This window comes from Octopus bimaculoides, chromosome 25 (genome assembly GCF_046866305.1).
Source record: "Octopus bimaculoides isolate indiv1 chromosome 25, ASM4686630v1, whole genome shotgun sequence".
NCBI lineage: Eukaryota > Metazoa > Mollusca > Cephalopoda > Octopoda > Octopodidae > Octopus > Octopus bimaculoides.
Window position 1 is genome coordinate 8,968,089 of NC_142952.1, and position 65,000 is coordinate 9,033,088.

General features: G+C 34.3%; 5 protein-coding genes across 6 annotated transcripts in view; 3 read left to right on the top strand and 2 right to left on the bottom strand.

Moving 5' to 3' along the window:
* Window positions 1-19,531, top strand: part of LOC106880251 (uncharacterized) — a 37,526-nt gene extending 17,995 nt beyond the window's left edge. The window contains exon 5 of one of the 2 annotated variants that reach the window (XM_089341837.1): window positions 19,118-19,531. In XM_089341837.1, the coding sequence (XP_089197963.1) occupies window positions 19,118-19,448 (331 nt within the window). In that variant the 3' untranslated portion in view covers window positions 19,449-19,531. Of the gene's footprint in view, window positions 1-2,390; window positions 2,784-19,117 lie in introns of those variants that run through there. The other variant, XM_089341838.1, reaches the window with a different exon arrangement.
* Window positions 19,532-26,607: 7,076 nt separating this feature from the next.
* Window positions 26,608-31,768, bottom strand: LOC149131082 (uncharacterized). The gene is made up of 6 exons (XM_089342266.1): window positions 31,435-31,768; window positions 30,164-30,260; window positions 29,517-29,593; window positions 29,313-29,400; window positions 28,161-28,246; window positions 26,608-26,742 (listed from the first exon to the last, which is right to left on the bottom strand). The coding sequence occupies exons 1-6, from the start codon at window positions 31,616-31,618 to the stop codon at window positions 26,720-26,722; spliced, it is 555 nt and encodes a 184-aa protein (XP_089198392.1). The 5' UTR covers window positions 31,619-31,768; the 3' UTR covers window positions 26,608-26,719.
* Window positions 31,769-34,975: 3,207 nt separating this feature from the next.
* Window positions 34,976-40,926, top strand: LOC149131083 (uncharacterized). Its single transcript, XM_089342144.1, has 6 exons — window positions 34,976-35,122; window positions 36,727-36,817; window positions 37,773-37,855; window positions 39,248-39,338; window positions 40,318-40,399; window positions 40,803-40,926. The coding sequence occupies exons 1-6, from the start codon at window positions 35,083-35,085 to the stop codon at window positions 40,809-40,811; spliced, it is 396 nt and encodes a 131-aa protein (XP_089198270.1). The 5' UTR covers window positions 34,976-35,082; the 3' UTR covers window positions 40,812-40,926.
* Window positions 40,927-50,527: 9,601 nt separating this feature from the next.
* LOC149131084 (uncharacterized) lies at window positions 50,528-54,966 on the bottom strand. Its single transcript, XM_089342143.1, has 6 exons — window positions 54,833-54,966; window positions 53,082-53,172; window positions 52,650-52,732; window positions 52,088-52,178; window positions 51,039-51,120; window positions 50,528-50,651 (listed from the first exon to the last, which is right to left on the bottom strand). The coding sequence occupies exons 1-6, from the start codon at window positions 54,870-54,872 to the stop codon at window positions 50,643-50,645; spliced, it is 396 nt and encodes a 131-aa protein (XP_089198269.1). The 5' UTR covers window positions 54,873-54,966; the 3' UTR covers window positions 50,528-50,642.
* A 3,425-nt stretch (window positions 54,967-58,391) lies between these two features.
* Window positions 58,392-63,083, top strand: LOC149131085 (uncharacterized). Its single transcript, XM_089342289.1, has 6 exons — window positions 58,392-58,774; window positions 59,938-60,034; window positions 61,047-61,123; window positions 61,240-61,327; window positions 62,123-62,208; window positions 62,950-63,083. The coding sequence occupies exons 1-6, from the start codon at window positions 58,591-58,593 to the stop codon at window positions 62,970-62,972; spliced, it is 555 nt and encodes a 184-aa protein (XP_089198415.1). The 5' UTR covers window positions 58,392-58,590; the 3' UTR covers window positions 62,973-63,083.
* The last annotated feature ends 1,917 nt before the right edge of the window (window positions 63,084-65,000 follow it).

The window sequence follows — 65,000 nt, forward strand, 5'->3', positions numbered from 1 at the left end:
AAACTTATACACGTATATATATAAATAAAACAAATCCAGTGGTCTGTATGGTATGCCTACAAGAAATGAAAACTGCAATTTTGTTGTTTTTTTTGTTAATAAAAGATATTTAGCAAATAACATTTTGTATTTCTCATATGTGCATAATCTGCACGGTTTCCCATCATGAAGTCAAGCTACTGATGTGATCTTCAGCTAGTATGCTAAAGTGTGCATAAGTGAAATTAGCTATACACAAATGAAATTATCTATCACATGTTTCCTGAACATGATATCGTCGGTAGATTTTTGAACTATTTTCTCTAAACAAAAGTTTCAGTTAACCTATATATTTTTAAAGAATGGTTAATATGTTCTCCGTGAGCTGTTAGCGCATTTACAATTGAAAGGCGCCTTAGCCTCGCAATGCTGTGGGCCACTATTTCGAGAATTGATTACTTTTGAAGACGGTATTGTTTGTGCCAGATCGAGTGTGGTGGAGTACAACATTTTCGTCCTACATCTATTAAAAATATATTTGCTCTTCTAGGAGAAAACCGATGACAAAATTGCAGCTTATATTGTTCACGTGAATTCTTCGGAGTTCGTAGTCAACAATCAGCATTTAATGTGTTTTATAAAATCAATAATGCAAGATGAACTTTACACACACACACACACACACACACACACACACACACACACACATATATATATATATTTACATATACGTATATATATATATATATATATATATATATATATATATATATATATATATATATATATATATATACATACATATATATATATATATATATATATATATATATATATATATGTATGTATGTATGTATGTATGTATGTATGTATGTATGTATGTATGTATGTATATAAGAACCGAGTTCAAAATAATGGTCAATATATATAATTCTTTCAATAGAGTTAATTTGGTTTACAGTTGTTTCCAGTTGTCATTATAGCTACAGTAGTAATAGGTTTACTTAAGTGAGTAAACCTATCAGTAATGTACCTATAATGACCACTGGAAGTAGCAGTAAGCTAAATTTGCACTATTAAAGGAATTATGAGTAATGGCAACAATTTAAACTTGTTTCATATATATCACTCTGAAAAGCCAGTTTGTCTGGAGCCCCCCACCCCCGGATTTACAATATAGAAATTTTTGATGAACCATAACTGGAGACCCTACCAAAAGATTACTTGGCGGTCTTCACTAATCTAAGTAATATTGTTAGCCTGGTGTGCCAACAGAGTGCTTATGAAGTATTTTTATCCCGGATTGATAATCGCTTGTTATTTTTTTACACAATCACACACACACATAAACACACACACACACACACACACACACACACACACACATACACGTACACTCTCTTTACTCTTTTACTCTTTTACTTGTTTCAGTCATTTGACTGCGGCCATGCTGGAGCACCGCCTTTAGTCGAGCAAATCGACCCCGGGACTTATTTTTTGTAAGCCTAGTACTTATTCTATCGGTTTTTTTTGCCGAACCGCTAAGTGACGGGGAAGCAAACACACCAGCATCGGTTGTCAAGCGATGGTGGGGGTGACAAACACAGACACACAAACACACACACACACACACACACACACATATATATATATATATATATATATATATATATATATATATACATATATACGACGGGCTTCTTTCAGTTTCCGTCTACCTTATCCACTCACAAGGCTTTAGTCGGCCCGAGGCTATAGTAGAAAACACTTGCCCAAGGTGCCACGCAATGGGACTGAACCCGGAACCATGTGGCTGGTAAGCAAGCTATTTACCACACAGCCACACACAAATTATCAGATAGTTGTCTATAAGTCAGAAAAATAGAACACTCTGAGTAATAGAGCGGTTTTAATGGTTGAATTTTTATATATCGTTCAGCAACATATTCTGGTTAATGCTTATGACTGCTCCGAATGCTACCATCGCCTTTTCGTCCACTGCTGCGAGTTGGCATTGTTGTTATCAATATCGTTAAGGTGGAATTCTTGGAACAAAGTCGATTGGATAATTCTATTGAGTTGTGTCTTAACCTGTAATATACGGCTCCTTAAACAGTAATAAGTTATATTATACACGTGTACATGTACACATATTCATATACATGATACATATATATATATATATATATATATATATACGTGTGTGTGTACGTACGCACCCAAATCTCGTTTCTCTCAATCGATCTCTATACATTTATCTACCTATCCATCTATATCATCTGTGCATCCACTACATATCCATCTATTTATATCTCTCTTACCCGTCCGACTTTTTATTATATGTCGACCAGTTGCTAATCTCTTTGACTACATATCTAACTCACAACCTCTCGGGAATTTCTTTCCATCAGATCTGCATCAAACAACCAGAGTGCAGCTTGCTGTGAAATCACTAGTTATCATAGCGAACTTTTAAGTGCTTCTACACGGACTGGTCAGAGTGTGACAATTCATAAAACAAATGACTTAGTACAACGAATGTTCATAAAGTATTGTAGCGCGGTATCTGTGAATAAGGCCTGCAAATACATAAGAAATGGCCTGTCGTCCAAGTGTGTACAACTACACATACAGCAACATGCTATCGTAAAGCTAAGTGGTGATCCAAAGATGTACTATACATTCATTGAAGTTCCATCAGGCTGTGACTGCCAAGTAGTCCAATGAATTTTTATCTTTAACTGCAGTTATACTATTGTCGAACACGTTTATAAATTACAATAAAATATATCAAATTTCTGCCATTTCGTTTTATAGTAAATGTACTTGATTTATTGTCTGTTATGTATTCATTTAGTTATTTTACATTTTTGATTTATGCGACTGCTTCGGCTATCAATGACCTCTAATTTTTCAACGGTGTGTCTCTGCCAGCACATATTTGAGTGTGATACACACACACGCGTGCGCTCACACACACACACACACACACACACAAACAAACAAACATACATACACACAAATGCATATACACACACGCACACAGGTTATCAAGTAAGATTATGACGTTTACATCTTTTAACAAGATGGCTGAGATATTACATGAGTATGGCTAATAACAACGAAGGAAGTAATAAGCTGTGTCCATAATCACTTCCAGCTGTTTCGAGAATAGATGCGCAAATGAAGCGTTTTACGCAAAACAAACGGTGGCTAGCAATATAGCACTGATCTGTTTCATTATCTGAGGTAGAATGTCATATAACAACAATATATTCCATCGTTGGAGGGAGAATGAGAGAGCCGTAGTAGATAACATTGGCTTGCAGCTAATCGGCTGAATAGAAGATTTAAATAATAAGAGGCAGAGAAAATGTGGTCATTCTAAAAGGAGGATAGATAGAAACTAACAATCATATCAATAGATAGAGATATACTCATTTCAAATGTGGTTATTCCCCTCTATATAAAGAGGGGAAAGCCAGTGTCACTATGGGAAAGGTGAGAGGATACTAATTGATCTGGTGAGAAGAAAGTCATGTCTAAATGGCGAGGGCCAATGAGCCAAAAATAGCAGAGTAATCAATTATCAAGGTTGATGAATAACACATATCAACCATCTACATCAGTTTGATATAGCGTTTAGCGCGATCTGGTGTCACAGATATTTTATGTCGTTGAAACATTTTAGACGTTCAATGGACTACATTTAGAGTTGTAATATAAGTTAAATAGGTATAAGAGTAAGTCTATTCTATGTGGATCAGACTTGTGCTAAAAGATTCAAATTCCTGCGATTATATTTGTTATAAAGTCGGAGTGTTGTAAATCATCCATGGACACATGTGGTAAACCCTTCATTTTGTCTGTTAAATTAGTGTAGAGGATTATGTAAAAAGATTTGTTTACAACCTTTTAAGCATAAACACCATGGGACATTTTCGCCCTGCTATGGAACATCGGAGTATACGATATCCCCAGTAATATTATATGAGACACTGGCTTTTTTAAAGGTTAAGAGTGCAGTTACCTAGTGAGGTACATTTATTGTACTTATAAGATATAAAGGAGCTGAGGTGAACTAAATACCGGTAATTAAAATTAACTGTGGGTCCAATATGAATATTGATTAAATTTTGTTGTATGTTAAGGATGCTACACTCCTAAACATTAAATCTTGTGCATTTGCCTTGTAATGGACACTTATTACGTATTTTACAGTTGCAGCCTTTCTTTTTTAGGATTCCTGGCATTGTGCTATTAGTGTTATTACTAGGATATCTAGCTTCTCAAGTAATGTCTATTTCGAGAGAGACATTACTAATGAGGTATCTAACAAGGATAAGGCTTTATTTACGAAGATAAGAGAAATAGAGGCATAGTTATGAAATAGATACATAGTATTGAAATTTCAGGATGAGATATTCTTGTTATTGAAATGAATCCAGGCTTTAAGACACTTGTACCAAACCAGAGGTAATGGGTCTAATCCTGCCCAGAATGATTCTACTAATCAAGTTGAGGGCAGATCTAGTAGGGATGATGATCCGAATCGATGGTTTAAAATTCAAATCCGATTTGTCATCCTTAAGTTTGAAGTGAGAAGATTTAGTAGCACACGGCTCCGTTCGATTATTCACTTCCAGCTTCCTGATTTGTTCTCATTATTGGTGATTAATCATATCCAAGGCAGATACAAAAGATTTAAGTAGTTCCTTGCAAATGAAGATCAAATATTCTTCAACATTAATAGTGTATAAAATATCGGTGTTACCAGAAAAACGTGCACATTAGGTAATCTTGTGATTAGGCATACGCTTGCAAGTTATTTTTTGTAGGCAGAAGATTATGAAATTAAATATGAAATTAACGCGCTTAATATTTGAAACCTCAGCTTAAAACTATTCCAGTACAGGGGTATTAGGAGTACATATTGTCGTATTTTACTGTCATGCATGTTTGTGCAGTGCGTGTGAGTGTCTCTGTGTATGTGCATCTGCAAGATGTCATGCAGTGGGTCTGAACCCGGAACCATGTAGCTAGGTAGCAAACTTCTTACCACACAGCCATGGCTGCACCAATAGTTATATTGATATGTATACATATACTTTTAGGTTTTTCAGTTACTTTGCAACTGTGAGAAATTTTATTCAAGATTTATTTTGTTGCATATTTTTCTTAGTAACTCAGTCTCATCTACAATATATGTTTCATAAGTAAACACACAAGTGCACATCCTCCCACACAAATACACACATATTCGCGCATACAGCCATACACAGTGACACACACATATGTATACACATACTCACACATACATGTGCGTGTGTGTGTATGAGTGTATGTATTTAAATGCATATATATATATAAATACACATTTATATTTGTTAATATGCAAATACATACACACGCACACACACGCACACACACGCACACACACAGAGGTAGAAAGTATGAAGGGGACTAAAAGACAGGGTAAAAGAGTCGTACAAAATTTAAATACATACTTACTATAAGGTGAGCACAAGTGTGTACGTGCGCCGCTATATGCATATATATAGATATAAATGATGGAGCAAAAATGCAATAGAGGACAATAAAACATTCCGACAGATAGACGAAACAAAGGCGGACAAGAAAAACAACAATTAGAAGGACAGAGGGGGAAAAAGGACAGGTCATTTGTGGCCCTCTTTCTTCAGTCAAGTTACTGCATGTCCTTACAGTTTCGGGCAGTTACACATGAGGCTGTTCGATCTGGTTGCCCCCCAAAATGTCTAAGCTAAGAGCATTAGATTTTTTGTAAGAAAGCTAGCGAATGTGTAGGGCAACAAAGACAAAAAACGGAGAACATGGTACACAATGACCTGTCCAATTTCCCTGTCCTTATAACTGTTTTTATTCCATTTTTTATATTTATATATACATATAGTGCTATACGTACACACTTGTGCTCACGTTATATATACATACATACATACACACACACACATACACACACACACATACATATATATATATATACATATATGAGTATGCAATTTATACGAAAGATCCAGGGGAATATTTACAAGGTGGCTGAATGTTGTTTAAGTGTCCTAGGAAACAATGCTCACACTTGTGTGTGATTTGATTCCGTGATAAGTAAGTTGTATTTAAGAGAAAATAGGACAAATTGAAAATGGAGACAAACGCTCAGGATGGTATTAAAAGATTTATGTCTTCATATCTTCTACATATGTTTCGATGGATGCATTCAAAATACTTCCGACAGGAACAATCATCGTCAGCTAAGCATCAATTTATATATATATATATATATATATATATATATATATATATATATATATATATATATATATATATATATATATATATATAAACTGGTACATGCATGCACACACATACATACACACACACACACACACACACATATATATATATATAAGAGAAATTACAATAATCAAAACATTATATCATTTGTTCCCTATGTACATTTGTATCACGTGATCAAGATGGGAAGGATGACTTCCCTTTGCAAATACAGGCAGGACACAGATGTGTGTCAATAGCCAGCAGTAGGAGATGTTCTCCTGGGGCTAAAAGCAACAGTAACATTCACCCTTAGGGTTTAGCCGCATTTAAGTGGCAAATATACTTCACGTTGTCGTGCAGTTACTATTTATACCTCGTTCAATTTAGCTTTTAAGGTTTTCACGAAATGTAATGCTCCTTATCAATTTGCCCTCAAAGTAAAATTTTTTCCTGAAACATCGCGGGCAATTTTGGGAGATTTTATATTTTTATAATTTTAAATGTAGACCACCGCACCTACAACACGGATTTGGTCGTGACTTCTTTTCTGTTTTGTTCTTATTTGTTACCGGTCAACACTCTTGAATCTGAGAGCAATCTTTCTCTTCAGTTTTCTTTGGCACATGCCCACACATATAAGTATGTCTCTGTGTGTGCGCGCGCCAAAATCGCGTAATTTATATCGATCTCTATACATTTACTTATCTATCCACCTATGTGTCCATCCATCACATATCCATCTCTTTCTCTCACCTGCCTGTCCGACCTTTTATTACATGACTCTTCGACTATATATATCTAATCTCTTTTACTGCATATCTAACTCACAATCTCTCGGGAATCAGATATGCATCATACAACCAAAGTGAAATCATTAGTTATTTAAGCAAACTTGTAAGTGCTACTTCACAGAATGGTCAGGATGTGAGAATTCATGAGACAAAATCAATAATTCAATGCTTCTTCATGAAATATTGTGGCTCAATATCTGCGAATAAACCCTGAAAATACATACGAAATAAGCCTGACGTCCCAGTGTGTACAACAACGCATATTTCACCATGCTATCGTAAACGTAGGGTATGATTCAAAGCCATACTATCGTTTCATTTCGGTACCATCAGGTTGTGACTGTCAAGTAGTCAGCTGAATTTTTATCTTTGTTTAACTGTAAAAATACTACTGTTGGATTCGTTTATAAACTACAATAAAATATATCAAATTTCTATTATTTCGTTTTACTGTCAATGCAATTAATTTGTCTGTTGTGTTGAGTTTTCAACAGTATGTCTCGCCAGCACATATTTCAGTGCGATACACACAATTAATCCACACACAAAAGCACACACACAGATTATCAGATTAGATTATGACATTTACATCTTTTAACAAGATGCCTGAGATATTAGATGAATATGGATAATAACAACGAAGGAAGTAATAAGGTGTGCGGATAATCACTTACAGCTGTTTCAAGAATAAATGCGCAGATGTGGCGTCATACGCTAAACAAACAGGGGCTAGCAATATAGTAGTGATTTATTACATTATTGGAGGAAGAATGCCATATAACAACGATATACTCCATTGTCGGAGGCAGAATGAGGGAGAGCCTTGTTAGATAACTTTGGTTTCTTGCTGATGCGGTGTACAGAGGAAGATTTAAATAATAACAGGCAGAGAAAAATAAGATCATGCCAATAGGAGGATAGATAGAAACTAATCATCATATCAGTGGATAGATATATAAATTGTAAGACTTAAAGGAAGATATATAGAGGGGAATGGGCAGTGTCGATATGGGAATGGTGAGAGGATGCTAAGTGATCTGGTGAGAAGAAAATCGTGCATAAATGGTGAGAGTGAGGGGACAAAAACAATAGAGTTATCAGTTAGCAAGGCTGGCCACCGGATGTGAGGTTGCTGTATAAGATGAAGAATATGTATTATCAACATTAGTTTGACATAGCATTCAGCGCTATCTGTGTGGGAGGGGAAAGGTTATGTTAAGTATATGGGTTGAATATTAAAATATTGAGAACGTATTTTGTGGTTGAAATCGTAATCTCCTGTATCGCAAACATAGGAATGGGAAAAAAATTAGGAAAAAAAATAAGGAGGCGCGGAAATGTCACCTCCGATATGTTAGAAAGAAGAGATAAAGGACAGGATTTCTGGGAAAACTTCTTTTTAAGTTTATATCGAAGATCAGGATTTTAAATATGCTCATCATAAATACAAATTACACATAAGAAAAAGATCATTTCAATCGGATTTGAGCTGTAAATATACGCGTGCACACTGCAAGAAATTGAAATAACACCCATATTATCAATTCCACAGAATAAGAGAATACCGGAGAACATGATAAGAGGGATGAGTCTGTGAAACACGTTTAAGTTGTTATGTCGAACACAAATGAGAATATCATGATTTTCATGGGGATGGCTACTTCAGTAGATGTGGGCTCATTAAAACAGCGTAAAATGTTATTTACTATAGTTTGCTATAGACGTAAAGAACGCAGAAACGCACTCATAGAATTGATAATATTAAAAACACCAAAATGTACACATACGAAGGTCAAACGAAACGAAATGTAGTCAATATAGGTGCAAAACATACTTTCTGTAGCAGAGTTATGCTATAAAAAGATGGAAAGTCACCATTATAGTAAAAGATGCTATGCGTGATCAATGTAACAAAGTACAAAAAGCCAACATTTATTTGAAACATGTACTAAATGTTATAAAATTCACGACTGAATATCACGGTGAAGAAAGTGAAAGTCCAAGAAAATTCAGAAGGCATAATTAAATTTTTCATACAAAAATAATATATTTACAATTTTGAAACAAAAGATGAATCAAGTGTATAGGAAGAAAGATGCTGTTGTAACGTTAATTTAAAATATTTGCTGAAGGATGTATGTAGCAAGATATAAATTAATTTGACATTATTACATATTTTTAACTGTGTAACGTTATAAGCTGTAGAATAAATACTGACTAACACAGTAAAAAGGTTGTGTGGCGTTGATACTCAGAGTGATGAAGAAGCTTGGGAGGACTGTTAAATATTATCTTGAAACTGGTTAGAAGGAGTGGAATAACATTTCTGTAATTATATTGAAAGAGCCGCTGAGTCTTTCTACTTCGCCAAGTTACCGAATTTATTGTAATAACCAGAATAACATTTTTTTGTAGATATATTTGCGAGTATTGTGAGTGGTGTTAAATCAGCCAAATTTTCAAGTTGCTAGTACTTCAAAGTGGACGCTGTTGTTCGTTTAAAGTTCAGGCCGCAACCTAAACTTTCAATATCAGCGCGTTTCACTGTTGGGCGGGAGTAAGTTACTTACATAAACTAAGACAAACACACATACATTAACGCACACTTGAAGCCTACTTCTGTCCCTGTGTGTGTCGATCGTCACAAAAATGTATATATACTGACCGACATACATCGTCACACACATATACTTGTCAGCCATCGGCCTAACGTAGGTAACGAACGCGCGAACACTCTCATATAGAAAATGTAACGTTATTGTCGTTGTGGTGGTGATATAAAATGTCGTTTACGATAGGTGACTAAAAGAAAAATGACAATGCTAAATTTTTGTAACGCAAATGTGTGAATGAAAATATAGTTTAATTGGTAGATAGAAGCCTACTGAATCTTTTGATACCCCATACGTCAAAATCGGTAACTCGGTTTTGGAATGCATAAGGAACGTACGCATACACACACATTCATACGAACTCCCTTTTATATATATATGATAGTAAATTTCATGAAGGGAATGAATATGATTTGTAGTTAGTGTAAAAGAAGTATACGAATGAAAAAAGAAAGTTCTTAAATCTTGTAACTTAGAAGACAATATTCAGAGTAGAAAGTAAAATACGTGGTCGATAGAGAATAATATTTAGTTAAACGTTTGCAATGTAATTCCAATCAGAATGCATAGGGAAATTAAGAATTATGGAATATGGAATCGTACAGAATTCAAGCATGTAGTAAATTTAGAATGGGGAAAATAATGTATTAGGGCTTTGTTTCGAAAAATAGGGGATGCGCTTTGTTTAAGGCTTAGTGAAAAAATACATTTTATGTAGGCAGCTCGACGCAATATTTTACCGTATAGGCAAAATCTGGTCATCACTAATTGTGACTGTATGTGCTACAAGCAGTCATCTAGCTTGTCAGTATATATTTATTTATATATGCATATCTACTTTTGTGTGTGTTTCTCTCAGAATATATGTGTATATGAATATATCGAAATGTATATGTGTGTGCATCTATGTGTGTATATGTATGCATTTATCTATGTATCTCCATGTATATATGTGCACATGTATGTGAGTGTATATGTGTAAATGTCTGCTTGGTTGTCTTTTTGTGTGCACGCGTGTGTGTGCCTGTCCCTTTCTATCACCCCTTCTCACTCTTTCTCTCTCTGTACATGCAAACATACACACACACACACACACACACACACACACACACACACACACACACATATATATATATATATATATATATATATATATATATATATATATCAAACAATAAGCAACACGGATTTCAAAAGTGATTGCAGTACGCACGTTTCATGCTACTTCAATTTATTTAAGTAATGTGAGCATTACCTTAAATGCAATATAAAAAGCAATCTTCAGCTGCACGAAAAATGCAGAAAAAAAGACATATTACAAATGTGGCAACATATTAAAACCAAGTGGGAGAGAGCATACATAAAATCCAAATGTGAGGAAGAATATATAAGTCCATCAAACGTGCGTACTGCAATCACTTTTGAAATCCGTGTTGCTTATTGTTTGATTTTAATCACCCATCCTTTTGGGATGCGATATTCGGGTGCCTTCGCATAAGTACCATATTCAAGCCTTGAATCTATATCTAAACCGTCTATATATATATATATATATATATATATATATATATATATATATATATATATATTAAAACGTTACTGCTCTAATACATTAAAGTGTACTTGAAGTATTGACGATTTATATGTGTGTGTGTGTGTGTGTGTGTGTGTGTGTGTGTGTGAGTGAATGTGTGCACGCGTGTGTGTAGGTTTGTATGTGTTTATGCATGTGTATGTGTGTATGTTTCAGTGCATTTTGTGTATATACATATTTAGAGCTACGCACTTCCTCTCTACGTGTATAAATATCTATTTATATATCTATCAATATATATATATGTATACACATGCATATATATATATATATATATATATATATATATATATATATACATGTGTATATATATATATATATATATATATATACATGCATATATATATATATATATATATATATATATATATATATATATATACATGCATATATATATATATATACATGTATATATATATATATATATATATATATATATATATATACATGTATATATATATACATGCATATATATATATATATATATATATATATATATATATATATATACATGCATATATATATATATATATATATATATATATATATATATATATATATATATATATATATACATGCATATATATATATATATATATATATATATATATATATATATATATATATATATATATATATATATATATATATGTATGTATATATATATATATCAACCAGTTATTATACTTGTCTTAATTGTCAATCTGGTCGGAATCCTTAAAACTAATCTCGTCGACAGTTTCACGACTTCATTTGTCTCTGTTATTGTTCTCTCTCGCTCTCCCCCTCTCCCTCTTCCTTTCCCTTCCACCGTACACCTGGGATTCTTTCACTTTCTATTTGTTTCTGGTGCCCGCTTTTCATGCCTGGTTTCTGATAATCAGTATTACCATAGTATTTTGGCTATCTATTACGTATACTTACATAAAGTTAATTATTATATAGGGGGTTTTATGCGCTTTTGCGTATACATATGTAGGTACAAAACTATGTAAATATCTCTCTACGTATTTCTGAAAGTGTTTTGTTTTTCTTCAAACTTTATATAATTTCTTATGTATTTCTTACGTATTTTTCAACTCTTTCGACGGTGATCTTTCCTATATACGTAAATCGATTCCAAAATAAACTTTCATTTCACTTTTGAAACTCCGAGAAAGTTATAATGTGATGCACATGCACTCAGCTCTGAGTGCCCTGTATATTATAGCAGAAACGGCAGTCAGCTAATAAAGTTCATTCCATAATCTTCTGATCGTTTTCTCTCATTTAATTTCGTATTACACACTGTACTTGACTAACGCTTTATTCTGAAGCATATGTATATTAAGTTTTAACACCAAGTTATCAGTATCTTTAAGCCTAAGCAAAATATTAATTTATATGTGTATGTGTGTGTGTGTTTAAGATGAAATATATCAGCAAAGATCATAATAACTTGACCAGAGGTAAAAAAATTAACATATTCAATTCAAAAGTGAGTATATGTGCCGCCGGAAAATTTAAAATCTAGAGACGCACAGCGGCTCAAAATTCATTTATATCCATCAATCACAAGATTCGACGAATCATTTACAAAAGCACGTTCAACGTCAGTTATTCCGCAGTTCCTTTGAAACTTTAACCGAAAATAAATCAATCCATTTGATATCAAATATACTCCCGAAGTCAACCAAATAAGCTACCTTTTCTACCGAACATGTACTAATAAGCTAATATTATATAAGATTATCGACATAGCCATTCAAAATATGTGATATCTTTCTCTGTGCATAACTACTTTTTTACGATTCATATAGGTTTTAGGGTTGAAACGTAAATTTTGACATCAACTGGAAAATTTGCTTATACGCGGGAATTGACGACCAGCTTTCGAAAAATGTAATACCTATGAGAAGCTAGACATTTTGTTCTACACTGAGATATCTTCGCTCGTAATTCAGAATTCAGAATTCAGAACTTGTATCTTTATGTTGACATAAGACTTGATATTTGTTAAAGACCTGCAAAGGTTAAAACAACAGTTCGGTAAGTCACTTTGAAGTTTTATCTATCACGCTCAATTTCCTCCGTGGAAAATTAATTCTAATTTAAAAATAGACCTCATACAAACTCAAAAATACAAATACAGGCCCTATAAGTTCAACAAATCACTGCCCATTTTCGGTATCATGTCACTCTCATTCAGCCCTCCTAACTTTATTTTCCTTCTTTCTATACTTTACTCTCAAACTGCATCGAATAACATCTCTTACCTTATCGTCACAAAACTTAGATTAAATTAAAAAAAGTCAAATTAATCTCCACTCTTCAGAAATGACTTTCCACAAGCAATCAATTCTTTTCCTACATTTTTAGCTGGAGAAATCGGAACAAAGATTTAGTATAGATTCGATGGAGAAAGCAAATTGCAAAAGGGACAAGATATTAGACGCGGTGCTAAACTTCATGTTAGAGTTCTTAAACTACCAGACATAAGATGAGAATGAAATAACAGACTTCCTATTACTGTGTCTAAACGAAGAGACTACTAACATCCTTTTTTTAAAGAATTTTAGTGGAGTCAATGTACGATAAGAAACAAAATCAATGTTTCTTGGATGTTTCGTAGAACGTTTGTTTGATTATTATTTTTTGAAAGGATGCAAATTGCTGCTTATGTAGTTTCAATTAGAGGGAACTACTTACCGTTTTGGCAATTATTACTTAACTTGATTACGGTTGCATAAATTATTGTCATTGCGTAAAATTGTGGTCTTGGAGTAAGAAATATTAAATGCCTTTCAATTGAACAGTTTGCAATATTTGAGGTAATTGAGAAAGTCTTTAACAGTCTATAGCACTTTTTACTATTGCCAGGGTAGGGTTGACATATTACATGCTTTATTTCAAATTCTGTGTATTACATTGAAGTTACAACCAGTATTGGGTCCTTGTTCGTTGCAAGGCTAGTGTATTATTGGTAGATAAACATATAAAACAAGCAATTACACACACAAACGCGCACACAGAATAACACTTTTGGCACTTAATCATCTCACTGTCGGTTCGTTGTATCTGTCTATATATATCTTTTAAACCTTATTTGTGTATATACATTCACACACGCATACATAATTATATATGTATTACATATATACATACATATGTGTGCGCGCACACACACACAAAAACACATACGGATATATATATGTTCGTCGACCAATGTTTCTATCAATCGATCTCTATCTATATATTTCGTATTCATTTCTGTATGTGTCTGTCTGACTATACTGTATACGTCGTCTCGTAGTGCATTTCTTTGCGTATATATTTGAGTATATATATATATCTAACTCTCGGTATTTTGGGTTCTTTTTATTCATCAGATCTATTTCCAGAATGTCTACAAGAAGAGAAATTCGAACAAGTTGCTGTGCATCTATTTATGGGAGAGTCAAACTTAAAGGAGGTATTACCCGTCACGGTGCGCATGTGAATATTTACGAAACAAATGATTTTAAACAATTGTTCTACCATAGACGCTGTGTTCCCCATGTTCTTAACAGACCATGTAACTTCGTATCAAAATACCTAAAGTCAATATGTGTCCAACGATACACTTACCAACACGCGATGGTAACCTACGGAGATTATAAAAGGATTTTCTATGATTTGATAAAAATCAAATCAGGTTGTGAATGTGAAGTAATTGACTGAACTTCTGTGTTTGATACAAGGCATTCACACATGTGCTAAACGAATGTATATACAATAATAAAATATATTAACTTTGTGCTATTTCGGTTTATAGCAAATGTGCCAAGTTCATTGTCTTCAGTTTTCAGATATATCTTGTTAATTTTCTTACATTGTGTCTTACAACAGTTGCAGCTATGCTGCAGCTCTGACGACGAGAGTTTTATTCCATCATATTTTAATCGTCTGCCAGGAGATATTTTAATTTGGTATATAGATACACAAAAACACATATATATGTGTATGTATATATGTATGCATGTATGTATGTATGTATGTATGTATGTAAACCAACATGTACAGGTAGATAGGTATGTTTGTATGTATGTGTATATATATATATATATATATATATATATATATATATATATATATATATATATATATATATATTATGCATATATATATATACATATATAATGTTCATATGTGTGTGTATGTGTGTCAATGTGTGTGTATATGAATGTATGTATGCTGGTATATATGTGTGTATGTATTTCGATTAGTCTGATAACTTGGTGTTATGCTTCATATGCTTCAGAACAAAGCGTTAGTCGTGTACAGATCGGCAATAAGAAAATACTCTTACGACTGCATATTACGTACTACTTTCACAGTATGTAATAGGCATTCAAGCTCATCTTTTTCTTGGTCATAAAGTTTTAAGTCACCCACATAAAATAGATGGCTCATGTTCGTGTGAAGTTTTTATGATTCCCTCCTTTGTCTGGAGATACAGAACTTCTTGCCATTTATTCATATATTTTATTATCGTTGCTGCTACGTTGTTCATGTGTTGTATTTCTAGGACCCATATGCGGGGGATACCGTTTAAAGCATTTCGGTAATCGATCCAAGCCATGCTTAAACCCTTTTTTTGTTTCAGTTGTCTTCTGCCATGGCTCTACTGAAATGTGTTTATTTGCCTTTAACCGTATAAAGGACGTTTATGTCATCATCATGACATTTATATCAAGCTTGATTGAAATTAGTGAAAGTTGATCATGTTTGATGCATTTTATTTACTGGGAATTCTGACGTAAATCATGATTTTTGTTTTCACGTTTGTAGTTGAATTTACCTTAAATGACATTGAAAGACTATATTTTCAAAGTTATTGAATGATCCATACATGGCTCTGCATCTGATGAAGCCAAATCTATCCTTAGTAATGGTGGTAATACCGGGAATTTTGAAAAAGGAACATTTGAGTTTGTGAAAAATGTTGATATGATAGAGCAAAATGGTTTTCATTTTTGAAATCAGTACCCCAAAAGTGTGCTAGTAAACATATTTCCAACCCCAGACAGGGGAAACCATATTTCCTAGTTTTCTTAATGCAATCATTTAAGATATTCATGTCGTTTCATGTGGGTTCATTTAAGGCCTTCATATGAATTTTCGTAGATTATATAAATTATCATATAGAGATAATCATGTATATGATGAAATATAATTAATTACAAAAGTCATATATATAAATGTCTATCTATATATGTATGTATGTTTTTATCTATCTATATGTATATGTATGTGTGTGTATATATATATATATATATATATATATATATATATATATATATATATATATATATATATATATATATATATATACATGCACATGTATGTATGTATGTATGTTTGTATTTATGTATCAATGCATGAATATAAATTAAACTTTTGCAGGCTTCTACGAGAAGCCTGCGAACCAAATCAAGCTGTATTAAATAATAATATATGTAACACTTACTCAATGTGTTGAGTGTCTTTTTCTTTCGATTAGCCACTCACTCATACATACATTCGTTCCTACATAAATACATACATACATACATACTTACATACATGTATATATATGTGTATATATATAAATATATATATATATATATATATATATATATATATATATATATATATATATATATATATATATATATATATATATATATATATATATATATATATATATATATATATATGGTATATTGATGTGCGACAACTGGTCTCTATTTATCTGTGACTTTCTTCCTTACTATCCAACCTGTCTATTATTTCTGTATCTTTAATCATTTCTCTATCTTTATTCCTTTCTTGTTTCGTGCACCCATTCTTCTATATTTTCTATCTTTCTCTCCCTCTATCATTCTATCATTATCTGCATTTCTCTCTACTGCTCTGCCACCTATTATTGTATTTCTTTTTTCAGCTTGCCTTTCTAGTTTTTCCTGTCCCCTTTGTCCCTTATTAACTGTCTATCGTTATACTATTTTTCTTTCCACTCTCCCTTTTTCTTCGGATGTGTTTATTTCTAACTTTTTATCCGATCTGCTTTTCTTTGACATCAAAATATACACAAATATGAAAAAGTCAATATTTAAATCATCAAGAGATTCCTCTCGGCGCGTCTTCAAGTTGTAAGGACTTCTGAATTTATGATTAATAAGGGAACCTTAACATATAGCATTTCATATCTCACTGATGTGCATAATTTGTACGGTTTCTTATTACGGACTATGATAAAGTATTCGTGCAGATCGAGTTTTTCGTGCAGTATTTGTACAGACTGAGATTTTGTGTAAAACTTTTTGGGAAAATGTGAGTTACTGGTAGGACATTTTAATAATACAGGTGCCTCCTATTATATGTAAATCTGGCGTTCTTCGAATAGACCTTTTTCAGTATCTTTGCAGTATTGTGTGGTAGAGTGTGATAATTTGATTGCGCTTCTAATCAACAGGTGCTTGAAAAGTGTTTATCTAAAAACCCTAAAATGCTTTTTTGCTGTTGGAAAGAAAAGTTGTTTATGTCCGTGATGGGATCTTTTTGGGAATTCTGTGCAGCATTTTCATTCTACAGTCACTACTCATACCTCTTTTATACGCACGTTTAGTGTGCTAAGTATAGAAATATTAAACAAGAAATTACAATCTCACACACACATATTCTATATACCTATTGATATCTAAATAAATAGTTCACTTTATATATATTTAAGTACTAGGCTCACAAAAATGAGTCCTGGGTTCGATTTGCTCGACTAAAGGCGGTGCTCCAGCATGACCACAGTCAAATTACTGAAACAAGTAAAAGAGTAAAAAGAATAAAAGAGTAATATATATTATATATATATATATATATATCCCATACACACAGCCCCTCGTTCTTCGATCACCATTCTTTCTCCCCCCCCCCTTTGTTATCTCCCCCTTTTCTTAGCTCGCATGTGTAAAATTTCTAACTTCCGGTCAGCCATTACTATGATTGACCGTTGACTGAACACTATTCAATTTTTTTTCTCTGTGTTTTTTCTCCTTGTCTCCGTATTCTTTCTGTTGAAGAGCGTAGCTCGAAACGTCAAAGACTTTCCGTATTCCCGAGCGTCATACTAATACATCCTTTTGTTGTTTACACCACCTGTCCTCGTCTGTTGTTTTTTCGTACATTCTCCTATATATATATATATATATATATATATATAGGACAGACCCATCTCATCAGGCATTGGGAGAAGAGTTCTTCAGAAGATGGGTCCATCCTACGTGCTCACGAATATGGAGTTGAGTAATGCTTATTAAGATATATGTACTTCCTATCAAACGTATTCTATCTACCTGTCTATCTATCTATCTGTCTATCTATCTATCTATCTATCTATCTATCTATCCATCCATCTATCTATCTCTCTGTCTATCTATCTATCTATCTATCTATCTATCTATCTATCTGTCTGTCTGTCTGTCTGTCTGTCTGTCTGTCTGTCTGTCTGTCTGTCTGTCTGTCTTTCTGTCTGTCTGTCTATATATATATCTATTTATCTATCTGTATATATATATATTTATATATATATATATATATATATATATATATATATAGGATTATATATATATAGGATTATAGATATAGGATTATATATATAGAATTATATGTACGTATATATGCATGTATGCAACAGATTATTAACCTTTGTTTCTTTCTATCGATCTCTATGTCGTAACTATGTCTGTCTGACTATCTATGTATATACTATGTTATTCGTGATTTTTGTCTGTGTATCTAACTACCAAACTTTTGGGATTTTTATCCACCAGATCTGTGATGAAGCAACCAAGAGACACTGAAAAGTGGTTACCTTGTTGCCCCTATTTTGTTCAAGAAGTCGCTCTTAAATCAGGTGTTACGCGGACCGGCCGGTTTGTGAATGTTTACGAAACAAAAGATTTAACTCAACAATTTGAGCTAGTAGTTTGTACTAAAGCATCTATTAACAAACCCTGCAGATTCATACCAAAAAATATGAAATCTGTTTGCGTACAACGTTACGCATACCAACACGCTATTGTTACAGAAATGGATTACAGAAGGCTTCACTATGATTTTATAAAAGTCAAAGCAGGTTGTGAATGTGTAGTAACCCACTAAACTGCTATATTTGTTGAAAGTTAGTAACGCTACTTATTTGTAAAGCGAATTTATAAACTACAATAAAACATATCAACTTTTCATTTCATGTCACAACAAAAAGAAAGAATAGTTATTTTACGGTTTCAAGTAAATAAACCATTGCGATTCAGTTGAGGAACTGTTTCCAATGGTTTTTATGAGCCAAGTCAGCTGCCAGCAATTATTTCACTTTAATGCATATTACAATATCTTCATCGTGAGAGGCTACGTTGCCTTCTTAACGTAATGGGAATTAAAGCCGGTTTATATCAATAAAGAAAACCGACAGTCCGACATACATTAGGACGTATACGCACACGCACTCAGATACATACATACGTAAATACATACATACACATACACACACATACGTACGTACATACATACATACATACATGTTGTTGGCACTCCGTCGCTTGCGACGTCGAGAGTTCCAGTTGATCCGATCAACGGAACAGCCTGCTCGTGAAATTAACGTGCAAGTGGCTGAGCACTCCACAGACACGTGTACCCTTAACGTAGTTCTCGGGGATATTCAACGTGACACAGTGTGACAAGGCTGACCCTTTGAATTACAGGTACAACAGAAACAGGAAGTAAGAGTGAGAGAAAGTTGTGGTGGAAGAGTACAGCAGGGTTCGCCACCATCCCCTGCCGGAGCCTTGTGGAGCTTTAGGTGTTTTCGCTCAATAAACACTCACAACGCCCGGTCTGGGAATCGAAACCGCGATCCTATGACCGCGAGTTCGCTGCCCTAACCACTGGGCCATTGCGCCTCTACAATACATACATACATACATACATACATACATCTAAGATGTTTAAAACTGTTCCTCCAAGACCGTTGGGAAAATAATAATATAACCACAGAAAAACTAGTTGTGGGAAGAAGGAAGTTTGAGGATGTTCCGAGCAATTGTTGATAAACAAAATTGTAATGTTAGAGGTGTGCAGAGTATAGAAAAAAAGCTGGTTTCAATGCTGTTAGACTATAAGGGAGCCTTTCACTCCGTTCCACACTCGTGGATGTTAGAAGTGCTTCATCTTGCTAAATTGTCAGAGAGCATAATCAAAGTCGTAGCTGACCTGATTTCTTCCAAGGCAACCATCTTGAAGTTAAATATAAGGAGTGTATTGTCACTGGTAAAAGGGGATAGCCTCTCTGTGGCGTTGTTCATACTTTCAACAAACCCCTTTCATTTAGTTGAGGAAGTGTGAATGATTTCTCATTGCTTCACGAAGAGACAGAAATATCAAAATTACCTATTGCGTTTTTTGTGGATGACTTGATACAGTATGTTAGGTATATGCATGAGATAAAACAAGAGCCTTGACCTGGTTACAACATTCCCAAAGGATATGAGGTTGGAGTTTGTCCGGATAAATTTTCCTATTTGGTTGTGAAACGAGGAAAACCTGTAAACCATATTAGCAGCATTTTTCATCAATGATTTAACTGCTTTTCTTATGTCTGATGAAGAATGTTAAGGATGCCTAGGAATAGTATCATTTACAAGGAACGCGTCAATAAAGAATATAACAGCCGATGAGAAAAATATGGATCTCCGAACTCCCTATATTCAATAATTTGAACATTTGACCAATTTGATTGGCTACTTTATGAGATCTGAACCACTGATATGAAAGTCCGAAAGACACTGACCAGCACAAATTATTTTCACATTAATGATAGAGACTGCCTCTATCTAAAAGAAATACAAGGGGACAGAGGCTTAAAATTGATCCAGACTGTCTTTTAGTGTCACATTATATCCCTTTAGCTCCCCTTTTTAACCACCAAGTGCATCCCTTGCCCAAGTTTCTATACATGAAGCATATAACATAAAGTAACTTGGGTAGCAGATCCTCGAGAAACATTCCCTGTCTGATAAACTCGAATATATACCCGTATAAGGAGTATTGGTGGAATGTATCGGTAGAAATCTTAATAGAACGCAAGCTTAATATACTAGACATCGTGATTTGGGACAGATAAGAGAAATTATGTACGGTAGCAGAAATCAACTGCTCAGTGGTTGTCACCATGGTGCTAAAGATAAGCAAGGGCTATCGATGTATGGAAAAATTTACAGCTATCTACCTGGATTACAATTTCTGATTTAAACCCGTAATCATTGGGACACTAGGATATGTAACGAAGTGCCTCTTCACCAGTCTTGAGAAATTATTGTTCTCAAAGTCAGAGAGGAGAAAACTAATTATAAGATTACAGATATGTTATCAATAGAACTGTTAAAATATGTAAAACTTTCGAAACGTTCAGCATTTAAGGATATATACGTATGTCTAGATGTGTAACTATAAGCATAATAATACATAGGTAAAGCAAAACATACAAATCTATACATACATTGCCTCCAAATATTGAACACATACACACGAATATGCCCAAATACCTCGTTAATGTTTAAAATTCCAAATGGAAGTGTCTTGCATCTAGAAATGAAATTATAACATACATACATACATACATACATACATACATACATACATACATACATACATACATACATACATACATACATACATGTTGCATACATGAGGTTGATAACAACATGAAACTTGGGAAGCAGCTCGTTGAGCAGTATTCCGTGTCTGATAACCTTAGATATATACCCAAAGAAGTCGCACGACTCTATTGCAATATTTCATCAGATGAAAGGATGGGCGTACATCAGCAGCAGATGGGCGTACATCAGCACAGATATGTTACCAGAAAGCTCCGGGATGGTAGTAACCTTGATTATCGAAGCAGTCTATCATGGATCAAAACCCAGATTACTAATTTCCATTTTGAAGAGAATACATTTGCAATCCAGGAACAGAAAATGTCGACCAAAAGGGATAGCGATGCAGGAAAAGCACAAAAGGGATAATGTCGCAGGAAAAGCACCCAAATCTGATAATCGATGCAGACTTTGTGGAGTTAACATCGAAGAATGTCACCCACATCATAAGCAGCTGTTCGAAAATGTCATCATGGTATTATCAATCAATGAGACATGATGTTGTATCTAAGTCAGTCACGTATAATGGGATACGTCGGAAGGATAACCCTGAAATCAAAGAAATAAGAACTCATAGTATGGTAGAAGGCATAGCCAGTTATAAAAAGGAGTACTGGTGGAATGTCCCAGTGAAAGTGTCAATAAAATGTAAATGTAATAGACCTGACATAGGGATCTAGGATAAGAAGATCTGTGTACAGTTGCGAAAATCAGCTGTCCAGTGGATGTTAAAATAAAGCTTAAGATAAGCGAAAAAGAAAATACTTATGCTGAAGTATTGAGAAATCTACAGTTATTCCACCCAGATTACAAGTTCAGGTTTATATCTGTAATTATTGGGGCACTTGGATATGTAACATACTGCCTAAGAACCAGTCTTGAGAAATTAGGCTTTTCAAAACCAGAAAAGAGAAAACTGATTGAGTTTGAGTTTGAGGAGGAGAAAACGTTTTACGTGGTGGTGGAGGGACAGAGACCGAATAGTTATATATGCGGGGTAAGGGGACACATGAAGACCCAGTGCCCTTTATTTGAATTCTCGCATAGCGAAAAGGTGGTGGAGAAGAAGCAAGGGAAAGAGCAGACGGAGGAGAGATTGCAAAGAAAGAAAGATAAAATTGAGGAGGATTGTACCCAGGAAGTTAAAGAGAAGAAAAAGAGTGAGGTGAAAGAAAGAAAGGAGGAGAGTGGCGGGTTTGTCAGCCCCCAAAAGAATGAAGAAATCGAAGGGCAAGAGAGAGGAAAAAACAATAGAACTATGCAAATATAAGGGTGCCTTGATAGCGTATGAGAAAAGTGTGGATGCGGAAAGAAAAATTGCGAAATGGAAGGGACTGGTGAGAGCTTCAGCTCTCAGGAAACAGTCTTGAAGCAGATGCGAGCGGTATTATGATACCTAAAGAAAATTATGAGAGATTCATGGATGGATTTAGTGGAAATATAAAAATGGTATAATGGTTTTGGTTGTATGAGATTCTTCGTTCGGTAGTTGAATACGACGCGTTGAAGAGAATGGAATTATCAAAGTAAAAGGACTTTTAATTTGAAAAAAGGAAAAACTGGAAAAACAAATAATATTCTAATGTAAACTTTGTGAAAAAGGGGGAAAAAAAAAAGATTGTCAAAAAAAAAATGTATATATGTAGACTTTTTTTACGCGCGTGCGAGTGTCTATATGTATGTACATATATTCGGCACCACTTAATTAGCAATAATTTAATTATTGAACAGGAAAATATGTTTTGCTTTCAAGAAATACGGTTCAGTTCACGTGACAGAGGAGGCGCGGATCTGTTTACATTGAATCTAAATGATATCTACTTCAGAGGAAATCATCTTTCTTTATGTTGATGAAGCACATTCCGCTCAGTGTCTTATAATAAAATCTGAATTATGATATAACTTCAGCTGAAAGGCAACTCTTCTGACAAAACACGTAAAGAATATGACAAAATAATGATTCATTCCAAACAGCGATGCCTTTCATATAGAGTTTCAAGGGAAGTAATTCATAATTATATCATCCCAAGGGAGATAATTTGAGCAATATTTTTTCTATTGTTTCACTGAATGTCAGTTTAATGTCTTATAAAAGTGACAAATTTACAATTACCTAAATACAGAATGTCAACATATTTACAGTTCATTCACACACACACATACACACACGCACGCGCACACACACACACACATACACACGCACACGCACACACACACACACACACACACACACACACACATACACACACAACTCAGTGGAAGTTTTGTAATAATTAAAAGATAGAAAATACATACATACATGATAGCTGCAACTCGATTTCGATTAAAGGTATCACTTGGTCGTTCTCTTAAATATGAGCAGCACAGATTTGGCCTTTCAGTCCTTCTACGACATTCTGTTTCGTAAAGATGTGGTAGCGATGGGCGCCTCCTTTGATGAACCTTCGTGTAACGTTTCCACTACTCTTGCAAGCACAGATGTCTTACAATTCAGGGTTACCAGTTTGCCTGTCTGAGTGACAATCTCTGATTTCTAAGGCCTACCTTATTTAGATAGACATGTCCATGTAGAGCAGAATTCGTGACAGACGAACTGTACACAGAAAGTTCGCTGTGAGTTAACTAGTAAGTTGGTCAGCATCAAAAAAGGGGACTTCCGGCAGGAGAAGAAAAACACAAGAATGTCAACAGTGAGTGTGAAACGAATCTGAATGAACTAAATAGAAATAAATGGTGACTTAAGCCCTGACGTACGGTAAGTAATAAACCTTTGATAAATGTATTCTCGTCTCCACTAGTTTGTTTGCGTGTAGCCTAACAAAGCTATAACCATATTCGTTACTCATCAAAACCCTTATGAACGTCTCTCTTGAGCTGTTCATGCTCGATACGATTTTGTTCGAATTATCTCTCCCATCATGCATTGCTTTCTTCCACGGTGAAAGATCAAAAGCATAGGTTTCTCATCAATTTTCCGAAATATTGATCTGCTATGGTGTTTAATCGATACAGTATTCTTGGTTAGACGGTCACACTCTATATTAAAGGGCTATATTCTACTGACTGCATCCTCTAAATGTAATAAATGTGTTTAATATAAGACACAGTCATCAACGTTACAGAGTTTAATCTTTATTACAGGACTACGTGTAATGTGACATTGTTATATCTTGTACCAAATGACTATATTCTTGGTTAGACGGTCACAGTCTATATTAACACTTCTGAATAGTTGACACTTCTAAATAGCAATAGTTTCATATCTAAGCATAAACAATATATTTTAATTTTACACCAAGTCGGCCCATTTCCAGTAACAGAAGATGCATATTTCCAGTTGATTGAAAACTTTTAAGACCTATCTACGTCCAAAACATTATTTTTGTTGACGAAATACGCCTATACCAACTAGCGTTTCCTAATCCACACTGACTAATTACGAAATGTGTGTTGTAACGCTGATAATTATTCATCTCCTGAGTCTATCCTTGAATGGTTGGTTGGTCCGGTATCGTCGTTAGGAGTACATCCAATGCGTTTGGGAAAATTTCAGTAAAGGTCCCTTTTATATTTCCAATCTCTTTGGGAAAGCAGTCGAGTACTTGAGGACCTCTGAATATTAGAATGGTAGAATAGAGTGTTTGAACTCTTGAGTTTGGAAAGGGTATATTCGGAAGCTGACACTACCCTCCGGTTCGAGCGTTAAAATTCGCCTTAATGCCGATGTCGGAACATACCCCTCCAGCTGCTGCAGTCAACTTTGTTTTCAATCCTTTCTGTGTACGTGTATGTGTGCCAGCATGTATGCATGTGTGTGTGTGTTTGTGTTGTGGAGCATCAAATGGTCGTGATTGGAGAAACCGTAGCTCATTGAAGTGTAACCAGACGAAGATATTGAGTTGAAGAGTTGAAGGGTCGATTATGTCGACTGCACTAAATGTAATTCTGACTCATTTTATCAACGACATAATATCAAAAAACATAGATGCTCTCGGTGAAAATCGATGTAAAGTAAATAGAAGGATCTATGTTCGACACGGCAATTGAAACTTCCTGGTACAATGCATAGGCACACAGACAAAAGACACAAAAACACATGTACACACACCACCAGAGCACAAACACACATCCACGCACGAGAGCGTGCACAAACAGACACACCCACACGCAGATACACGCGCACACACACCTAAGCCCGCTCTCACACACGCACACACAGATAGATAAACAGACAGACACAGAGACAGACAGTCTCTTACACACACACAAGCGCACACACATATATCAATGTAAACGACCAGACTATCAGATTGTTAAACACGCTAGACAAATCGCTTAACAATTGTTTCTTCGCCATCTTGGCCGAAATCCTCCAACTAAACCGTCTTCCCGTGCTCGTGGAGTTATCCTACACATAGAAATTTAGTCTTGTTGTGACTGAAATAGAATAAGCTTGTTCAACGTCCTTAGCAGTAGTAACAAAGCCCTACACTTAACGACTGGGACGCAAACTTTGTGAATATACAGCGCTTATAAATGAATATATTTCTGTATTTTTTGTGTGATTTGAATGGGAGATAAAATCAAACAACAAAAAGGAAAGACAGAAGTGGTATACTTTGCGAAAGAATTTATTAAGAAGAAATGAAACGTTTCTCAAAGATAAGAATGTCAGGAGTTGTTATTCAGAAGATCCAGTTCAAGTATTCCACAGAGATTTCTCTAAACTTTCAAATTGATTGGTGCTGAAATAGAGAAACATGAGATTTGTAAACAATCATGATTGCTTCACATCTCAAATATTTTTTTCCTCTCTCTCTCACATACAAAGAAATACGTATATATATATATATATATATATATATATATATATATATATATATATATATATATATATATATATATATATATATATATCTATATATACAAATACCCGAAGTATATTTGCTACTTAAATGCAGCCAAACCCTAAGGGTGAATGCTCCTGTAGCTTGTAGCCCTAGGAGAACATCTGCTCCAGCTGGCTATTGACACACATCTGTACTCTGTCGGTATTTGCAAAGGGAAGTCATCCTTCCCATCGTCGATCTGACGTGATTCGCACGGACTCACGTTTCTGGGTATTTACCCTTCGTCAGCGTACGACATTCACAGATCTTCGATGCGAAGGCGTCCCAATGCAAATACATATATACTTTTTCCAGTGACGAAAATTCACTGATCTCGAAAAAGTGTTTTCAGTTGTCCGTCATAGGCCGACGTTGACTGCTGTTGTTGAGTAATAAACTCTGGCCGGTTCGCATGTGGGCTACACATGATCTTGAGCAGCGGAGACATGTCGGAGTACTTTATGCACCTCTTCAGCACATACCTATATCGCAACCGCTGGTTCCACGGCTCTGCGTGTTCTAACGCAGTTCAGCATAAAATAATGCCTTTCGTAGCCTGCTGTCCTCCATCCTACAAACGTGTTCCACCCAGCGCAGTTGTGATGGGGTACTGATGGCCTCCACACTAACTAAAGTACATATATATATATATATATATTTGTGAGTATGGTGCGTGTGTATGTACGTAAGTATACACACACACACACACACACACACACACACACACACACACACACATATATATATTGACAATATAAAAAATAAAATTTACTGCGAAGTAGCAATAGCATTACCTTTAATTCTATAGTAATGATCAACCGCCTTTTAAGACCAACACGTTTCAGTTGCACCGATTAGTAATCGTTGCAATTGCAACCCTACTATAAAACAGTGTAGTGTAATTGGCACAATGAATGGAATCCTGGTGATCGACTGATACGGCTAAAAGGGTACATACGTTCTACAGACGTTTCAGACCAAGACACCTTAGCAAAGATGGGAAGCTTCAAAATACTTTTACGCGAAAATCTTGTCACAATACTAGCTTTACTCATTCATAGCCACACAATACATATTCTAGAGCAGAATTGATAACCTGATCAAATTGCAGCGCTGATTGAAGGACTTGGACAATCTGATAAGATGTCAAGTATTTACAAACAGACTTCAATAGTTTCTACAAACAATAAAATTTAGAAAAGTCTTTAGTTTATCGTCCTTCTGTTACTAGCGATATTGTGTGGCTCTTAACATATTTTTGTGAAAATACTTACCACAAACATTCATCAGTTTTATTGGAACCAACTCTGGGGCCATGCACAGGGAACCACCAATGCAAGATGCGAGACCTGCTAGAGCGCTGAAATGAATCGAAAATAAATACAGTTATTTCGAAGTCGAGAATCTCAAACAATAATCGAATGGTAGATCACTGAACTGCGTTATTTCATCAGTTCAATGATATAAAATGAAATGTTTAGTGCGATAATCAATAAGCTTATTGTCAATAGAAAGAGATATATCAATAACATTAAAATTATATGATATAGACATGTTTCTTTACTAAGGTCGTTGGTGATTCACAGAAGTCTTTCGTCTTTATGTCCCCTGTGGAAAGTTAGTGCGAATATCTTTTGGCTGGGGCGGTGGTGGAGATAATCATTCACCTTCCTTAATACTCATATGTATATGTGAGTATTACAGTCGATTGTTGTTATCATTTGAATATGTTGTGGACACACTTTCCCAAAGATTTCTTGCAAATATTGATTATGCAGTTCATCTTATGTAGCCAATCTCCAGCTTAACGAAACGTACATATGATGTTGTCCCTTATAAACACTTTCCAATGCTTTCTTTTGTTGTCTACATATTATTTATGTAAAACATCATACTGGATTTCAGATACAATTACAACACAAGAGCTGATATTCATATGGTCGGCTTAATACTGGTTGTTAAACAATTTGCGGATTAAATTATACAAGACAAACATATCCGTACACACGCATACACACACACACACACACACACACACATACAGTCATGCACACAAACACACATGCACACACACAAATAAACACACATGCACACATAAAGTAAATCTACAATGATTTTCCAGAATGTGCGAATTGTGTCGCTGGGTTATCCGTTGCGTGATTTTGAGCCTTCCTCGTTTTCTCCGCATTTTGTATTATGTCGAGTGAGCTTTTCCTGAAACGAGCATCTCTCAGATAAAAACTTGAATCTCTCTCTTCTCTATCCTCCTCCTCCTTTCTCTCTCCTTGTCTCTCACACACACACAAACACACGAGGACATTAACCCAAGCACTCACATAGTCATACACAACATGTTCATACATACACATAAGTTAAAAGTAAAACGTTAGTTATAATACACAACAAAATAAATAAAGTATTCTTACATAGCACCACCGGCGGACAAAATTCCCAGACTAGCAGACATTCTCAGAACACATTCGCTAGCTACGTTGGCATCGCAGTTGGGGTCAGCTGAAATAGAAATGAAAATTTGTATGCGCACAGTCGTATATGTATACATTCATACATATATGATTATATACATGTGCATAAGTATGTGTGCTGATAAATACTAAACTATTACATACCGCAAACAGAGTCCATGAATGATGCACCATCTGCGCAGTCTGCTGCCTTCATACAATCAGAAACGCCGGACAAGTCACTGTAATACAATTGCAATAAACATAGTTATTTCCACATTGTATTAAATACGAACATAATGCGTAAATGTGATGTGAAATGTTAAATGTAGTTTGTTTGTCTCAATTGATACTTGTCTCTAGAGTATCATCGTTAACATTATGTTCCAAAAGTTTATGTGTAACCAATAGAATATTTTTCTATTGCAAAACACAAAAAATGTGTTGAAATTGATTTTGACATTATCTCCTCTAATTATTTAAATATCCACACTAATCAGATACGGATAATATATAAACATATACAAGCATACATCCATAAATACATATATGCATGTATGTATGTATGTATGTATGTATGTATGTATGTATGTACGTATGCATGTATGTATGTATGCATGTACGTGCATACATACATATAGATATGCATACATACAAACAAACATACGTGCATACGCACTTCAAACCTAATATAGAAAGGGACACTTTTTCAAATAATAAAAAAAGCCTGTAAACGTTGGCTTACGAGAGATGGGGTCAAAAGCAAAGCTAATAATCAAAAAGTCCTTCCAGAAAGAAATTCATCATCTTACTTGCATAAAGTAGCACGGTCAAAAGCTCTTCCTAATTCGTTAAATTTGCTTACAACACAAGAGAAGGCTACACCTGTATTGCACTCGCCATATACACCTGAAAACAATGAAGAAATAGTTAGAGATGTAAATATTTCTGGGGATATTTTCTGTTCCTACAAATATATAAATACATATGATAATATATTTGTAATAAACTATACGATATTACTAAGAAAATATTCGTTATATATTCACATGATATATACAGAGATTTAAACATCTATTGGATATACTCATACATTAAAATGCTCATCAGTTATATTGGAAGATTAACATATCACATAGACTTATAGACACTTTAAAATATTAATTTGACATATTCACCAATTAAAGATCAATATGTCGATAGATTAAATATTAAAATATATATTTGGATTAATAGGTTACATAAAGGAATGCACGTGTAGAGATTAAATTATGATATTGCATAATTATATACACTAATATCCATGTGTTGTTAAACGTATGTAAATCGGTACTTATGTAGAGGAAACGATTCAAAGTAACATATAATCCAAAAATCTACTGAATAGGGTGGGAATCGATTAAGCTGTCTCTATTAATTGGTGGCTGATCGAATTACAGATTATATCAAAAAATGAAAGACAGACACTCACACAAACGCTCACATATTTAATTTAGGATATTTTTATGAACGGGTTAGTTGGTGGAAGTTGTCTTATTCTCTGCCTTGACTGCCTCCATTTCACGGTCTTTTACTTTTTATACCATTGTCTTGACTCATGTCACCATTCTCATCTGCCCCCTTATAATACACAGATTAATAGTAAATAGAGACATCGACCTAACGAAATAATATCAACAAAGAACATGTTATCTATTAACAATTCTTCATCATCCTCAACGTTTCATCTGTTGTCAATATCTACAAGTACAACTCAACTTTCAGATCAACTGAACGGTGGGTAGTCATTGATTCCAATTTAACAACGTTTAACATTTCGACCGTCTTATTCACCTGAATGGTACTGTTTTGGATGGTGATTCTTCAAACTATAGCACTTCATGTAGGCCTTATCATTCTCACAGCATATCTCGTGTGTATGTAAATGAAACTCTACTTTCATCTCTCTATAATGAATAAATCTATCATTTAACAAGTTATATCATATATTTAGGGACTGGCTAAGCGCATTGCAACGGTTTTCAAATACACATTATTTGTGTATAAAGATATAAAGCAAAATATTATTCAAATTTTGATTCACCTGCAACAAAGAGGGCCGCGATAAGTATATACTTGTACATGTTGAAAGATGTTTTTACTGGTATTTCAGATGGTCTCAGCAGTAGTTCAGTAAGGCGTTGAATAATTATAGTGAAAACGCTCCTTATATTTATAGTTACATATACCTCATTAATATTAATTACATTATTGATTGCTACCAACATATGTGTCCCATACGTTCTGACATTATTTGAACATTAATTAAATTTCATTCAAATATTTCAGTAGAATATTTACACTATAGTCTTGTATTGTTTCTCTTTTGTGTAAATACATATGTAAATAAGTTAATTACCCATCATTCAATGTTCACAATTAAAGTCCCAATACCGTTAGCTTTACTTTATAAACATCTGTCATACTTTTACACCTGAATTAATACTAGTAATATAGATTTTGTTTTTAGAATTCCTTTCAATTTGTAAACTAAGAGTTTCGATATAAATGAATAAAGTTTTGAAATTAAGAACAAAAGCCAAATAAATTATTTCCCTACCTCATTATCATTGACACGTGGTAAAATTGAACTCTGAATAATAAAATAAGAAAGCATACTATCATGCAACTTGACGATTTTGTGATACGGTTTCGATTTTTGGAAAAGCGGCAATGACCATTGGAGCTCAAAAATTTCTCATCAATCTAAAATCGTGGATTAGAGAAGAGTGGTAATATGGTGAGAAATTACAGGCTTTTCTGAAAGGGAAAAATATCCACAAATAAATTAATCAACTAGCGTATGTGGTGTTTTGACCTGCCAATAATAGCAGCGAAATACTGCTCATTCCACATATAAATACTCTTTGGAATAAATACCGTTGTTGATCTAGCTATAGACCTAGCTGTAGACCTAGCTATAGACACCTTTAATTTTCAAAATCTTTTATTTCGTACGCAAAGCGAACAATCGAAATGTAACCGATAGGTAGGACTACATACTTTAGTATTTAGCTGACAGTCCCTTTGCAGTTTTTTTATTCAGAAACTCTTTTTGTCGTTGAACTGATGAGCTTTGTGATTGTCTCTTGTGAAATCTCTGCTCACTTTTCACGCAAAAATCGAATCAATTCAACTTTAGATTTAGGTTTTTGTCGAGTTCTCCGTATAGTTCTATCTAGTATGCTCCAAAGATTTTCAATTGGGTTCATGTCAGGAGATTGACTCGACCAAGGAAGATTTTTGATCCCATTTTCAGTCAGCCATTGCTGATTCCTTTTCGCTGTGTGGCATGGAGTCCCATCTTCCATGAATAAAACTCTTTTTTTGTTATGTTATCTTGTGAATACATCGGATGTAGTCCTTGCTTAAGCATTTCGATGTGTTTATCAGTTTATGGTTCCAATACATTTGATCAGCTCTGAACGACCATTGCTGGTGACAGCTCCCCATGCCATTACAGAGATACCTCCTTGTTTCACAGTCGGCTGGAGTAGTTTCAAATCAAATTCTTGATTAGGAAGCCTCCACGGACAAATACGTCCACTGTCTGAAAATAATGCAAATATAGATTCATCTCAGAAATCACTCTATCCCAAAATGAAGTGGATTTTTCTGACATCTCCTTAGCCCATTTCTTTCATTTTATGATATTAATTGGTTGAAGGAGAGGTGTTCTTCTAGCTGCTCGTCCATAATACCCAAGGTTATGCAGATATGTAACACATGTTCTTGGACTAACTTTGACCTGTTTGCAATCTCAGAAGCCTTCGAACGGGGTTCGTTTTCCACAATTCTCTTCAAACAGCGAAGCTTCCTTTCCGAGGGCTCAGGTCGGCCGGGACGAGAATTTGTTGATTCTTTTCCTTGGCTTATGAATTGCACTATAATTCTATTATTAACAGTAACAAGAGGGATTTGAAGATTTTGGGCAATCTTTCGCTGGCTAAGACCAGCCTCAGTTTGCCCAACAGTACGACCTCTATGAAAATCTAACAGATTTGCTGAATATATATATATATATATATATATATATATATATACATCATTGGAGTTGGCCCCTTTGACTACTACTGTATGATCTCTATCTTTCAGAAAATTATATAGGCACTTCCCTAGTATTCCCATTGGACGGAGATCATGCAGTTTATAACATATTATACGATGATCGACTTCATCGACGACTTTCGGAAAGTTGAGATTTATCCTATCCACATTTGAATGGTTAAGCAAGTGCTTCAGCACCCGGTTATAGTGTTGTAAGAACTACTTCAGTCAGCTATTCCTTCGTCGGAAAGCATTTTGGGTGTTGTGAGAAAGTAATTTTCTTCCAATAACGTGATTAGTTTCCCTCGGATAACTGTTCCATCGTCCCATGGCTTTGCTGACGTGCGAGATTATAGAGATGGCGTACATAGAAAGGGGTGGATTTACAAATGACGCTGACAAATAAATATAAAATCAAAGAGTGTGCTGAGGTATTAGGGCATTAACAATATATTCAAATTCATATATTGCCAACTGAAAAAATATTAGATTCGCACATTCACCTGGAGAAAATTATTTCGTATAATTCCAAATCCATATCAACTGATGTAAGCAATATGAAATAAAAACACCGACAATGATATATTAACGATTACACATAGATTCCTCCTTCACATTATCTTTTATTTTTTCTCTACTACTATTGTCTGTTATGATTCTGAATATTTCCAATGTAGTCGCTGCTCACACTTGAGTATAGAACTATATAAATACAAGTAAAATCTTTCAGAATCACTCTCCTTATCTCTGCACTTTTCTGTAAGAAAACCTGTTAATTAAATTGAGAAGTTTTGAACTCGAAAAGTAGAATTAAAAATTACCTAAATTTAAACTAATTTCATGATTTAATAACGACCACAAGAATGAGTTTTTCTTCAAATTTTATATATGTTTTCAACAAGATTGCGGATTATAAGTGTTTATCTGTTAATCCTTTATAATACTTTCTAATATTTATATGAGCAAAATATTTCTTTTCTAGAATTAAAACCTATCATGTAGAAACAAATTGATATTTCTTAAAATGTATTTAAAGAAAGTATTAAATTAATTAGCTTGTATGAAAATTCATAGGTATATATGCAAAGGGATTTATTGTTCAAAGATTAACGATGACAGATATCATTTTATGAGGAAACAATATTGAAATAAAATTGAAATATCTTTCATTAAGAATATTAAAATCTTGATGCTTGGACAGTTGGTAAAAGTTAATAAATATCATATATAGATATTCCACCCAATCTGATTTCGAAACCTTAACATTTATTTTGAATAATTGAGAAACATATTAACATCTACTGTGTCACATTTTGTAAAGAATTATTTCAGCTAAAAGAATTATTATTGTAAATAATTTATCAATAACATCTAATTAATGTAATTAAAATCAACTTTCGATAATGAAGAGAAATGAATTTCAATGCCTCAATATAGATTATGAAGAAGACCTTGTCACATATGTTGCACTCTTTTTGTGCATGTCTTTCAAAAGAACATTTCATTCAGAGATATTTCAATGAATAAATTAGCCTATCGATTCAACTTTACACTCTTATAAATATGCTTCGTTGTTGCTTGTAAAACACTCACATCACAACACAGCTGAAGAGATCCTCGCTGAGAAGATAAAAACATATCAAAAATGTTGAGACTTATCGTACTTGTCACCGTCTGCATTGTGGGTAAGTCAGCTTCTATGTCATTCTCTTAGATGATGCTGTTATTGAAATTTAAAGAAGCACTAAGTATCACATGTATATGTTTATTAATCCTGTTGTATATGATTATATATGCAGTTTGTTTATATTGCTTCTGTATAGGTTTTCGTTTCGTAGATGCAATTAATGAAGCAAGCGGCATTAAGAAGACTTGAGAGGCTGATACATATATCAGTTGATCCGTCATCTTCCTTCTAACGAAGCTTCGGTGCCGTCCATATACTATACATTCCCTCTTCCTTCTCTTCATTACACACATATGTAGCGAAGGTGCATGGCCTAGTGGTTAGTGTGCTGGTCTCACAATAGCAAGATTGTGGCTTCGATTTCTGCGCGGAGCGTTGTGTCGTTGAGCAAAACACTTCATTTCACTTTCCTCCGGTCCACTCAGCTACAAATAAGTGGATATACCATAGACTGGAGACCCACATAGCGGGTGGGAACGTTGTGATCCCGATCACTTCCACAGAGTAGCCGTTGTATAAGTTCTAAGACCTGTCTAGCACCATAAGTTGCACAGCCGTTCAGATACGGTAGCTTCGAATGGCAAATGCATTATGAACTTTGGTTGTCAATATTAAGTATTTTGTAACAATGTGAACAAAATTAGTCGACTGTTTGCAATCTTTATGCACGAAACTAAGTATCTTTAGTGTAAGAACTACACTCATTGAAGTTACCAATAGATTGAGGATTAGAAACGTGACACTCGTTGTGCTTTCAAAACATTTTCTTCATCATTATGTATAATATTTTAAAATATATGAAAGAAGAGCGAATTCAAGTGACTTGGAAATGTGTAAATTGGGTTACAGGAAATTCTGAGCCTTTTAGTCGTAATGCGTTAACGAAACAGTAAATTTACATATTGGTTTTGCTCAGTTATCCTTTCTCACTGATTCAAAAAATTTATGCATATATTTATATATGCATACATTGAATAATATATATGAATGCACACACACAAACATACATACGTGATATGTATGGCCGAATGCTTCAACTCGCGTAAATGCAGGCCTACGTTGAAGCCTCTGCATTGTCATTTGGTTAAATGTTATTTCGTACTTGCAGGTCGACCCATAGGGGTTTGGGTAGATGGAAAACGTAGGGATTCGAAACATATAGTCTTGTAACAAACTGATTCATGCTCATTCTGCTTGAGTATTCCGGTAAGGGTACATGCATCCTTGGAATACATAGCCACGTACATATTTATTAAGAAGTACAATTGTCTGATACCCTGAATCCTCACCGTCAAAAAAAGTGTGTGTGTGTGTGTTTGTGTGTGTGTGTGTGTGTGTGTGTGTGTGTGTGTGTATGCATTGTGTGGCTGAGAGTGTATGTGTGTCTTAATATATTAAATAAACATTGTATGTACTTTCATATAGTCATTTATTTAAACTGAACCAAGTCTCTGTTGGTGCAATTGTTAATAAATTGTACGCGGCGGATCACTTCCTGTACACACAATTAAAATTAGAATAACGACAATAGATGGTGCCAATTAGATACAAATATTTCAAAATATCCTTATTTATTTTGTCCAATTAATTCTTACCTTACAGGAGCAAATGCCGCCTGCACGTTTAACGAAATCATGAGTTGTGTACCGAACACTCAATATAATGCCAATGCCTCAAACAAACAGATCTGCAAGTAAATGAATTTCTTGTATACATTGTATCCTTAATGCCTATACATGCACGCATGCATATGAACAAGTCAGAGTGTGTATGTGTGTGTGTGTGTGTGTGTGTCTGTGTGTGTGTGAATGCATATATATATATATATATATATATATATATATATATACATATATATATATATATATATATATATATAAGTTAGTACATTATATATATATATATATATATATATGTATATTTGTATAAGTGTATATATGTATATATATATATATATATATATATATATATATATATATATGTATATTTGTGTAAGTGTATATATATATATATATATATATATATATATATATATATATATATATATATATATATATATGCATATGTATATATATGTATATTTGCTGTATGTAAGTTGCTGCATATAAATGTGTGTGTGTCTATGTGTAATTGTATATATTCTAATAATATTTCCTTGTGCATGTATACATACGTATTTATATAAGGGAGGTGTATATTCATTTTTATGTGTGTGAAAAAGAGGGTTCTGGTACGTATCGACACATGTGCGTGTGCTTCAGTGTGAGTGAGTATGAGTGTTTGTGTGCCTCTATCTGTGTGTGAGCATTTTACTTGATAATTACAGATGTATGCTTGTCTGTATTTGTATGCGCTTTCTCGTTGCAATATTAAGTAATAAAATTTCATTTCTTGTCTTTTGCAGAGCCATTGCCTCAGCTGGTAAATGTCTCGCTGGTATCGGATGCGATTTGAGCGTTGCAAAGTATATTATAACACTCCGGTATATATATATATATATACCGGAGTAAGCACATGAAATGTGCAGTGTGACTGTATCTGTGTGTGAGCATTTTACTTCATAATTACAGATGTATGTGTGTCTGTATTTGTATGCGCGTTCTCGTTGCAATATTAAGCAATAAAATTTCATTTCTTGTCTTTTGCAGAGCCATTGCCTCAGCTGGTAAATGTCTCGCTGGTATCGGATGCGATTTGAGCGTTGCAAAGAAAATGTATATGAAATTATGTGGTGAGTTTTAGGTTCATTTTCTTTCATTAATATGTGTAGATACGGAATAATTTTACATTCTTATCTCTTCCACATGTATACACACATGTGTAGATTATACTCAGACATATATATACATATAATTGTGTGTGGTTGTGTGTGTGTTTGTGTGTGCATATGTATGTGTATGTATATAAATATACATATGTAAACATTGATATGTATATCATCATCATCATCATCATCGTTTAACGTCCGCTTTCCATGCTAGCATGGGTTGGACGATTTGACTGAGGACTGGTGAAACCGGATGGCAACACCAGGCTCCAGTCTGATTTGGCAGAGTTTCTACAGCTGGATTCCCTTCCTAACGCCAACCACTCAGAGAGTGTAGTGGGTGCTTTTACGTGTCACCCGCACGAAAACGGCCACGCTCGAAATGGTGTCTTTTATGTGCCACCCGCACAATGTATATATATATATATATATATATATGTATTATATTTATATATATACATATATATATATGTAATATTATCTTACTGGTTGTAAGAGTTTTCATGTACATGTTTTGTCTGGGTGTAAAATATGGTCTAAAGCAAACGTTCTGCTCAGTACCACACATTTGGTTCTCTTTTGTTTGATCTTAAGCAGTTGAGCATTTCCATTGCTGGCTGACGATATATGCTTCTCTGATAACAAGCAGATTTAGTTGGGGAAGCATCATAGCCATGTCTTGAGAGGAATTCTTTGAAGTTTGAATAATGCACCTGTGGAAACATGGGTGTTTTGTTCAATATTCATAAAACCTTTATTCCGGGACATTTTGTGCAGGATAGGTTCCTCAACTTACAAAAAAGTCTAACTTGGCCCCACCTGCAAGGTCCGGCGTTGTTTATCTGTATATGAAATCAAAAAGTAACGTACACATGGTTGTGATGCATGTGTTTGTTACACCCTTCTCAGAAGTGTAGTCATGATGGGTATATTGGGCTTCGCATATTTGTAACCACAGTGTCCCTTTTAAGTCATGTACTACTCTCTCACTCGTTTATATAATGTTATGGTATAGTCTGTAAATACGTACTCGATTACGGTATAGAGATTAGCCATCTTCAGATTTACCTTCTGCTATTCAGTCGTAGTATTATACACAATACCATTTCTGCGATTGGGCGTATATGTATATATATTACATTATATATATATATATATATATATATATATATATATTTGTGTGTGTGTGTGTATACATGTGTATATATATGTATATACATGTGTGTGTGTGTATACATGTGTGTGTGAGTGTATACATATATGTTCCTGTACTTTGAAATAATTTGGTTTTTGTTACTCATATTCGTCTAGTGATTATTATTGATATTGGAACTATATCCGCTTTCTGTTCTCAAGGTCCTTCAACCAAATGCGACATTAAACAAGCTGCAAAATGCGTATACTTATCTGCACCAGCAGGCGCTGCCGGTTATCAAATGCTGCAAGGGTGAGTTATTATTATTATTATTATCATCATCATCATTATTATTATTATTATTATTATTATTATTATTATTATTATTATTATTAGTTTATGTTTGCCATTTGCTTTACATTTGTTATAATTTTGCTCCATGTCTCATCCAGAATCTTCAAGAGACAACAAGTTAGAAGTTCATGTTGGTGCTTAGGGTGCCATATATTTGGTTTTGTTCATAGTGTTGTTCTAGAGAATGTTTAAGAATCCATAAGGAAATTATGTTTGTTTTAAAACATGAGATTACATAGAAAGTATTTCGCGTAGGATATGGGCAGTTTCCATGAGCACTATCTTTTTAATTTCTGCCAGTTTGGGGTTTCCTGGTATTTGAGCTACGTAGCAATCAACCCTTTTGCTATCATTCCCAGAGCACCTATGACAACAGTTCTTGTTTTAATCTTCAGCTTTCATACCATTATAGAATCGAGCGAGACACCAATTTCCCAGAATACTTAATATGAACATTTTGAAATTTATTTGGCACTGCATTTAATTGTTCCTTTTCCAAACGTACACAGATTGGTCTGTGACATAAAACATGTGTCACCCAGACCTTTGTGTGACAGAAAATCCGAAGTTTCTATTTTTGAAAACGGTGATATGAAACGTAGGAAATTCGGCAGCTATTTCTAGAAGACAACTATATGCGACTTTAACATTCAGTCCGTTCCAATAAAATAATATACCACAACAAAATGCTTTTAGTTTGTCCCAAAGATATAAAACTGAGAAAAAGCAAATAACAATTACCTTACATTTCATATATTCTGTGTTGTGTCTGGTGAGGGTCATTTTCCTTTTGTGCAACAGAATATGCTTCAACGCACGAACTCACATAAAGAATCTTGCAAACCAAATCCATAAACGAAACATATATTTTGTGTTGTTCACTAACAACTTGAGTTTTTCTTCTTTGCTTTTATGCATTCATTTCTTATATTTCTAGTGTTGTGGCTAACTTCAAGACCTGCATGCTTAGCGCCGGTTGCAAAGCCAGTGCAAGCAAAATGTCTAGCCAATTATGTGCTGTAAGTCATATTACTTTATTTGATATTTTAAGTTATCTTGGTTTCTTGCTGAAACGTACTTCAGTTGATATTGCTGTGTTCATTGTTGTTGTTGCTACTACTGCTACTACTACTGTTGTTGATGTTGTTATTTGACATCAACCAAGCTGGAGTAAATCTATAACATGTTGCTGCTGTTGCTATACTTGTGAAACTACCGCCACCTTTTGTTTCTTATCGACACACCAATAACATCAGAAGCAGTCGAAGCACCTTCAACAACGTGTATAAGTATTCATAATACAGTTAAGATATAATATATATATATATATATATATATATATATATATATATATATATATATATATATATATATTACGGAAGATTAACAATTAATATTTATTCGATTTTATATTTATTTTAGACTGTTTAAACGAGCTGAAAGAAACACAACTGAAACACAACTGACATCCCAATTGGATCTTCAAACAATCTTTAAATTTCATCTTCCTTCCGAAACGTTTCTCCAATAAATCTTTGCAAAATTATTTTGTTTTTGCTTCATTTATTTCTTGAATGCCATCAGACAGTTTGGGTTTTAAAAATGGAAAACAATTATCAACTCATTTATAAGGATACTATAATCTAAATAAATGAGTATAGTTTTATGCGTACATACATATATACATTATTGGGGCCCTGGTATATGTAAGACACTACTTAATTACCAATCTTGAGAAATTCGGCTTCCCAAAACCAGAAAGGAGAAAGCTAATTCGAAGACTACAGATGCAATCCATCACTGGAACTGTAAAAATCTGTAGAACTTTCCAGAGGTTTATCATTTAAATATATATATGAGCATGTCTAGATATATGCATAAGAATACACACATAAAGCAAAACATACAGATCTACATATATATATATATATATATATATATATATATATATATATATACGTACGTATATACATACATACATAGATTCAAACAAACAAACATACACTGTTGTTGATGTTGAAATTTCAATGAAGGAGCTTTGAATCTAGGTTAGAAACCGGCTCTTTCTCTATAGGCAAGAAATCTTGAAATAAAACTGAACAATGATATTCATACATACAAGACTGAAGATATTAACCACTTTGTCGCCACCTGTGAGACAATGTCTTCCCGATATTATCTCTTCATGAGACATGAAACTCTGGCTATTATGGTCTGGATCAGGATAAGAAAGAAAAGAGAATATCTACAAAAGATCTGACCATATTGAGACCACTGTGTCAAAAGAACTTTAGTAGAACTTTTCACTTAAAACAATAACCACTTTAAACCACAGTCGGCCACATATTGTTGTGTGGGATCACAAAGAAATGATATGTTCTGTTGTTGAAATCAGCTTCCACTGTCGACATGAATGTGGTTAGAAAAATACAAGAGAAAGAGGATATCTATGGACCATTGATAAAGACATCCGTCTATTGTAAGTCAAGCACCGAATAGAGACTTTCAGCTTCACACCTATTATTAGTACAACAACTGGATACATATCAACCCGTCCGAAGCAAAGTATTGCTGGACTTAGAACCTTGGAGAGAGAATGCAAATCGTTAATATATATATGCTATAAATGATCACGATATTTGAGGTTATATAAATCTGCAAGAGCTTCCTCAGATTCAAAGGAAGACTGTTCAATCAAGATACATTCCTTCAACACATTGGTACCAAGTCGTTGACCGGTAAAAACGTTTAAATTAAAGAGAGAAATAGAACACATTTGTGCGCAAGCGTGTGTGAGTGCGTGATCGTGTGAGTGTGCGTGTACAAGTGTGTATATATATGTATATGCATTCGTGTATATATATATATATATATACACACATAGTTATGGTGCTGGCGCATAATAAACAGTTACCAGGGTAGCAAAATTCACGCAAGTAACAAGGATGTAGCAACCTATTCAAAGGTAGAAACTCCGGGTTAGTGTGCAATAATTTGTATAGTATAAGTAATGTTATTCAAATTCTGATACTTTCGACATATGTTTCGATGATAACATTGGTTTTATTCCAAAGGAATAAACGGTGTAAAATAATGTAATCTACTCAATCGGAAAGAAAGAGAACCAATCTCAACAAGACATTATAACAATTTTGATGACTGCATAAATGATAAACAGAACGCTATTAAATATTTTTAAAAGAACCGTTAGTAGATCTGACGTCAAACGTAGACCATAGGAAGAGAATAGATAAAGAAATAATAAGTAGAGAACAAATAAAGGAGAAATTTAGAGGGATATGTTGGTTGGAAAATGTTCAAAGGCTTAATAGCGTTCTGTTTATGTGCGTATATGTATATCTATGATTAACTGCACGTGCACGTGCACGTATGCGTATCTATGTGATGTTATACTGATATGCACGTTTACACACCAAAAGCTTAGAGAACCGTTAAGAATAAATAATCATATCATGAAATGCTAAAATGTAAACACAATAATTCAAAATTTCTTTAAACAATGGGAATTAATTGACCCATATGGATCTATATTAATTACTTTTCAGTGGGGTATGAGGTAGAAGAGAACTCATCTGCATATATGCATATATATATGCGTGTATATATACATACGTGTGTGTGTGAGTTGTTATGCATGTACGTGAATGTATGAATAGGTGTGCAAGCGTAGACGTTTGTATACATATGGCTATATGCGTGTATCTCTGTGGAAATATGTGGGTGTATGGCTACGTATATATACAGGGTGTCCACAAAGTCTGGGTACAAGGGGTAAATAAAATTATAACATAATTAAATATAAGAGATAATAATTTCTTAAAGTATGTGTTAATCCTTGTGTACCCAGACATTGTGGACACCCTGTATATATATATATATATATATATATATATATATATATATATATATATATATATATATATATGTATGCATATATATATATATATATATATGTATGCATATATATGTGTGTGTGCGCGCGTGTGTGGGTGTACATGCAATGTATATCAATTTTAATAATTCTATTCATACTTTATAAATGTATGTTCCATTCTTTTATTAATTATAAACATAGCTTATTTATATTTAACTTTCCCCTATCATCTCTATTTTATTTTTTTATTGTTCAAATTTTATTTACTCATTCTACTTTATTTGCTTTATCTACTTTATCTATGTAATCAACTTGTTCAAATTTTATTTACTCATTCTACTTTATTTGCTTTATCTACTTTATCTATGTAATCAACTTGTAAATTCCTCGCCCGAGCATATAATAATTCAAATCGTAAACTGTAAAATTCGCTCTTCTTAAATAAATTCATATGCACACACATAACACCCAAATGTACATCTTTTTCATTTGATGATATTATTCTCAAATCACATAAATTTAAATTTGATATTAATTGAATTTAAATTTCATATTAATTGAATTTAAATTTCATATTAATCGAGTATTAATTGAAACGGCTATAAGTGAAAATGATCAATTTGCTGTTAAACATAAACAATTATTAACTTCTCGTTTTGCATTTTCTTTCTTTTAAATGAATATATAAATATAAACTATATGTGTTTTATATATACACCTATTATTTTAAGGAAATACATTCCCCCAAATTACTAGGTATTGAATCAATATTTTATTGGATGATTCCATCCTTTCATGAGGTTAACACAACCGCTAACACCAGGAACCCCTGCACAGATATCACACCCATATTCCTACTGAATATCCGGGGCCTATTACGAACAGGCGGCAAAGACAAGTTCCTATACTTGAAAGACCTAGTAACATGCAATCAAGCAATATGCATGGTGCTTACCGAAACGCATCTAACACCTAATATAGCAGATGCGGAGATAAATATGCCAGAGTATGCCGTACTCCGAACAGACAGAAGGGATAGAAGTCATGGGGGAGTTGCAATGTACATCCGAGAAGATGTCACACCCCTACTACTACTATCACACTCAAACTCTGTATGTGATACTTTAATAGTACACATAAAACAAATTGATGTAGTTGTATGCTCAACATACCGTCCACCAAATATGGCAAAGCAGGAAGGTAAATTTGAGGACAGCCTCAGACGCATAGAAGAGGTCCTGACAAATCTGGACCAACACATCAATATACTTTTCCTAGGCGACTTTAACCTCCCAAATTTTAAACGGCCTGAAGGTCACATCCTCTCTGGGATGTCACTGCATGAACAAAGCCAGGCAAAATCATTGCTAGAACTATCCAACATGCTGTTCATGGAACAAGTGATACTCCAACCAACCAGGGGAAGCAATATTTTAGATCTCTGCTTCACAAACAATGTGAGCCTAATCCATAATGTGAAAATAACGCCCACACCTCTCTCAGATCATAACACTATAGAATTAACTATGTATGGTCCTAGACAACCCACTGACACCCACCCCACCAGGAGGACTCAAGCAATATCCAACCTGAATTTCCACAGGGCGGACTGGAAGTCAATTCGCAGAGAGATTCGAAATCAAAACTGGCATGACAGCCTTTCTATACAAGACAATGACCTCAAACTAAGTCATTTTATGTCAACCATACAAGACATATGCACCAAATACGTGCCATATAGAAAGACCAGCAAACATGCCAATAGAATTCCTAGAGACAGGAAAATCCTTATGAGACACAGAACAAAGGTCTCAAACCAGTTAAATAGAGAACTGGAGGATAGGAAAAAGGCTAAATTAAAACTAACACTATTAGAAATAGAAAACAAAATTAAACTCTCCCATGAAAAGGAGAGAGCAGAGAAGGAGAAGAGAGCAGTAGAAAGCATAAAAACAAACCCCAAGGCTTTCTATAGATTTGCAAAGGAGACTGCTACGGTACAGTATAATATAGGACCCCTATTCCTGCCTAATGGCTCACTGACTGCAGATCCCACATGAATAAGTGAAGTGCTCAGTACACAATTCAAGAGTGTCTTCACTTCTCCTCTGAGTCACATGCAGATAAAGAACCCAGCTGATTTCTTTGACAATAGCACTCAGCAGAAAAAGACTGCATCCATTACCTACATCGACATTGAAGAGGAAGATGTGATAGCTGCCATAAATGAAATGAGCTCAAATTCAGCAACTGGCCCCGATGGTTTCCCAGCTGTCCTCTTAAAGTCGTGTAAACAAGAACTAGCAGGACCACTCCGGATACTCTTCCAGAGTTTCCTTGCAAATGGTAAACTTCCCAAAAAGCTGAAGGAAGGCACCATATGTCCTATCCATAAAGGTGGAAGCAGAGCAGAGGCTGGGAACTACAGGCCCATCTCTCTGACTTCACATCTTAGCAAAGTCATGGAACGAATTGTCAGAAGGAGATTGATTGCGTTCCTAGAAGAAAATGACTTGCTGAATGAGACCCAGCATGGTTTCCGTCCAGGTAGAAGCTGTCTCACGCAGCTCTTGCAGCATTATGACTGGGTCCTGAAGCAGCTACTTGACCATTCAAATGTTGATGTGATATATCTCGACTTTGCAAAAGCCTTTGACAAAGTTGATCATGGCTTGATATGTCACAAGCTGCGAAACCTTGGCATAGCTGGTAAATTAGGAGAGTGGCTGCATGACTTCCTGAATGGTAGAAGTCAGACAGTTGCAGCCAATGGAGAACTATCTAGGGAAACACAAATATTGAGCGGTGTTCCACAAGGAACTGTTCTGGGGCCACTACTGTTCATAGTGGCCCTTCTGGACATGCCCACGGTCACTCGGGGAGCCACTGTCACTAGCTATGCTGATGACACAAAGATATCTCAGGCAATAAAGAATCCTGATGATATTGTAAGCCTGCAGAATGACCTAAATGCAATATATGAGTGGGCAGAGCAAAATAATATGCAGTTCAATGCAAAAAAATTTCAAGTACTGCGCTACAAGACCACAAGCACCTCCCAACTGGCATACACAGGGCCTGGAGGTACTGCAATCCCAGAACCACAAACAGTAAGAGATCTGGGCATCAACATGTGTAGTGATGCATCATTTCACATGCACATTGTCCAGTTGACAGCAAAGTGCAGACAACTGGCAGGGTGGATACTGAGGACATTCCGTACAAGGGATCAAAAAGTCATGTTGACTCTGTGGAAGACATTTGTTCTGAGCCGCCTAGACTATTGCTCTCAGTTGTGGTCACCACACAGTGTTAAGCGGACAGCAGAACTCGAGGCAATTCAGCGACACTATACAAAAAAGATCGCCATAGTCCAACAGATGAACTACAGGGAGCTACTGAAGGCACTAGGTCTCTACTCCCTGGAGCGCAGGCGGGAGAGATATGTAATAATATACATATGGAAAATATTGGAAGGACTGGTGCCAAACTTTGGTATCAAGTACTACAGGAATGCCCGCACGGGTCGCCACTGCATGGTGCCAAAGGTACCGTCCACTGCATCTCACATAAGAACGAGATACTGCAGCAGCCTCTGTTTCAGAGGACCTCAGCTCTTCAATGCCCTGCCAAAACATTTGAGAGACATGCAAGACATGGATACGGAGGTCTTCAAGACAAAACTTGACACTTTCCTCTCCACGGTACCAGACGAACCAATGGCTCGTAATGAGACGCAGTTTAGGGTAGCTATGTCAAATTCTCTTATACACCAGATGTGCCATCAAAACTCTTGATTGGACCATGTCAGGTGGGGGAGAAGAGCCATGAGGAACGTGAAAATCACGGTGGTGCACCAGCATGACCGCAGCTACTTGGCTGAAACACATAAATAAATAAATAAATAAATATATATATATATATATATATATATATATATATATATATATATATATATATATGTATATATGTTATATATATATTATATATCGATATGTTATACATATATTATATATATGTTATATATATATTATACAAACATATATGATATATATATATTATATGCATACATACATACATATATATATATATATATATATATATATATATATATATGTATGTAATATATATACATATGTATATGTGTGTGTAATATATATATATACATATATATATGTAATATATATACGTAGATCTATCTATCTATCTATCTATCTATCTATCTATCTATCTATCTACCTATATATATATATGTAATGTATATACATATGTAATATGTAATATATATATATACATACGTATCTCTCTCTCTCTCTCTCTCTTTATATATATATATATCTATATATCTATATATATATATATATATATATATATATATATATATATATACATATATATACATACATATATATATATATACATATATATACATACATATATATCATATAGGCGCAAGTGTGATTGTGAGATTCCGGGTTCAAAGCACCTGGTTAACTCTACATTACTACACAATAAAACCATAATTCCACTAAATCTGAAATATAAACTTCGTTTAGGCCTTCTTCAAATCATCACCTCTAATATTATTAATAACTCTTCAGTAGTAGTTTAATATGCACTTCATCTGCTATATATGAAAAAAAAATCTGCCAAAGTAATAACTGTAGATCTTTATAAAGGTTCTCAGCAACAGATTCCACAGTACTTCATAACAAATGTAATCTTAGGCGTAAGAGTGGTTGTGTGATAAATAGCGTGCTTACCAACCACATGGTTCCGGGTTCAGTCCCACTGCGTGGCACCTTGGGCAAGTGTCTTCTACTATAGCCTCGGGCCGACCAAAGCATTGTGAGTGGATTTGGTAGACGGAAACTGAAAGAAGCCCATCATGCATATATATATATATATATATATATATATATATATATATATATATATATATATATACATTTATATGTATTTATGTGTGTATATATGTTTGTATGTTTGTGTTTGTCTCCCAACATCGCTTGACAACCGATGTTGGTGTGTTTACGTCCCGGTAACTCATTTTGCCCTTTTTGGATAGACTTGTGACTGGTGACGGAAAATGGATCTTCTATCAAAATGTTAAAAGTCATGAACAGTGGCTTGGTAAAAGGGAAAAAGCTCAACCACAACCGAGAAGGGAACTTCATGGGATAAAGGTTCTTCTCTTTATCTGGTGGGATTGCAAAGGAGTAATTCACTTTGAATTGTTACCACCTAACAATTTCTACCTTTGAATAGGTCGCTACATCCTTGTTACTTGATTGAATTTTGCTACTCTGGTAACAGTTTATTGAATTTTCCGTGTTAACTGTAAACAAAGGATAATTCATTCATCCATTTATATATATATATATATATATATATATATATATATATATATATATATATATATATATATATACAAAATTTTGAATTTAAAAGAGAGTTTTGACGCTAATATCCATTATTATTGAAATTTATAAGACGGATTCTCCCGTTGAAGACGACGTATGATAGTTCAACTTTTGACGAACGACCAGCACAAAAGAATTATTTATAGTGATCAAGTGCTTGTGCCGCACATTAGCTAACTCCCTCCGTCAAATAAACTTTATCTGAACAGGTGCATGGTGTACTGCGTTTCGTGTATAGAAGTGATCGCAAGCGACGTGAGATAAAGTGTTTTACTCAAGAACACAACGCACCGGCCGGTCTATGGTTTGAAACACCACGATCTCGCGATCGTGAGTCTAATTCCCTGACAACTGAGCAATGCGCCCCACCATATATATGTATATATATATATATATATATATATATATATATATATATATATATATATATATATATATATATATATATATATATATATATATATATATATATATATATATATATATATATATATATATATATATATATATACACACACGTACTCGCACACGAACAGAACCACGCACTCTCTCTCTCTCTCTCTCTCTCTCTCACACTCACACACACACGTGCGCACAAATATATTCTATTTCTCTCTTTAATTTAAACGTTTTTACCGGTCAACGACTTGGTACCAATGTGTTGAAGGAATGTATCTTGATTGAACAGTCTTCCTTTGAATCTGAGGAAGCTCTTGCAGATTTATATAACCTCAAATATCGTGATCATTTATAGCATATATATTAACGATTTGCATTCTCTCTCCAAGGTTCTAAGTCCAGCAATACTTTGCTTCGGACGGGTTGATATGTATCCAGTTGTTGTACTAATAATAGGTGTGAAGCTGAAAGTCTCTATTTGGTGCTTGACTTACAATAGACGGATGTCTTTATCAATGGTCCATAGATATCCTCTTTCTCTTGTATTTTTCTAACCACATTCATGTCGACAGTGGAAGCTGATTTCCACAACAGAACATATAATTTCTTTGTGATCCCACACAACAATATGTGGCCGACTGTGGTTTAAATTGGTGATTGTTTTAATTGAAAAGTTCTACTAAAGTTCTTTTGACACAGTGGTCTCAATATGGTCAGATCTTTTGTAGATATTCTCTTTTCTTTCTTATCCTGATCCAGACCATAATAGCCAGAGTTTCATGTCTCATGAAGAGATAATATCGGGAAGACATTGTCTCACAGGTGGCGACAAAGTGGTTAATATCTTCAGTCTTGTATGTATGAATATCATTGTTCAGTTTTATTTCAAGATTTCTTGCCTATAGAAAAAGAGCCGGTTTCTAACCTAGATTCAAAGCTCCTTCATTGAAATTTCAACATCAACAACAGGGTATGTTTGTTTGTTTGTATGTATGTATGTATGTATGTATGTATGTATGTATGTATGTATGTATATACGTACGTATATATATATATGTGTGTGTAGATCTGTATGTTTTGCTTTATGTGTGTATTCTTATGCATATATCTAGACATGCTCATATATATATTTAAATGATAAACTTCTGGAAAGTTCTACAGATTTTTACAGTTCCAGTGATGGATTGCATCTGTAGTCTTCGAATTAGCTTTCTCCTTTCTGGTTTTGGGAAGCCGAATTTCTCAAGATTGGTAATTAGGTAGTGTCTTATATATACCAGGGCCCCAATAATGTATATATGTATGTACGCATAAAACTATACTCATTTTTTAGATTATAGTATCCTTATAAATGAGTTGATAATTGTTTTCCATTTTTAAAACCCAAACTGTCTGATGGCATTGAAGAAATAAATGAAGCAAAAACAAAATAATTTTGCAAAGATTTATTGGAGAAACGTTTCGGAAGGAAGATGAAATTTAAAGATTGTTTGAAGATCCAATTGGGATGTCAGTTGTGTTTCAGTTGTGTTTCTTTCAGCTCGTTTAAACAGTCTAAAATAAATATAAAATCGAATAAATATTAATTGTTAATCTTCCGTAATATATATATATATATATATATATATATATATATATATATATATATTATATCTTAACTGTATTATGAATACTTATACACGTTGTTGAAGGTGCTTCGACTGCTTCTGATGTTATTGGTGTTGATAAGAAACAAAAGGTGGCGGTAGTTTCACAAGTATAGCAACAGCAGCAACATGTTATAGATTTACTCCAGCTTGGTTGATGTCAAATAACAACATCAACAACAGTAGTAGTAGCAGTAGTAGCAACAACAACAATGAACACAGCAACATCAACTGAAGTACGTTTCAGCAAGAAACCAAGATAACTTAAAATATCAAATAAAGTAATATGACTTACAGCACATAATTGGCTAGACATTTTGCTTGCACTGGCTTTGCAACCGGCGCTAAGCATGCAGGTCTTGAAGTTAGCCACAACACTAGAAATATAAGAAATGAATGCATAAAAGCAAAGAAGAAAAACTCAAGTTATTAGTGAACAACACAAAATATATGTTTCGTTTATGGATTTGGTTTGCAAGATTCTTTATGTGAGTTCGTGCGTTGAAGCATATTCTGTTACAGAAAAAGAAAATGACCCTCACCAGACACAACACAGAATATATGAAATGTAAGGTAATTGTTATTTGCTTTTTCTCAGTTTTATATCTTTGGGACAAACTAAAAGCATTTTGTTGTGGTATATTATCTGATTGGGACGGACTAAATGTTAAAGTCGACTATAGTTTTCTTCTAGAAATAGCTGCCGAATTTCCTACGTATCATATCACCGTTTTCAAAAATAGAAACTTCGGATTTCCTGTCACACAAAGGTCTGGGTGACACATGTTGTATGTCACAGACCACTCTGTGTACGTTTGGAAAAGGAACAATTAAATGCAGTGCCAAATAAATTTCAAAATGTTCATATTAAGTATTCTGGGAAATTGGTGTCTCACTCGGTTCTATAATGGTATGAAAGCTGAAGATTAAAACAAGAACTGTTGTCATAGGTGCTCTGGGAATGATAGCAAAAGGGTTGATTGCTACGTAGCTCAAATACCAGGAAACCCCAAACTAGCAGAAATTAAAAAGATAGTGCTCATGGAAACTGCCCATATCCTACGCGAAATTCTTTCTATTTAATCTCATGTTTTAAAACAAACATAATCTTCTTATGGTTTCTTAAACATTCTCTAGAACAACACTATGTACAAAACCAAATATATGGCACTCTAAGCACCAACTTGAACTTCTAACTTGTCTCTTGAAGATTCTGGGTGAGACATGGAGCAAAATTGTAACAAATGTAAAGCAAATGTCAAACATAAAATTATAATAATAATGATAATAATAATAATAATAATAATAATAATGATGATGATAATAATAATAATAATAACTCACCCTTGCAGCATTTGATAACCGGCAGCGCCTGCTGGTGCAGATAAGTATACGCATTTTGCAGCTTGTTTAATGTCGCATTTGGTTGAAGGACCTTGAGAACAGAAAGCGGATATAGTTCCAATATCAATAATAATCACTAGACGAATATGAGTTATAAAAAACCAAATTAGTTCAAAATACAGGAACATATATGTATACACTCACACACACACACATGTATGAAGACACACACATACATGTATATGCACACATACACACACTCACACACAGACACACACACACAAATACACACACACACACATATATATATATATATATAATGTAATATAATACAAGTCATTCCGCGAACGTGGCATTGCATTATATACATATGTACACACACACATACACAGGCACACACAAACAAACACACACACACACACACATACAAACACACACACACATCCTCACACAATTATATGTATATGTCTATGACTATAATCTATACATGTGGAAGAGATCAGAATGCAAAATTATTCCGTATCTACACATATTAATGAAAGAAAATGAACCTAAAACTCACCACATAATTTCATATACATTTTCTTTGCAACGCTCAAATCGCATCCGATACCAGCGAGACATTTACCAGCTGAGGCAATGGCTCTGCAAAAGACAAGAAATGAAATTTTATTGCTTAATATTGCAACGAGAAAGCGCATACAAATACAGACACACATACATCTGTAATTATGAAGTAAAATGCTCACACACAGATACAGTCACACTGCACATTTCATGTGCTTACTCCGGTATATATATATATATATATACCGGAGTGTTATAATATACTAACTTATATATATATATATATATGCATTCACACACACACACACGCCCCCCCACACACACAAACACACACAGACACACACACACATACACACTCTGACTTGTTCATATGCATGCGTGCATGTATAGGCATTAAGGATACAATGTATACAAGAAATTCATTTACTTGCAGATCTGTTTGTTTGAGGCATTGGCATTATATTGAGTGTTCGGTACGCAACCCATGATTTCGTTAAACGTGCAGGCGGCATTTGCTCCTGTAAGGTAAGAATTAATTGGACAAAATAAATAAGGATATTTTGAAATATTTGTATCTAATTGGCACCATCTATTGTCGTTATTCTAATTTTAATTGTGTGTACAGGAAGTGATCCGCCGCGTACAATTTATTAACAATTGCACCAACAGAGACTTGGTTCAGTTTAAATAAATGACTATATGAAAGTACATACAATGTTTATTTAATATATTAAGACACATATACACTCTCAGCCACACAATGCATACACACACACATTCACACACACACACACACACACACATACACACACACACACACACACACACACACACACACACACACACACACACACACACACACACACACACACACTTTTTTTGACGGTGAGGATTCAGGGTATCAGACAATTGTACAACTCAATAAATATGTACGTAGCTATGTATTCCAAGGATGCATGTACACTTACCGGAATACTCAAGCAGAATGAGCATGAATCAGTTTGTTACAAGACTATATGTTTCGAATCCCTACGTTTTCCATCTACCCAAACCCCTATGGGTCGACCTGCAAGTACGAAATAACATTTAACCAAATGACAATGCAGAGGTTTCAACGCAGGCCTGCATCTTTGCGAGTGGAAGCATTCGGCCATACTTATCGCGTATGTATGTTTGTGTGTGTGTGCATTCATAATTATTATTCAATGTATGCATATATAAATATATGCATAAATTTTTTGAATCAGTGAGAAAGGATAACTTAGCAAAACCAATATGTAAATTTACTGTGTCGTTAACGCATTACGACTAAAAGGCTCAGAATTTCCTGTAACCCAATTTACACATTTCCAAGTCACTTGAATTCGCTCTTCTTTCATATATTTTAAAATATTATACATAATGATGAAGAAAATGTTTTGAAAGCACAACGAGTGTCACGTTTCTAATCCTCAATCTATTGGTAACTTCAATGAGTGTAGTTCTTACACTAAAGATACTTAGTTTCGTGCATAAAGATTGCAAACAGTCGACTAATTTTGTTCACATTGTTACAAAATACTTAATATTGACAACCAAAGTTCATAATGCATTTGCCATTCGAAGCTACCGTATCTGAACGGCTGTGCAACTTATGGTGCTAGACAGGTCTTAGAACTTATACAACGGCTACTCTGTGGAAGTGATCGGGATCACAACGTTCCCACCCGCTATGTGGGTCTCCAGTCTATGGTATATCCACTTATTTGTAGCTGAGAGGACCGGAGGAAAGTGAAATGAAGTGTTTTGCTCAACGACACAACGCTCCGCGCAGAAATCGAAGCCACAATCTTGCTATTGTGAGACCAACACACTAACCACTAGGCCATGCACCTTCGCTACATATGTGTGTAATGAAGAGAAGGAAGAGGGAATGTATAGTATATGGACGGCACCGAAGCTTCGTTAGAAGGAAGATGACGGATCAACTGATATATGTATCAGCCTCTCAAGTCTTCTTAATGCCGCTTGCTTCATTAATTGCATCTACGAAACGAAAACCTATACAGAAGCAATATAAACAAACTGCATATATAATCATATACAACAGGATTAATAAACATATACATGTGATACTTAGTGCTTCTTTAAATTTCAATAACAGCATCATCTAAGAGAATGACATAGAAGCTGACTTACCCACAATGCAGACGGTGACAAGTACGATAAGTCTCAACATTTTTGATATGTTTTTATCTTCTCGGCGAGGATCTCTTCAGCTGTGTTGTGATGTGAGTGTTTTACAAGCAACAACGAAGCATATTTATAAGAGTGTAAAGTTGAATCGATAGGCTAATTTATTCATTGAAATATCTCTGAATGAAATGTTCTTTTGAAAGACATGCACAAAAAGAGTGCAACATATGTGACAAGGTCTTCTTCATAATCTATATTGAGGCATTGAAATTCATTTCTCTTCATTATCGAAAGTTGATATTAATTACATTAATTAGATGTTATTGACTAATTATTTACAATAATAATTCTTTTAGCTGAAATAATTCTTTACAAAATGTGACACAGTAGATGTTAATATGTTTCTCAATTATTCAAAATAAATGTTAAGGTTTCGAAATCAGATTGGGTGGAATATCTATATATGATATTTATTAACTTTTACCAACTGTCCTAACATCAAGATTTTAATATTCTTAATGAAAGATATTTCAATTTTATTTCAATATTGTTTCCTCATAAAATGATATCTGTCATCGTTAATCTTTGAACAATAAATCCCTTTGCATATATACCTATAAATGTTCATACAAGTTAATTAATTTAATACTTTCTTTGAATACATTTTAAGAAATATCAATTTGTTTCTACATGATAGGTTTTAATTCTAGAAAAGAAATATTTTGCTCATATAAATATTAGAAAGTATTATAAAGGATTAACAGATAAACACTTATAATCCGCAATCTTGTTGAAAAAATATATAAAATTTGAAGAAAAACTCATTCTTGTGGTCGTTATTAAATCATGAAATTAGTTTAACTTTAGGTAATTTTTAATTCTACTTTTCGAGTTCAAAACTTCTCAATTTAATTAACAGGTTTTCTTACAGAAAAGTGCAGAGATAAGGAGAGTGATTCTGAAAGATTTTACTTGTATTTATATAGTTCTATACTCAAGTGTGAGCAGCGACTACATTGGAAATATTCAGAATCATAACAGACAATAGTAGTAGAGAAAAAATAAAAGATAATGTGAAGGAGGAATCTATGTGTAATCGTTAATATATCATTGTCGGTGTTTTTATTTCATATTGCTTACATCAGTTGATATGGATTTGGAATTATACGAAATAATTTTCTCCAGGTGAATGTGCGAATCTGATATTTTTTCAGTTGGCACTATATGAAGTTGAATATATTGTTAATGCCCTAATACCTCAGCACACTCTTTGATTTTATATTTATTTGTCAGCGTCATTTGTAAATCCAACCCTTTCTATGTAAACCATCTCTCTAATCTCGCACGTCAGCAAAGCCATGGGACGATGGAACGGTTAATCCGAGGGACACTAATCACGTTATTGGAAGAAAATCACTTTCTCACGACACCTAAAATGCTTTCCGACGGAGGAATAGCTGACTGAAGTAGTTCTTACAACACTATAACCGGGTGCTGAAGCACTTGCTTAACCATTCAAATGTGGATAGGATAAATCTCAACTTTCCGAAAGTCGTCGATGAAGTCGATCATGGTATAATATGTTATAAACTGCATGATTTCCGTCCAATGGGAAAACTAGGGAAGTGCCTATATAATTTTCTGAAAGATAGAGATCATACAGTAGTAGGCAACGGGGCCAACTCCAATGATGTATATATATATATATATATGGGAGAATGTACGGAAAAAAAACAACAACAGACGAGGACAGGTGGTGTAAACAACAAAAGGATGTTTGACGCTCGGGAATACAGAAATTCTTTAACGTTTCGAGCTACGCTTTTCAACAGAAAGAATACGGAGAAAACAAGGAGAAAAACACGGAGAAAAAAAGTTGAATGGTGTTTCGTCAGCGATCTATCATGTTTTCCATGATTTGATGAATATCTATATATACATATATATATATATATATATATATATATATATATATATATATATATATATATATTCAGCAAATCTGTAAGATTTTCATAGAGGTCGTATTGTTGGGCAAAGTGAGGCTGGTCTTAGCCAGCGAAAAATTGCCCAAAATCTTCAAATCCCTCTTGTTACTGTTAATAGAATTATAGTGCAATTCATAACCCAAGGAAAAGAATCAACAGATTCGCGTCCCGGCCGACCTGAGCACTCGGAAAGGAAGCTTCGCCGTTTGAAGAGAATTGTGGAAAACGAACCCCGTTCGAAGTCTTCTGACATTGCAAAACAGGTCGAAGTTAGTCTAAGAACGTGTGTTACATATCTGCATATCTGGTCGAGCAGCTAGAAGAAAACCTCTCCTTCAACCAATTAATATCATAAAATGAAAGAAATGGGCTAAGGAGATGTCAGAAAAATCCACTTCATTTTGGGATAGAGTGATTTTCTCAGATGAATCTATATTTGCATTATTTTCAGACAGTGGACGTATTTGTCCGTGGAGGCTTCCCAATCAAGAATTTGATTTGAAACGACTCCAGCCGACTGTGAAACAAGGAGGTATCTCTGTAATGGCATGGGGAGCTGTCACCAGCAATGGTCGTTCAGAGCTGATCAAATGTATTGGAACCATAAACTGATAAACACATCGAAATGCTTAAGCAAGGACTACATCCGATGTATTCACACGATAACAACAAAAAAGAGTTTTTATTCATGGAAGATGAGACTCCATGCCACACAGCGAAAAGGAATCAGCAATGGCTGACTGAAAATGGGATCAAAAATCTTCCTTGGTCGAGTCAATCTCCTGACATGAACCCAATTGAAAATCTTTGGAGCATACTAGATAGAACTATACGGAGAACTCGACAAAAACCTAAATCTAAAGATGAATTGATTCGATTTTTGCCTGAAAAGTGAGCAGAGATTTCACAAGAGACAATCACAAAGCTCATCAGTTCAACCCCAAAAAGAATTTCTGAATAAAAAAAACTTCAAAGGGACTGTCAGCTAAATACTAAAGTATGTAGTCCTACCTATCGGTTACATTTCGATTGTTCGCATTGCGTATGAAATAAAAAATTTTGAAAATTAAAGGTGTCTATAGCTAGGTCTACAGCTAGGTCTATAGCTAGATCAACAACGGTATTTATTCCAAAGAGTATTTATATGTGGAATGAGCAGTATTTCGCTGCTATTATTGGCAGGTCAAAACACCACATACGCTAGTTGATTAATTTATTTGTGGATATTTTTTCCTTTTAGAAAAGCCTGTAATTTCTCACCATATTACCACTATTCTCTAACTCACGGTTTTAGATCGATGAGAAAAGTTTGAGCTCCAATGGTCATTACCGCTTTTCCAAAAATCGAAACCGTATCACAAAATCGTCAAGTTGCATGATAGTATGCTTTCTTATTTTATTATTCAGAGTTCAATTTTACCACCTGTGAATGATAATGAGGTAGGGAAATAATTTATTTGGCTATTGTTCTTAATTTCAAAACTTTATTCATTTAAATCGAAACTCTTAGTTTACAAATTGAAATGAATTCTAAAAACAAAATCTATATTACTAGTATTAATTCAGGTGTAAAAGTATGACAGATGTTTATAAAGTAAAGCTAACGGTATTGGGACTTTAATTGTGAACATTGAATGATGGGTAATTAACATATTTACGTATGTGTTTACACAAAAGAGAAAAAATATAAGACTATAGTGCAAATGTTCTCTTGAAAATATTTGAATGAAATTTAATTAATGTTCAAATAATATCAGAACGTATGGGACACATATGTTGGTAGTAATCAATAAGGTAATTAATATTAATGAGGTATATGTAACTATAAATATAAGGAGCGTTTTCACTATAATTATTCAACGCCTTACTGAACTACTGCTGAGACCATCCGAAATCCCAGTAAAACCATCTTTCAACATGTACAAGTATATACTTATCGCGGCCCTCTTTGTTGCAGGTGAGTCGAAATTTGAATAATATTTTGCTTTATATCTTTTATAATGTGTATTTGAAAACCGTTGCAATGCGCTTAGCCAGTCCCTAAATATATGATATAACTTGTTAAATGATAGATTTATTCATTATAGAGAGATGAAAGTAGAGTTTCATTTACATACACACGAGATATGCTGTGAGAATGATAAGGCCTACATGAAGTGCTATAGTTTGAAGAATCACCATCCAAAACAGTACCATTCAGGTGAATAAGACGGTCGAAATGTTAAACGTTGTTAAATTGGAATCAATGACTACCCACCGTTCAGTTGATCTGAAAGTTGGGTTGTACTTCTAGATATTGACGACAGATGAAACATTGTGGATGATGAAGAATTGTTAATAGATAACATGTTCTTTGTTGATATTATTTCGTAAGGTCGATGTCTCTATTTACTATTAAGCTGTGTATTATAAGGGGACAGATGAAAATGGTGACATGAGTCAAGACAATGGTATAAAAAGTAAAAGACCGTGAAATGGAGACAGTCAAGGCAGAGAATAAGACAACTTCCACCAACTAACCCGTTCATAAAAATATCCTAAATTAAATATGTGATTGTTTGTGTGAGTGTCTGTCTTTCATTTTTTGATGTAATCTGTAATTCGATCAGCCACCAATTAATAGAGACAACTTAATCGATTCCCACCCTATCCAGTAGATTTTTGGATTATATGTTACTTTGAATCGTTTCCTCTACATAAGTACCGATTTACATACGTTTAACAACACATGGATATTAGTGTATATAATTATGCAATATCATAATTTAATCTCTACACGTGCATTCCTTTATGTAACCCATTAATCCAAATATATATTTTAATGTTTAATCTATCGACATATTGATCTTTGGTGAAAATGTCAAATTAATATTTTAAAGTGTCTATAAGTCTATGTGATATGTTAATCTTCCAATATAACTGATGGGCATTTTAATGTATGAGTATATCCAATAGATGTTTAAATCTCTGTATATATCAGGTGAATATATAACGAATATTTTCTTAGTAATATCGTATAGTTTATTACAAATATATTATCATATGTATTTATATATTTGTAGGAACAGAAAATATCCCCAGAAATATTTACATCTCTAACTATTTCTTCATTGTTTTCAGGTGTATATGGCGAGTGCAATACAGGTGTAGCCTTCTCTTGTGTTGTAAGCAAATTTAACGAATTAGGAAGAGCTTTTGACCGTGCTACTTTATGCAAGTAAGATGATGAATTTCTTTCTGGAAGGACTTTTTGATTATTACCTTTGCTTTTGACCCCATGTCTCGTAAGCCAACGTTTACAGGCTTTTTTATTATTTGAAAAAGTGTCCCTTTCTATATTAGGTTTGAAGTGCGTATGCACGTATGTTTGTTTGTATGTATGCATATCTATATGTACGTATGCACGTACATGCATACATACATACATACATACATACATACATACATACATACATACGTACATAAATACATACATACATACATACATACATACATGGGATATATGTAACCTACCAATCTTGAGAACGTGGGCATCTGAAAACCAGAAAGGAGAAAGCTGATTCCAAGACTACAGCCCGAATTCATCAATGGCACTGTAAATATCTGTACAACTTTCCAGACGTTTATCATTTAAGTATATATGTGCTTGTCTAGACATGCAAATATATGGATGAGAATACATAGATGAAACAATACATACAAATTTACACATGTACTGACTCCAAATACTGCACAGATACTATACAGACATGCATGCAAAAATATGTTGTTGAAGTTGCAATGAAAGAGCTTTGGATTTAAGTTAGAAACCGGCTCTTTCTCTATTGGCAAGAATTCTTGAAGTAAAACTGAATAATGACGTACATACATACATAAATACATACATACATACATACATACATACATACATACATACATGCATATATGTATTTATGGATGTATGCTTGTATATGTTTATATATTATCCGTATCTGATTAGTGTGGATATTTAAATAATTAGAGGAGATAATGTCAAAATCAATTTCAACACATTTTTTGTGTTTTGCAATAGAAAAATATTCTATTGGTTACACACAAACTTTTGGAACATAATGTTAACGATGATACTCTAGAGACAAGTATCAATTGAGACAAACAAACTACATTTAACATTTCACATCACATTTACGCATTATGTTCGTATTTAATACAATGTGGAAATAACTATGTTTATTGCAATTGTATTACAGTGACTTGTCCGGCGTTTCTGATTGTATGAAGGCAGCAGACTGCGCAGATGGTGCATCATTCATGGACTCTGTTTGCGGTATGTAATAGTTTAGTATTTATCAGCACACATACTTATGCACATGTATATAATCATATATGTATGAATGTATACATATACGACTGTGCGCATACAAATTTTCATTTCTATTTCAGCTGACCCCAACTGCGATGCCAACGTTGCTAGCGAATGTGTTCTGAGAATGTCTGCTGGTCTGGGAATTTTGTCCGCCGGTGGTGCTGTGTAAGAATACTTTATTTATTTTGTTGTGTATTATAACAATTCACACATTCTGGAAAATCATTGTAGATTTACTTTAAGTGTGCATGTGTGTTTATTTGTGTGTGTGCATGTGTGTTTGTGTGTATGACTGTATGTGTGTGTGAATGCGGGTGTACGGACATGTTTGTCTTGTACAATTTAACCCGCAAATTGTTTAACAACCAGTATTAAGACGACCATATGTATATCGGCTCTTGTGTTGTAATTGTATCTGAAATCCAGTATGATGTTTTACATAAATAGTATGTAGACAACAAAAGAAAGCATTGGAAAGTGTTTATAAGGGACAACGTCATATGTACGTTTCGTTAAGCTGGAGATTGGCTACATAAGATGAACTGCATAATCAATATTTGCAAGAAATCTTTGGGGAAGTGTGTCCACAACATATTCAAATGATAACAACAATCGACTGTAATACTCATATATACATATGAGTATTAAGGAAGGTGAATGATTATCTCCACCACCGCCCCAGCCAAAAGATAATCACACTAACTTTCCACAGGGGACATAAAGACGAAAGACTTCTGTGAATCACCAACGACCTTAGTAAAGAAACATGTCTATATCATATAATTTTAATGTTATTGATATATCTCTTTCTATTGACAATAAGCTTATTGATTATCGCACTAAACATTTCATTTTATATCATTGAACTGATGAAATAACGCAGTTCAGTGATCTACCATTCGATGATTGTTTGAGATTCTCGACTTCGAAATAACTGTATTTATTTTCGATTCATTTCAGCGCTGAAGCAGGTCTCGCATCTTGCATTGGTGGTTCCCTGTGCATGGCCCCAGAGTTGGTTCCAATAAAACTGATGAATGTTTGTGGTAAGTATTTTCACAAAAATATGTTAAGAGCCACACAATATCGCAAGTAACGGAAGAACGATAAACTATTGAAGTCTGTTTGTAAATACTTGACATCATATCAGATTGTCCAAGTCCTTCAATCAGCGCTGCAATTTGATCAGGTTATCAATTCTGCTCTAGAATATGTATTGTTTGGCTATGAATGAGTAAAGCTAGTATTGTGACAAGATTTCCGTGTAAAAGTATTTTGAAGCTTCCCATCTTTGCTAAGGTGTCTTGGTCTGAAAATTCTGTAGGACGTATTTCCCAATTTAGCCGTATCAGTCGATAACCAGGATTCCATTCATTGTGCCAATTACACTACATTTTTTTATAGTAGGGTTGCAATTGCAACGATTACTAATCGGTGCAACTGAAACGTGTTGGTCTTAAAAGGCGGTAGATCATTACTATAGAATTAAAGGTAATGCTATCACTACTTCGCAGTAAATTTTATTTTTTATATTGTCAATATATATATATGTGTGTGTGTGTATACTTACATACATACACGCACCATATACTCACAAATATATATATATATATATATATACATAATTGTTTGTGTGTGTGTGTGTGAGAGAGAGGGAGAGAGAGAGACAGAGAGAGAGAGAGAGAGCGAGAGAGAGAGAGAGAGAGAGAGAGAGAGAGAGAGAGAGAGAATATTTGAGATGTGAAGCAATCAGTATAGGTTACAAATCTCATGTTTCTTTATTTCAGCACCAATCAATTTGAAAGTTTAGAGAAATCTCTGTGGAATACTTGAACTGGATCTTCTGAATAACAACTCCTGACATTCTTATCTTTGAGAAACGTTTCATTTCTTCTTAATAAATTCTTTCGCAAAGTATACCACTTCTGTCTTTCCTTTTTGTTGTTTGATTTTATCTCCCATTCAAATCACACAAAAAATACAGAAATATATTCATTTATAAGCGCTGTATATTCACAAAGTTTGCGTCCCAGTCGTTAAGTGTAGGGCTTTGTTACTACTGCTAAGGACGTTGAACAAGCTTATTCTATTTCAGTCACAACAAGACTAAATTTCTATGTGTAGGATAACTCCACGAGCACGGGAAGACGGTTTAGTTGGAGGATTTCGGCCAAGATGGCGAAGAAACAATTGTTAAGCGATTTGTCTAGCGTGTTTAACAATCTGATAGTCTGGTCGTTTACATTGATATATGTGTGTGCGCTTGTGTGTGTGTAAGAGACTGTCTGTCTCTGTGTCTGTCTGTTTATCTATCTGTGTGTGCGTGTGTGAGAGCGGGCTTAGGTGTGTGTGCGCGTGTATCTGCGTGTGGGTGTGTCTGTTTGTGCACGCTCTCGTGCGTGGATGTGTGTTTGTGCTCTGGTGGTGTGTGTACATGTGTTTTTGTGTCTTTTGTCTGTGTGCCTATGCATTGTACCAGGAAGTTTCAATTGCCGTGTCGAACATAGATCCTTCTATTTACTTTACATCGATTTTCACCGAGAGCATCTTTGTTTTTCGATATTATGTCGTTGATAAAATGAGTCAGAATTACATTTAGTGCAGTCGACATGATCGACACTTGAACTCTTCTACTCAATATCTTCGTCTGGTTACACTTCAATGAGCTACGGTTTCTCCAATCACGACCATTTGTCAACAATGGCCCATCCAAAATGACTTCTAATATTAATCCATATGAAATTAAACGATATATTTGAAATCTGACAACTGGAAACGAATATTTGAACAAAATGCATTTATTTATATACAAAGGTAAACAAAAATTTTAAAGAAATTTACACAACTACGCTGACAGTATCAATTCGTCGATTTATTCGCTCAAAGAAGAGTTTTCTACTTCGAAATTTTACTGATGACTCCTTCAAATAGAACTTGGTACTCCACAACACACACACACACACACACACACACACACACACAGAAAGGATTGAAAACAAAGTTGACTGCAGCAGCTGGAGGGGTATGTTCCGACATCGGCATTAAGGCGAATTTTAATGCTCGAACCGGAGGGTAGTGTCAGCTTCCGAATATACCCTTTCCAAACTCAAGAGTTCAAACACTCTACTCTACCATTCTAATATTCAGAGGTCCTCAAGTACTCAACTGCTTTCCCAAAGAGTTTGGAAATATAAAAGGGACTTTTACTGAAACTTTCCAAAAAGCATTGGATGTTCTCCTAACGACGATACCGGACCAACTAAGCATTCAAGGATACATTCAGGGAAGAGCAGCAATTACAAATTCGATCATTTTTCAATCATAAAAACAACAAACTTAAAAAGCAAAAACAAAAATCGGTGCTCCAGCATGGCCGCAGTCCGGCGACTGAAACCATTGAAAGAATAAAAGAATAGGATCTCACAACATATAGAAATGTAACCAAACACTGTTATTCATTTCGTCCGGCAATGCATGCCAATCTTTTACATTAGTATAGTTAAGGCAAAATACATACAAACATGCAAAATATACTCCGACGTATTCTTCCATTCAGTCGGAAAAGTTGAACTTGGATGTTCCAATGCATATTTGACGTTATCTTTGAATAATGTAAGCAAATTATTGAAGGGCCCTATGTTTGTCAAATTAAATTATAAATATGTGCATTGGATAAACGAATATTCAGTGTCACAGCGTAGATATACTGTGATAAAACACAGCAATAATGCACACCTGATTTATCTCCCTTACATGTAATCTTGATTTATATTCTAGAATTACTTCCCTTGAAACTCCTAGTCTTTTTTAATTCTTTTATTTTGTATCAATTATGTCG

Excerpts from the sequence above, each read along its gene's own strand:
- LOC149131082 (XM_089342266.1), bottom strand. The coding sequence starts at position 31,618 with ATGTTGGTAGCAATCAATAATGTAATTAATATTAATGAGGTATATGTA. Across the intron at positions 30,261-31,434 it reads CGCGGCCCTCTTTGTTGCAG|GTGTATATGGCGAGTGCAAT; the intron begins GTGAATCAAAAT and ends CATTGTTTTCAG. Across the intron at positions 26,743-28,160 it reads AAAACTGATGAATGTTTGTG|CACCAATCAATTTGAAAGTT; the intron begins GTAAGTATTTTC and ends TCTCTATTTCAG.
- LOC149131085 (XM_089342289.1), top strand. The coding sequence starts at position 58,591 with ATGTTGGTAGTAATCAATAAGGTAATTAATATTAATGAGGTATATGTA. Across the intron at positions 60,035-61,046 it reads GACCGTGCTACTTTATGCAA|TGACTTGTCCGGCGTTTCTG; the intron begins GTAAGATGATGA and ends ATTGTATTACAG. Across the intron at positions 61,124-61,239 it reads ATTCATGGACTCTGTTTGCG|CTGACCCCAACTGCGATGCC; the intron begins GTATGTAATAGT and ends TTTCTATTTCAG.
- LOC149131084 (XM_089342143.1), bottom strand. The coding sequence starts at position 54,872 with ATGTTGAGACTTATCGTACTTGTCACCGTCTGCATTGTGG. Across the intron at positions 52,179-52,649 it reads AATGTATATGAAATTATGTG|GTCCTTCAACCAAATGCGAC; the intron begins GTGAGTTTTAGG and ends TCTGTTCTCAAG. Across the intron at positions 51,121-52,087 it reads GGTTATCAAATGCTGCAAGG|TGTTGTGGCTAACTTCAAGA; the intron begins GTGAGTTATTAT and ends TTATATTTCTAG.
- LOC149131083 (XM_089342144.1), top strand. The coding sequence starts at position 35,083 with ATGTTGAGACTTATCGTACTTGTCACCGTCTGCATTGTGG. Across the intron at positions 36,818-37,772 it reads TCAAACAAACAGATCTGCAA|AGCCATTGCCTCAGCTGGTA; the intron begins GTAAATGAATTT and ends TGTCTTTTGCAG. Across the intron at positions 39,339-40,317 it reads GGTTATCAAATGCTGCAAGG|TGTTGTGGCTAACTTCAAGA; the intron begins GTGAGTTATTAT and ends TTATATTTCTAG.